General features: G+C 43.2%; 2 protein-coding genes across 2 annotated transcripts in view; both read left to right on the forward strand.

The window, feature by feature from the left end:
• Positions 1–19,735: 19,735 nt before the first annotated feature.
• On the forward strand, positions 19,736–43,992 carry mier2 (mesoderm induction early response 1, family member 2). Its single transcript, XM_023999073.2, has 12 exons — positions 19,736–19,973; positions 21,914–22,080; positions 25,110–25,235; positions 30,118–30,235; positions 30,631–30,737; positions 30,858–30,927; positions 31,055–31,206; positions 32,953–33,034; positions 35,988–36,082; positions 36,288–36,418; positions 36,978–37,075; positions 41,947–43,992. Exons 2-12 carry the CDS (start codon positions 21,922–21,924, stop codon positions 42,423–42,425), a joined length of 1,617 nt encoding a protein of 538 aa, XP_023854841.1. The 5' UTR covers positions 19,736–19,973; positions 21,914–21,921; the 3' UTR covers positions 42,426–43,992.
• A 7,685-nt stretch (positions 43,993–51,677) lies between these two features.
• LOC111971668 (interleukin-6 receptor subunit beta-like) overlaps positions 51,678–72,089 on the forward strand; it is a 25,449-nt gene continuing 5,037 nt past the window's right edge. The window contains exons 1-12 of the mRNA XM_023998519.2: positions 51,678–51,983; positions 58,268–58,388; positions 59,276–59,451; positions 59,809–59,969; positions 60,115–60,298; positions 63,304–63,386; positions 63,692–63,923; positions 64,116–64,304; positions 66,833–66,934; positions 67,086–67,361; positions 67,478–67,571; positions 67,749–67,851. Coding sequence (XP_023854287.1) covers positions 51,920–51,983; positions 58,268–58,388; positions 59,276–59,451; positions 59,809–59,969; positions 60,115–60,298; positions 63,304–63,386; positions 63,692–63,923; positions 64,116–64,304; positions 66,833–66,934; positions 67,086–67,361; positions 67,478–67,571; positions 67,749–67,851 — 1,785 coding nt within the window. The 5' untranslated portion in view covers positions 51,678–51,919. The remainder of the gene's footprint in view (positions 51,984–58,267; positions 58,389–59,275; positions 59,452–59,808; positions 59,970–60,114; positions 60,299–63,303; positions 63,387–63,691; positions 63,924–64,115; positions 64,305–66,832; positions 66,935–67,085; positions 67,362–67,477; positions 67,572–67,748; positions 67,852–72,089) is intronic.

A 72,089-nucleotide genomic window follows, 5' to 3' on the forward strand; every position in this document is an offset into this window, starting at 1 on the left:
AACAATGAAGGATGACCATGTGGACGGGTTGTTGGAAACCATGCATCTGAGGGTGGTTTCCAGCTCCTGATTCATCCTCTCAGTTTGGCCATTGGACTCCGGATGGTACCCTGAAGATAAACTGGCCGTGGCCCCTATGAGTGCAGAAGGCCTTCCAAAACCTTGAGGCGAACTGGGGACCTCTGTCGGAAACCATATCTTGCGGAATCCCAAAGACTCGGAACACATGGTTAATCACCAACTCAGCTTTTCCTTGGCAGAAGGTATATTTGGTCAAGGGAACAAACCTGGCCGCCTTAGAAAACCTGTCGATGATGACTAGGATCGTAGTATTACCATGGGACGGAGGAAGGCCAGTAATAAGTCCAACGAGATATGGGACCAGGGTCGGTGGGGAATAGATAGAGGGTGAAGGAGTCCTTGAGGGCGGAGGTGAGAAGATTTGCCCTGGCAGCACACGGAACAGGCCTTGACGAAAGTGGCAACGTCTTCTTTTATGGTAGGCCACCAGAACTTACGCTGGATGAACTCCAAGGTGCGACCTACGCCCGGGTGACAGGTGAGGCGAGAGGAGTGCCCCCACAGAAGGACTTGGGACCTTGCTGCCTTGGGAACAAACAACCGATTAGCAGGACCTCCTCCAGGGCCCGGTTCGATGCTTGAGCTTGTTTCACGGTATCCTCCACTTGCCACGAGATCGGAGCCACGATCTTAGCGGCCGGAAGGACAGTCATGTCAGTATCTTCTCGAATGGCAGGAGAGTAGATTCGTGACAAGGCGTCCGGTTTGAGATTCTTCGACCCGGGTCTATAGGTGAGGATAAACTGAAATCGGCTGAAGAAAAAGGACCATCGAGCTTGTCTGGAGTTCAACCGCTTCGCCTGCTGGATATACTCCAGATTTTTGTGGTCCGTAAGCACTTGAAACGGTTGAGAAGCCCCCTCGAGCCAGTGTCTCCATTCCTTCAATGCCATCTAACCGCTAGGAGTTCACGATCCCCCACATCGTAATTCCTCTCGGCCGGGGTAAGCCGGAGAGAGAGAAGGCGCAAGGATGAAGCTTCTTGTCTTCACCCCTCTGAGACAGGACAGCTCCCACCCCAACCTCTGATGCGTCTACCTCCACCACAAAAGGTTCATCCGCCGTTGTAGTGTCAGGATGGGAGCAGAGAGGATGCGCTGCTTGAGTCCTTGGAAGGCCGTCTCAGCTTCTCTTCCCCACAGAAACCTTGTGTTGCCACCCTTGGTTACAGCTGAGAGAGGGGCTGCCACCGAGCTGAAGTTCTTGATGAACTTGCGGTAAAAGTTGGTGAAGCCCAGGAAACGCTGAACTTCCTTAACGGACTTGGGGGTGGGCCAATCCGCTACCGCCCCTACCTTCTTGGGGTCCATCTGGACTCGACCGGGTTCCACTATAAATCCCAGGAATTGTACCGAGAGGAATGGAATTCACACTTTTCCGGCTTAACGTACAAATGGCTGTCTAGGAGGCGTTTGAGCACTTGTCTGACATGCTTAGTGGGTTCTTGAAGGGAGCTCGAAAAGATGAGGATGTCATCCAAGTAAACAAACACAAAGATGTTAAGCATATCCCTAAGCACATCGTTTATGAGCGCTTGGAACACAGCCGGAGCGTTGGTCAGGCCGAAGGGCATCACCGAGTATTCGTAGTGACCAGTAGGCGTGTTGAAAGCGGTCTTCCACTCGTCCCCGGGTTTGATCCGCACAAGATGGTAAGCGTTCCGCAGGTCAAGCTTAGTGAAGACAACTGCTTCCTGGAGCAGCTCAAATGCTGTGGCCATAAGGGGTAGCGGGTAGCGGTTACGGACGGTTATGGCATTGAGTCCCCGGTAGTCGATGCAAGGTCGTAATCCACCGTCTTTCTTGGCCACAAAGAAAAACCCTGCTCCCGCCGGCGAGGTAGATGGACGCATGAGGCCTGCTGCCAGAGCGTCCTTGATGTAGGTATCCATAGCAGCCGTTCGGGAGGAGAAAGGAAAAGATCCGACCCCTGGGAGGGCAGGTCCCCGGAAACAGGTCGATGGTGCAATCGTAAGTCTATGGGGTGGTAGTTTGGTGGCCCTCTGTTTGCTAAATACCAGTTTGAGGTCATGGTAACACTCGGGAACTCGGGACAGGTCGATGGATTCTAGAGACTCGGAAGGGGAACTCGGGGAACTCGGGAAGATACAAGTGGCTTGGCACGTAGGACCCCACTGCTTGATAGTGCCCACAGACCAGTCGATGTGAGGGTTATGGCTGTGAAGCCAGGGATAACCAAGGACGAGAGGGAACTCGGAACAGGAGATCAGATGAAAGTTCATCACTTCCTGGTGTTGGGAAACTGAAAGTCGCAAGGGGGTAGTGGCACGAGTAACAAGTCCAGATCCCAAAGGGCTTCTATCCAACGTAGTAACCTTATGGGGTCACCAGAGGTTCAGAAGGAACGCCATTCTCTTCGCCCAGACCCCATCCATGAAGTTACCTGCGGCTCCAGAGTCTACCAAGGCTTGAAGAGAAAACTCGTGGTCGTCCCAGGAAAGGGTAACTGGAATGAGCAGGCGGGAGTTGGATGGATGGGAGGAGGTTATGTTTCCCGTTACAGTCCTCCCAGGCCTGCACGGGAGAGTGCGTTTCCCTGGAGCCCGGAGATGCGTTTCCCTGGAGCCCGGGACACGTGGAGCGGAAATGGCCCGGTTTGCCGCAATATAGACAGCATCGCTCCCTCATCCGGCGGTCTCTCTCAGCCTGGGAGATGCGTCCAACCTGCATGGGTTCTGGTGGAGCCAGCGAGGATAAGGTGGAGACTCGGAGCTGGAACCGATAGGAGCTAGGGTGAGCGGTCTACGGTTGAGTTCTCTCTCTCTCAGACGCTGATCTATGCGTGAAGCCAACTTGATCAGGGACTCGAGGTTGTCCGGTGGTTCCCGAGTGGCCAGTTCATCTTGGATGGTGTCAGAAAGACCCTTCAAAAAACACACTGTGAGCGCCTCGTCGTTCCAGCCACTTGCTGCTGCCACAGTGCGGAACTGGATGGCATGTCCGTCACGCTGCGCCGACCTTGGCGGAGAGTCAGGAGCTGTTTGGCTGAGTCAGGGCCGTTGGTAGGACCTTGAAACACTCGCTTGAATTTCTCAGCAAAGGTAGAGTAGCTGGCACAGCAGGGACTTTGGGCATCCCACACAGCAGTAGCCCAGGCTAGGGCTTTTTCCGACAGCAGGGTGATGATATATGCTATCTTGGACCCGTCGGTGGGAAACGACGATGGTTGCAGCTCAAAGGAGGAGAGACATTGGGTGAAAAACCCCTTACAAACACTCGGATCCCCTGAGAACCGTTGGGGAGGCGCAGACGAGGTTCAGCCAGGGGGTTAACTGCCAGGGGCACTTGAACGGAAGAACTGGAGCAGAAGCGGTTGCCGGGGAAAGTCGATCCGAAATCTGCTTTATGGAAGTCAGCATCTCTAACAGAAGTTGAGAATGTCTAGCCATTAAGGCCTCTTGCGAACCAGAGCAGCTTCGTGGCGTTGGACAGTCCCCTCGTGTGGGACAGCATGGAAAAAAAATCCTGGGTACTGGCTGCCTCTGGGTTCATTATAATGGCTCAGTGTTTCTGTCAGGACCCGGTGCGAGAAACAGTCACTAATAATCGTCAGAACCCAGAAGATGAGGCAGACACAGCAGTACTAGAGATGGTGGTTTAATTAAAGAATAAAATCTTCAGGCAAAGAAACTCAATCCACAATGTCAAAAATAAAGCCAAGAGGCACAAAATGGAAATCCTCCAAAATACAAAAGAACCCCACAAAGTGGTAAAAAACAGCAGGGAAAACCAACCTCAAGACTACTCAAATAATACACAAGAACTAAACCAGGGAACCTCTGGAAAATCCAACAAGAGAAATATCTGTATAAAACAAAGCTTGGGCTGGGGCTGGGTGCTAACTTACAAACACTGAGCAAGGAACTGAGGAACACACAGGGTTTAAATACTAACAAGGGAATGACCTACAGGTGCAAACAATAATAAGAGCAAGAAAAAACAAAAGGTACAAAAAAGGTGCAATGGGGACATCTAGTGACCAAAACCCGAACAGTCTTGGCCAAAACCTGACACTTGGGTTATTAAAATCAGACCTAATTTGCGCTGGGCTCTGAGTAGAGGTGGTTGGTGGCACAGATGGGCTGAGCTGGGGGAGGGAAGTATGGGGGAATCCATACCACAGATAACATTGACATCAGTACCACCCAACCAGGGTTGGGCTCAATTCCATTTCAATTCCAGTCAATTCAGGAAGTACAATGATATTCAAATTCAAATGATCCTCAATGCTTTTCAATTAGGACATTTTGGAATTGGAATTTGGTTTAATTTCTGATTTGACTGTCATTTTAATGGAATCGACCCCAACCTTGCTGTGTACTGATGAAAATTCAAGTCTTTGTTTTACATTTTTTCACTATTCATTCACTTCCATTTGATCATTATGATTTTTCCAGCTGGGTTTGCACCATAACTAAAATGTCTACTTTTCTTTTTGGATATAAGTATTGATTTTTTGAATGAGGTTTACTGAAACCTTTGTCTCTTCCATCAAGGGCCAACAGTTTTCCAGGAGTTTTTCCGAGCCATTTGACTTGTCTGGGTAAAACCCTACAGGTACGTATATAACCTTCAAACCTCAAAGGTTGACGTTTATTGTCATGAATATTACCCTGGAGGCAGAACCGAGCGATTTCCGCTAGATGAGCCAGCTGCAAAGTAAAAATTGGCTATATATAAACAATCATGAAAACAAAAATTTACTTTTTGGTCTTAATTTTGGGTTATGATGAGGCATTGGCGTTAGCAGTGTGGTTTAAGGTTAGAGTTAGGTTTAAAATCAGATTTTATGACTTTGTGGCTGTGCTAGCTAGTGACCACTCTGTAGAGCTGCCTCCAGAGCTGCCTCCAGGTATAGGCGACATGGGCAGCTGCCCAGGGAGGCATCTTGCGGGGGGCAGTACAGGGCGCCCGCACCAAAACATTTGGACTGGTGACATTTGCGCGATCGGTTTTCTATCGCTCATTTGCACGTCACGTCAATGATATCATGTCACCGTGTGGGACTGTGGGTCAATTAACCTTGTCAGTGTGGGCGCCCTGATTCTAGGGGGTGCTGAATGGGGGGTTCGCCCAGTGAGCCATACAAGCTAGAACCGCCACTGGCCTCCACAACAAGATTCACGATGAAAAATGCTTACCTGCCCAATCCTCTGTGTCCTGCCAGGCAAACTCCATTCCCAGTCTTTCATATGGGACTCTACTGTCAGAGATAATACAATAAGGCACCTCTGCTGTGCTACTGCGGGCATGGTCTATATTGTTAGGGCGGTGCTTTGTCCTTGGATCCTCCCCTCTCATAATAAATCTGTCCCCATAGGTCAAGACCAATTAACTTGTTTCTGGTGTCTGTGGGCAATTTCCTTCCAAATTGTAGTCAACATTTACATATGTAACACACAGTGCATCTGCCCCAAAAGCTCAATTGATCTGGACAGCCTCACAGCCTGAAACACACACAAACACACACAACAAGAGGCTAGTAGGAGGAGCTACAGGAGGATGTAATGGAATAAATGGAACGGCATCAAATATATGGAAACCACATGTTTGACTCCGTTCCATTATTCCATTTCAGCTATTACAATGAGCCTGTCCTCCTATAGCCCCTCCCACCAGCCTCCTCTTACACACACACAAAGAAACAAACTAAACTAATTAAGGACCAGTGGCAAGGCAAAAGATGCCTCTCCATGTCCCAGCCTATAACCCCTTTTAAAGTTATTTCACCAGGAGTAATTAAAAGCATCCAGTGTGTGTGTGAGGGAGGAGCATCCTATTAAGGAATACTCTACATACTGTACTGATCAAGCCCCGGGACACGCCCACTAATTTACACAGCCTGGCTGTCACCAGCATCATCCCTAACTTGACCCTCCCCTTTCCCCACCCTCTGGCTAATGGAAACACGGAGCAGCGGAATGAAGTGGCCGGCTCTTTTGATTTGACGGACGTATAAAAGACCAGAATTATGTACACTACCGGATAAAAGTTTTAGAACACCTACTCATTCAAGGGTTTTTCTTTATTTTACTATTTTCTACATTGTAGAATAATAGTGAAGACATCAAAACTATGAAAAAACACTTATGGAATCATGTAGTAACCAAAAAAGTATCAAAATCAAAATATGTTTTATATTTGAGATTCTTCAAATAGCCACCCTTTGTCTTGATGACAGCTTTGCACACTCTTGGCATTCTCTCAACCAGCTTCACCTGGAATGCTTTTCCAACAGTCTTGAAAGAGTTCCCACATATGTGACTCACCACCTGGATTCGGTCTTATGTAGCAACATTTGAATTTCTGTTTTTTACATTGGATAAAAGTAGAGACTCAGAGCTACAAAATGATATTTCATACACTGCATTTGAGGAATCAATGGGAAAGTAATTCTGCTTTGAAAGTTGATCAACTTGTAAACTCACTTTTTAGAAAACCGTCTTTCAATGTTTTGGTACAACTATTGGAGAGCCGTTCTTTGTCTACACCCATTCAGCATTGTTCACATGTTAAGCCTTAGCCCCACCCATCTCTTTAAGTGTTGATCCAACCGTTCTGTACTAACTTGCCAGCTACTTCCAGACATCTAAGAGAGAGAGAGAACAGCTCACTGAACATTGCTCGCCCTATCGCTCTATCTGTGGTTTCGTGTTCAGAGCGCACACTGGACGCTCTGACCAATAAGTAGAGTTGTTCCGAAAGCTCTGACCTCACAGCTACAGTCAAGCACCCAAGTTAACTGGCTAACATTGGCTAGCTACTTCCAGACACATAATGAGAGAAATGTAGCTAGATAGCTAGCTAGGTAAACAATGAATCCCAACGCATGACATAACGCTAGTTAGCCAGCCAGCCAGCTAACGTTAGCTAGCTAGCTAACAGTACACTTTAACTTGAAATGAAAATACTTTGTCAAAATTAGAGTGGAGTCTTTTGTTAAGACATGTAGCTAGCTAGCTAAACAATGGACCATAATCACAACTCATTACGTTACTACCCTGCAGGTAGCTAACCAACCAGGTTATATGGCTATAACTAGTCAAGCAAGTGTGTCTGAGATACGAAGAATAAGATCATACACATAAAGTTAGCTAGCGACCCAGACAGCTAACTAACAGTACACTTTAAATGAAACCACACTCTGTCAAAATTAGAAACGTGTAATATCTGAAAATCTTACCAGTATACATCGTGGTTGGACGCATCTCCTGTCTGATGCCATGCATGGTTGCCTTAGTTTGATGATGTAATCCAGACTGGTGTTTTCTCCATCTCCTTAGCTATCATACTCGAATTCCACTGATTTCAAAACTCGGTCCTCCAGAAAGTGGAGCGCATACACATAACGTTAGCTAGCGATCCAGCCAGCTAACGTTAGCTAGCTAACAGTACACTTTAACTTGACATTAGGTTTATGCAGTTTTACTATGCGATAATGTTTTTTTCTAAATCCGCGTTTGACACGATTACCTAAACATACTGACCGGCTCCAATAGACAGACGCGTGCTATATGGTAGACCAATCCAAACTCATCTCTCGGCATGTCCAGCTCACTCATTATCTCAGGCAATCATGGCTAGCGGGAAGGTTGCTCTCCCTTTCTGTGGCTAAACCAACTTGGCTCGTAATTTAACAATTGTATTCGTATTTACAGATGGCATACAAGTTTGTTATTAAGGCACATGAAAGTTCACATGTTCGAGAAGGCATTTCTGCCCCAAAATGTATTTTGATTTAAAAAAAATGTTTACGTTCAAACAACTCTCCTGTGAAGTCGTGACTTGCAACATACGCCTAGTTTCCTGAATCGGGTCACATATGCTGAGCACTTGTTGGCTGCTTTTCCTTCACTCTGCGGTCCGACTCATCCCAAACCATCTCAATTTGGTTGAGGTCAGGGGATTGTGGAGGCCAGGTCATCTGATGCAGCACTCCATCACTCTCCTTCTTGATCAAATAGCCCTTACACAGCCTGGAGGTGTGTTGGGTCATTGTCTTGTTGAAAGACAAATGATAGTCCCACCAAGCCCAAACCAGATGGGATGGCGTATCGCTGCAGAATGCTGTGGTAGCCATGTGGTATACATGTTAAGTGTGCCTTGAATTCTAACTAAATCACTGACAGTGTCACCAGCAAAGCATTTCCACACCATAACACCTCCTCCTCCATGATTCACGGTGGGAAATACACATGCAGAGATCATCAGTCTCACAAAGACACGGCGGTTGGAACCAAAAATCTTCAATTTGGACTTCAGACCAAAGGACACATTTCCACCGGTCTAATGTTCATTGCTTGTGTTTCTTGGCCCAAGCAAGACTGTGTCTGTTACTTGAACTCTGAAGCATTTATTTGGGCTGCAATTTCTGAGGCTGGTAACTCTAATGAACTTATCTTCTGCAGCAGAGGAAACTCTTGAGAGCCAGTTTCATCATAGCGTTTGATGGTTTTTGTGACTGCACTTGAAGAAACTTTCAAGAACAGTTATTGAAATGTTCTGTATTGACTGACCTTCATGTCTTAATTCATCAGGAGTGAGAGATGTGCATGTTTCTCATTCATTTATTTCTGCTGTACAAGATACCTACAGATTACACTGCTCTGTCAAATTGCTATGTATACAAACGTGAATAAATCATAACACGTATGTAGTCCCTCTCCCATCCCTCCCCTCAGTCTCATTGCCCCTGCAAACGGCTTCCATCAGTAATGAGCAGGACACAGGAGATAAAGGATGAGGAACAGAGACATAGCCAAAAATCTGCTGCCTTCATTGATATACATACACTACTTGTCAAAAGTTTTAGAACACCTACTCATTCAAGGGGTTTTCTTTAGTTTTACTAGTTTCTACATTGTAAAATATAGTGAAGACATCAAAACTATGAAAGAACTCTTATGGAATCATGTAGTAACCAAAAAAGTGTTAAATCAAAATATATTTTATATTTGAGATTCTTCAAATGGCCACCCTTTGCCTTGATGACAGCTTCACGAACTCTTGGCATTCTCTCAACCAGCTTCATGAGGTAGTCACCTGGAATGCATTTCAACTAACAGGTGTGCCTTGTTAAAAGTGAATTTGTGGAACTTCTTTCCATCTTAATGTGTTTGAGCCAATCAGTTGTGTTGTGACAAGGTAGGGGGGTAAACATAACATAAGACCAAGTCCATATTATCAAGTCCATATTATGGCAAGAACAGCTCAAAAAAACAAAGAGAAACGACCGTCCATCATTACTATGGCTGGGGGCAGTATTGAGTAGCTTGGATGAATAAGGTGCCCAGAGGTGCCCAGAGTAAACGGCCTGCTACTCAGTACCAGTTGCTAATATATGCACATTATTAGTATATTTGGATAGAAAACACTCTGAAGTTTCTAAAACTGTTTGAATGATGTCTGTGAGTATAACAGAACTCATATGGCAGGCAAAAACCTGAGAAAAAATCTGACCAGGAAGTGTGAAATCTGAGGTTGGTCGTTTTTCAACTCATTCCCTATTGAAGATACAGTGGGATATTGGTCATGTTGCACTTCCTAAGGCTTCCACTAGATGTCAACAGTCTTTAGAAACTTGTTTGAGGCTTCTACTGTAAAGGAGGGGCTCATAAGGGCTCTTTGAGTCAGTGGTCTGGCAGAGTGCCACAGGCTCGTGACGCTCGTTCACGTGAGAGGTAGCTCGCGTTCCATTGCTTTTTCTACAGACAAAGGAGTTCTCCGGTTGGAACATTATTGAAGATTTATGTTAAAAACATCCTAAAGATTGATTCATAACATGTTGACATGTTTCTACGGACTGTAATGGAACTTTTTGACATGTCGTCTGCTACTAGTGAACACGCTTCGTGACTTTGGATTTGTTTACAAAACGCGCTAACAAAAGTAGCTATTTGGACATAAATGATGGACATTATAACAAACAAACATTTATTGTGGAACTGGATTCCTGGGAGTGCATTCTGATGAAGATCATCAAAGGTAAGTGAATATTTATCATGTTATTTCTGACTTCTGTTGACTGCACAATATGGCGGACATTTTTTTTGGCTGGGTTGGGCTCTGAGCGCCGTACTCAGATTATTGCATGGTTTGCTTTTCCGTAAAGCTTTTTTTGAAATCTGACACAGCGGTTGCATTAAGGAGAAGTGGATCTAAGATTCCATGTATAACACTTGTATCTTTGATCAACGTTTATTATGAGTATATTCTGGAAATTGATGTGGCTCTCTGACAAAATCACTGTATGTTTTTGGAACTACTGACCAAACGCACCAATGTATACTGAGATTTTTTTTATATAAATATGAACTTTATCGAACAAAACATACATCTATTCTGTAACATGAAGTCCTATGAGTGTCATCTGATGAAGATCATCAAAGGTTAGTGATTAATTTTATCTCTATTTCTGCTTTTTGTGACTCCTGTCTTTGGCTGGAAAAATGGCTGTGTTTTTCTGTGACTTGCGGCGACCTAACATAATCGTTTGTGGTGCTTTCGTTTGTAAAGGCCTTTTTTAAAGCGGACACTGTGGTGGGATTAACAACAAGATTACCTTTAAAATGATATAAGATACCTGTATGTTTGGGGAATTTTAATTATTAAGATTTCTGTTGTTTGAATTGGTTGTTTGAACTTCACTGGCTGATGTCATATAGATCCCGTTAGCGGGATCTCAGCCATAAGAAGTTAACCCATTGTGTAGTTGGCTGGATTATTGTACCGGCTATGTGTAAACCGTGTGGGGTGTGTGTGGTGTGTGTGTGTGTGTGTGTGTGTGTGTGTGTGTGTGTGTGTGTGTGTGTGTGTGTGTGTGTGTGTGTGTGTGTGTGTGTGTGTGTGTGTGTGGTGTGTTGTGTGTGTGTGTGTGTGTGTGTGTGTGTGTCACTGTGACCCTACTCTAGATTAACCCTTATGTCAGCACCTGTCACAGTGACAAATGGCAGCACGTGGCCACCACACACACAGCAGTCTGTGGCTATGTCACAGTGTGCAAGACAATTTACTAAATGATGATTAAAATGATTGAGTTATCACAGTACATGAAGAAAAATCTTGTCTGATCCTTATCGATTGAATTCTTATCCTATATGCTGCAATTTTGATCGCACTGCACAAGGAAAACAAAGTAGAAAAAGGTTGAGAATACATGCACATTGACACCTTTCTTTCTCTCTGAAATCTCTTCCTTTCTCCCCCATTGCTCTCTGTTTTTTCCCTTTACAGAACATGTACAATACACTGTCTACTTCAGCATGTTTCTCTTCACGTTCCCTCTCTCTTTTTGGCATGTAGTAAAAGTTTTGCTTGGACATTTTTGACTTGCTGATTCCTGTCTGATCCCGATTGGTCATAAACTCAGCAAAAAAAGAAACGTCCCTTTTTCAGGACCCTGTCTTTCAAAGATAATTCGTAAAAATCCAAATAACTTCTCAGATCTTCATTGTAAAGGGTTTAAACACGGTTTCCCATGCTTGTTCAATGAACCATAAACAATTAATGAACATGCACCTGTGGAACAGTCGTTAAGACACTAACAGCTTACAGATGGTAGGCAATTAAGGTCACAGTTGTGAAAACTTAGAACACTAAAGAGGCCTTTCTTCTGACTCTGAAAAACATCAAACGAAAGATGCCCCGAGTCCCTGCTCATCTGCGTGAACGTGCCTTAGGCATGCTGCAAGGAGGCATGAGGACTGCAGATGTGGCCAGGGCAATAAATTGCAATGTCCGTACTGTTATACGCCTAAGACAGCACTACAGGGAGACAGGACGGACAGCTGATCGTCCTCACAGTGGCAGACCTCGTGTAACAACACCTGCACTGGATCGGTACATCCGAACATCACACCTGCGGAACAGGTACAGGATGGCAACAACAACTGCCCGAGTTACACCAGGAATGCACAATCCCTCCATTAGTGCTCAGACTGTCCGCAATAGGCTGAGAGAGGCTGGACTGAGGGCTTGTAGGCCTGTTGTAAGGCAGGTCCTCACCAGACATCACCGGCAACAACGTCGCCTATGGGCACAAACCCACCGTCGCTGGACCAGACCGGACTGGCTAAAAGTGCTCTTCACTGATGAGTCACGGTTTTGTCTCAACAGGGGTGATGGTCGGATTCGCGTTTATTGTCAAAGGAATGAGCGTTACACCGAGGCCTGTACTCATGGAGCGGGATCGATTTGGAGGTGGAGGGTCCGTCATGGTCTTGGGCGGTGTGTCACAGCATCATCGGACTGAGCTTGTTGTCATTGCAGGCAATCTCAACACTGTGCGTTACAGGGAAGACATCCTCCTCCCTCATGTAGTACCCTTCCTGCAGGCTCATCCTGACATGACCCTCCAGCATGACAATTCCACCAGCCATACTGCTCATTCTGTGCGTGATTTCCTGCAGGACAGGAATGTCAGTGTTCTGCCATGGCCAGCGAAGAGCCCGGATCTCAATCCCATTGAGCACATCTGGGACCTGTTGGATCGGAGGGTGAGGGATTTTTGCCATTCCCCCCCAGAAATGTTCGGGGACTTGCAGGTGCCTTGGTGGAAGAGTGGGGTAACATCTCACAGCAAGAACTGGCAAATCTGGTGCAGTCCATGAGGAGGAGATGGACTGCAGTACTTAATGCAGCTGGTGGCCACACCAGATACTGACTGTTACTTTTGATTTGGACCCCCCCTTTGTTCAGGGACATATTATTCAATTTCTGTTAGTCACATGTCTGTGGAACTTGTTCAGTTTATGTCTCAGTTGTTGAATCTTGTTATGTTCATACAAATATTTGCACATGTTAAGTTTGCTGAAAATAAGTGCAGTTGACAGCGAGAGGACGTTTCTTTTTTTGCTGAGTTTAGTAAGTCGGCACTTAGAGATCGTTTTAGTTCTATTTTCAGATGAATGAAGGGAATTTTCAAAACTCTTTGTACAGAACTCCAAACTAGGAGCACTTGTAACGCAGGCAGTCCTACAGTCAAAACATTTTATTGTGCATTCATTTTGTTTGTAGACATCTTTCACCACACAACTATTGATCCAAAATATACTTTTACTGTGAAATATAATGAGTACATTGCTTTAATCACCAAAACCCATCATAATGATAACTTCTCAATTTATGTAGTTATTTTAACAACCAGTTAATCCAATAGCAAAACATTTAAGATGGGGTATCTAGCCCCCCCTAAGAACAATGACTAATTGCTGACAGAAAAAAAACATGTTTGGAAAAAAATTGGTATGTGTAATTGTGTAATGTAGACACAGGGAGTCAGGCAGCAAGTGCAATTAGTGAGTTTATTGACAAAGGAAATTGAACAATACAAAACAAGAAAAGGTTCTAAACATGGAAACAAACAATATTGCCTGGTGGGTGATAACAACGAAGTACTATATAAAGGGGAACTAATCAGGGAGGTGATGAAGTCCAGGTGTGCCTAATGAGGCGCAGGTGCAGCTGAGAGGGGGACCAGGAGTGGACGTGATGGTATGTTGTTGAAGGCGAATACACTTTAAAGATAAATAAATGGCTACAGTTGACACTTTTTTAGGTATTTCATGAAATGGTGTTTTTAGAAAAGGGGTTAGAAAAGTTTCTTCAAGTACAGTCGCAAAAACCATCAACCACTAAGAGGATTTTACGAGTCCGACGCAAAGCATATATTGCTTTCTCGGGAAACGGGCCCAAATTCCAGTCATTTGCGTGAAGAAAAGACTGAGAAAAAGGGGGCGGAGTTCAGACTGCCTTCTGAGAATTTGTAGGCGAGTGAGTAAACCCCCTCCACCATCAGTCCTATTAGCCAACGTGCAATCATTGGAGAACAAAATGGATGAGCTCTGATCAAGGATATCCTTGTAACTAACAGCTGGTGCACTAAATCTAATATTAAGGAAGTCACAAGGTTTTGCTCGCTGAGGTAGAGTATCTCATGATAAGCTGTAGACCACACTATTGACCCTCGAGAATTTTCATCTATATTTTTCGTAGCTGTCTATTTACCACCACAAACCGATGCTGGCACTAAGATGGCAGTCAACGAGCTATCAGCATGTTAAATGTGCAACCAGAGGGAAAAAAAACTCTAGACCACCTTTACTCAACACAAAGAGATGTGTACAAAGCTCTCCCTCGCCCTCCAGTTGGCAAATCTGACCATAATTCTATTCTCCTGATTCCTGCTTACAAGCAAAAACTAAAGCAGGAAGCACCAGTGACTCGCTCAATAAGGAAGTGGTCGGATGACGCAGATGCTCAGCTACAGAACTGTTTTGCTAGCACAGACTGGAATATGTTCCGGGATTCTTCCGATGGCATTGAGGAGTACACCACATCAGTCACCGGCTTCATCAATAAGTGCATCGATGACGTCGTCCCCACAGTGACCGTACATGCATACCCCAACCAGAAGCCATGGATTACAGGCAACATCCACACGAACGCTAAAGGCTAGAGCTGCTGCTTTCAAGGAGCGGGACTTCAACCCGGATGCTTATAAGAAATCCTGCTATGCTCTCCGATGAACCATCAAACAGGCAAAGTGTTAATACAGGACTAAGATTGAATCGTACTACACCAGCTCCGACGCTCGTCGGATATGGCAGGGCTTGAAAACTATTACAGCCTACAAAGGGAAGCACATCCGCGAGCTGCCCAGTGACACGAGCCTACCAGACGAGCTAAATAACGTTTATGCTCGCTTCGAGGCAAGCAACACTGAAGCATGCATGAGAGCATCAGCTGTTCCGGAAGACTGTGTGATCACGCTCGCCGTAGCCGATGTGAGTAAGACCTTTAAACAGGTCAACATTCACAAGGCCGCAGGGCCAGACGGATTACCAGGGTGTGTACTCCGAGCATGCGCTGACCAACTGGCAGGTGTCTTCACTGAAATGTTCAACCTCTCCCTGACCGAGTTTGTAACACCAACATGTTTCAAGCAGACCACCTGTGCCCAAAAACTCCAAGGTAACCTGCCTAAATGACTACCGATCAGTAGCACTGACGTCTTTAGCCATGAAGTGCTTTGAAAGGCTGGTCATGGCTCACATCAACACCATTATCCCATAAATCCTAGACCCACCCCAATTTGCATACTGCGCCAACAGATTCACAGATGATGCAATCTCTATTGCACTCCACACTGCCCTTTCCCACCTGGACAAAAGGAACACACTAAGTGAGAATGCTATTCATTGACTACAGCCCAGCGTTCAACACCATAGTGCCCTCGAAGCTCATCACTAAAATAAGGACCCTGGGACAAAACACCTCCCTCTGCAACTGGATCTTGGACTTCCTGACGGACCGCCCCCAGGTGGTAAGGGTAGGTAACAACACATCCACCACGCTGATCCTCAACACAGGGACCCCTCAGGGGTGCATGCTCAGTGCCCTCCTGTACTCCTTGTTTACCCATGACTGCATGGCCAAGCATAACTCCAACATCATCATTAAGTTTTCCGACGACACAACAGTGGTAGGCCTGATCACTGACAACGATGAGACAGCCTATAGGGAGAGGTAGGGAGAGGCAGTGGTCCCTATAGGGAGAGGCAGTGTGATGCCAGGATAACAACTTCTCCCTCAACGTGATCAAGACAAAGTAGATGATTGTGGACTACAGAAAAAGGAGGACCAAGCACGCCCCTATTCTCATCGACGGTGCTGTAGTGGAGCAGGTTGAGAGCATCAAGTGCCTTGGTGTCCACATCACCAACAAACTATCATGGTCCAAACACACCAAGACAGTCATGAAGAGGGCATGACAACGCCTATTCCCCCTCAGGAGACTGAAAAGATTTGGCATGGGTCCTCAGATCCTCAAAAAGTTCTACAGCTGCACCATCGAGAGCATCCTGACTGGTTGCATTTCCGCCTGGTATGGCAACTGCACGGCCTCTGACCACAAGGCACTACAGAGGGTAGTGCGTACAGCCCAGTAACTCACTGGGGCCAAGCTTCCTTCCATCTAAGACCTCTCTATACCAGGTGGTGTCAGAGGAAGGCCCAAAGAAATGCCAAGGACTCCAGCCACCCTAATCATAGACTGTTCTCTCTGCTCCCACACAGAAAGCGGTACCAGAGCGCCAAGTCTAGGTCAAAAAGGCTTCTTAACAGCTTCTACCCCCATCCATAAGACTCTTGAACAGTAAATCAAATGGCTACCCGGACTATTTGCTTTGTCCCCACCCCACCCCCCATTTTTACGCTGCTGCTACTCTCTGTTTATTATCCATGCATAGTCACTTTACCTCTACCTACTGGACATGTACATATTACCTCAATTACCTCGACTAACTGGTGCCACCGCACAGTGACTCTGTACCGGTACCCCCTGTATATAGCCTCGCTACTGTTATTTTATTGTTGCTCCTTAATTATTAGTTATATTTCACTTTTTAGTTTATTTATTTTTTCTTAAAACTGCGTTGTTGGTTAAGGTAAGTAAGCATTTCACCGTAAGGTCTACACTTGTTGTATTCAGCGCAAATGATGAATAAAATTTGATTGGGTTTGAAACTGTCTCTCGAGAGGAACGCCACAGGAAAGTTACATCTGCTGCAGAGCATAAGTTCATTAGAGTTAACTGCACCTCAGATTGCAGCTTCACAGAGTTCAAGTAATATCAACTGTTCAGAGCAGACTGTGTGAATCAGGCTTTCATGGTCAAATTGTTGCATAGAAACCACTACTAAATGACACCAATAATAATAAGAGACTTGCTTGGGCCAAAAAACACACGCAATGGACATTAAACCAGTGGAAATCTGTCCTTTTGAGATTTTTGGTTCCAACCGCCGTGCCTTTGTGAGAAGCAGAGTAGGTGAACGGATGATCTCTGCATGTGTGATTTCCACCGTGAAGCATGGAGGAGGAAGTGGGATGTTGTGGGGGTGCTTTGCTGGTGACAGTCAGTGATTTATTTGGAATTCTAGGCACACTTAACCAGCATGACTACCACAGCATTCTGCAGCGATACGCCATCCCATCTGGTTTGCGCTTAGTGGGACTATCATTTGTTTTTCAACAGGACAATGACACAAACTCACCTCCAGGGTGTGTAAGGGCTATTTGACCAAGAGAGATAGTGATGGAGTGCTGCATCAGATGACCTGGCCTCCACAATTACCCGACCTAAACCCAATTGAGATGGTTTGGGATGAGTTGGATCGTAGAGTGAAGGAAAAACAGCCAACAAGTGCTCAGCATATGTGGGAACTGCTTCAAGACTGTTGGAAAATCATTCCAAGTGAAGCTGGTTGAGAGAGTGTGTGCAAAGCTGTCATCAAGGCAAAGGGTGGCTACTTTGAAGAATCTAAAACATAGGCGCTATCAGTCACAAATTGTATATTGTTCACCCCCCCCCACACACACACACTGACTGAGTATCTCGCTCTCAGATCCCAAATGCTGATTCATGTTTGGACATATAAATACTGTAAATCTACCAAAGAAAGGTCTGTTAATTGCTCACTTGAATATATGCAGTTTAAGGAACACGTTTCATGAAATATGCTGTCTAGTGCAGTCAAACAATATTCATATATTGGCAATATCAGAGACTCATCTGGACTCTTCTTTTGAGGATGCTGAGATCTCTATACATGGATATAACTTGTTCAGGAGGGACAGAAATAGATATGGGGGTGGAGTTGCAGTTTACATCCAGAGTCATATTCCAGCAAAACAACGTAAGGACTTCGTGTTGAATGGATTAGAGGCACTATGGGTACAGGTGCATTTACCACATTTGAAACCTAAACTAGTTGGTTGCTGCTATAGGCCACCTAGTGCTGATGTGAAATATCTTGATGTAATTTGCGAAATGTTTGGATAAGGTATCTAATGAAAATAGGGAAATATATTTTTGGGGAGATATGAATATAGATTTTTTTTAACACCAATGTCCAATGAGAAAGAAATGTATTTCTGTTGCCAATGTATGCATGTAACCTGACCCAAGTTATGACATTACCAACCAGAACGTTCACTAATAGGTCCGGTATCACATCATCAACTTGTATCGATCACATTTTTACTAACATGCCTGAACATTGTTCTAAAGCTGTATCAGTGGCACGAGGTTGTAGTGATCATAACTTGGTTGCACTCACTAGGAAAACTAAAATAGCAAAGGCTGCCCCTAAGGTAATCTACCGAACGTCCTACAGAGAGTTCAATCGGGACTTATTTGTGGATGAGATTAAGAATGTGCAATGGTTAGAAGTATGAAATGTCACTAAATTTGTTTATGAAATTATTTGTGAGTATAGCTGATAAGCATGCGCCTTTAAGAAAATGCACTGTGAGGTCAAACAGTGCACCATAGATTAATGATGAGCTGAGAAATGTAATGATTCAGCGTTATGATGACAAAAAAGCGGCAGATAAATCTGGCACTCTGTTTGATAAGCAAAGTTATTGTAAATAAAGAAATATTGTGACCAAACTAAACAAAGGAAAGAAGAAGGGATTCTATCACCACAAAATTGATGAAGTAAAAAGGGTGATGGGAAAAAACTATGGAGAACGTTGAACACTATTATGGGTAGGAATTCGAACATGTCCGCCTCTTTTGTTGAATCACAGAGTATATTTCTTACAAAACCACACGACATCGCAGTCTCCTCTGAACAGTTGATGTTGAGATGTGTCTGTTACTTGAACTCTGTGAATTATTTCTTTGGGCTGCAATTTCTGAGGCTGTAACTCGAATGAACTTATCATCTGCAGCAGAGGTAACTCTGGGTCTTCCTATCCTGTGGCGGTCCTCGTGAGAGCCAGTTTCATCATAGCGCTTGATGGTTTTTGTGACTGCACTTGAAGAAACTTTCAAGAAAAGTTATTGAAATGTTCCGTATTGACTGACCTTCATGTCTTAAAGTAATGATGGACTGTCGTTTCTCTTTGCTTATTTGAGCTGTTCTTGCCATAATATGGACCTGGTGTTTTACCAAATAGGGCTATCTTCTGTATACTACCCTTACCTTGTCACAACACAAGTGATTGGCTCAAACACATTAAGATGGAAAGAAATTCCACAAATGAACTTTTACCAAGGCACACCTGTTAATTGAAATGCATTCCAGGTGACTACCTCATGAAGTTGGTTGAGAGAATGCCAAGAGTGTGCAAAGCTGTCATCAGGCAAAGGGGGGCTATTTGAAGAATKTCAAATATAAAATATATTTTGATTTGTTTAACACTTTTTTGGTTACTACATGATTCCATGTGTGTTATTTCATAGTTTTGATGTCTTCACTATTATTTTACAATGTAGAAAATAGTACAAATAATGAAAAACCCTTGAATGAGTAGGGGTCCAAACTTTTGACTGGTACTATATGTTTTCAAAACTGTTATGATTCCATGAATTCTGATTATTTCCAGGGATACACAACATCCTGAAATATATGTAGATAGATTTGTTAGAAATAATACTATATTTCCCTTGACATAGTGATGCTGAATGTAATAAAAAAAACTGCTAAATTTACCCCACTCTCCCCTAGACCATGACAATCAGATTGGCTACAATAACTATTCAGGGTCATAGGTGAACAAACATGTGATATTAAGTTCAAAGGGCAACTTTACAAACATCTGAACTTCAATCATTGTCCTTTGTTAGTTATTTTCACAAAGAGCAAGAGGGATGGCAAATTTATGAAAGCCTGTACCAATACCAGACGTGAATAGTACACGGCGTACTCTCTCATTTCAGAATCTGTCATGTAGTTTACTGTCATTGCTGCTGAAACGTTGCGGCAGTAAACTAGGTCTGTAGGCTGTACATACTGTAGAATAGAGCCATAGCTCTACAACATCCGGGCATTCCTCAGCCTGCGCAGAAACGGAATGGCGGAGGTAAGTGAGCAAAAGGGCTTGGGTAGGAATGTGAGGACTAAATGATTCTGGAACTGCTCTGAGTTTGAGAGCCTCTGTCGTCCAAGACGGTAGCTATCGATGTTTACAATCGTATCAACGGGTTACAGAAGGTTGTGAATGTAATATGTGTTGATAATTAAGGAAGTAAAATGGGGGCATTTTGTCCCAGGCTCGCCTCTCCGCGTTCTTCGCATTAAAGAGCCATTCCCAATTTGCCGGATAGTGCGCTATAGAACACAATCGGAGACCACCTCGACAGTGGTGCTGAAGAAGTGGTCCAGGTGTGCTCCGTTAGTAATGCATTTGGACTGCAAACTTTGAGAGAAGTCTGAATTATTTCAGATACTCTGTCGGTGTCTTTTCGGGTGGAAACGCAATAGCCAGAACTATTTCCTTCTCTCGCGTGCCATTTGTGAGTCAGAGGAAGGAACGTTCAGCACCAAGTTACAGGAAAGCGCCCTGGTCATTGCGTCCTGAAGAGGAGTGGACCAAGCTTTTCGAAGTTATAATGGCCATAAACGTACCTGTCACTAATGTATTGTTTGTGAGAGTATTCGCCCGAAAGAGTTTTAAGTAGACCACAGCTGTATTTGCTTGAGGTGAAAACTAACTCTTGACTGTTGGTTCATAGGTCAACTCTATTAAGGGATTTTCTATTTTGACAAAAAGTCTAATTCAGTTTTTCTAATACCATTAGTTTCCACTGTTGGATTAACTTCAACCATTCTTTAATTCATGAGTGGTTGTAAGGCGACTTTGAATTACAGAACAAGTAAAAATACTTTACACAACAGCAGGAAGCCTATAATGTATTGCCTGAAAGCCATTGTATATCAGACCGTATACCACGGGTATGACAAAACATTTATTTTTACTGTTCTAATAACGTTGGTAACCATTTTATAATAGCAATAAGGCACCTCAGGGTTTTGTGATATATGGACAATATACCACGGCTAAGGGCTGTATCCAGGCACTCGTGCATATGAACAGCCCTTAGCTGTGGTGTATTGGCCATGTGCCACACCCCCTCGGGCCTTATTGCTTAATTATACTGCTATAATGCATTGTAGGGCTTGTCTTAAGCATGTATGACAGGCCTTATAATGTTTTATTATAATCTCATAATGATCCTGACTAAATAAAAGCCATGTTGAGTTGACAATTGACTGTTTGTGCACAAATTTGTTTACATCACCGTTAGTGAGCTTTTTATCCTTAGTCAAGATAATCCATCCACCTGATAGGTGTGGCATATCAAGGAGCTGATTAAACAGCATGATCATTACACAGTTTTGTCACACAACACAATGTCACAGATGTCTCAATTCTTGAGGGAGCGTGCAATTGGCATGCTGACTGCAGGAATTTCCACCAGAGCTTTTGCCAGAGAATTTAATGTTAATTTCTCAACCATAAGCCGCCTCCAATGTCGTTTTAGAGAATTTGATAGTACATCCAGCCAGCCTCACAACCACAGACCACGTGTAACCACGCCAGCCCTGGACCTCCACATTCGGCTTCTTCACCTGCGGGATCGTCCGAGGGGGAGGGGTAGGGGTGTTGAGGAGAATTTCTGTCTGTAATAAAGCCCTTTTGTAGGGAAAAACTCATCTTTATTAGCTGGGCCTGGCTCCCGAGTGGGTCGACCTGGCTCCCAAGTGGGTGGGCCTATGCTCTCCAAGGCCCACCCATGGCTGCGCCCCTGCCCAGTCATGTGAAATCCATAGATTAGGGCATTATTTATTTATTTCAAATGACTGATTTCCTTATATTTACTGTAACTAATTAGAATCTTTGAAATTGTTGCATGTTGCGTTTATATTGTTGTTCAGTATATAATGGAATGAACAGGGATCAAGCACCTACTGGTCCTCCGCGATGGTAACCCGTTGTGTGTGTGTGTGTGTGTGTTTTAGCTAGTTTGATGGGCTCTGGAGATCACAGACGCAGCCTAGTGGAGATCCTGAGGCAGGGCTATGAGGGGCCAGAGGAGGAGTCCAGGGCCCTAGTGGAGCTGCAGAAGAGCCTGGGGGCCTCACAGTCACAGGGCCGCCCAATGAAGATGGCAGCACGTCCCCAAAATGTGAGTACAGCTCCTCTGGCATCTGGTGTGGTGTGTTGACCCATTAGAGGCAGCAGTAGGCAACCACAACTTTAGTGCTGGGCTGGGACAAAAGCCTGACCTCACTGCATCCCTCTAGACCAGGAGTGAATAATATTATTATATGTAATAGATTGTCAAATATTCCATAATGTGATGAATTAATGCAGAGCAAAGGCCGGCCCGGGGGCTGTATGCATCATGAATCATGCTCAGATCACATGAAGAATTTGCGATAGTAAAGTTTATTTTATTTTATTTGTTATTCAAATTAAAAGCCCAATGAATACTCGCCTTTGTGTAATTATTTAACTCACACCGCTTGTGGGACATTTATTTTGAAGGCACGTATAAATAACAACGGCACGAGGACAGACAGTGACTGACAGGTTGACAGACATGTCACAGTTACAAATAGTAGCTACCTAGAAATTGAGCAAAAATGAGTTTTTCAAAGATAAAAAAAAGAAGGAAAGTAGACAATGAATGTAGGGTGTTCCAGCAAGAGTGGACATCTAAATATGTATTTATTGAGGTATCAGGGAAAGCTGTGCGCTTAGTGTGCAAAGAGAGCATCACTGTCTTGAAAGACCACAACTTCTCCTGACACTTCCAGACAAAGCATGTAGAGAAATATAGGAATATGTCTTCTGAGCAGACGGCAAGTGCATCGAAAGAGTTGCTTTCACAGTTGCAAAAGCAGCAAGGACTTTTCACAAAACTGCATTCAGCATACGACGGAATTGCGAGAGCTAGCTTTGTACTGTATACAAATACCTATGTGTCTGGCTAGACTGTAAACTCTCCTTCCAGACTCACATTAAGCATCTCCAATCCAAAATTAAATCTACATTCGTCTTCCTATTTCGTAACAAAGCATCCTTCACTCATGCTGCCAAACATAACCTCGTAAGTCTGACTATCCTACCGATCCTTGACTTCGGCGATGTAATTTACAAAATAGCCTCCAACATTCTACTCAGCAAATTGGATGCAGTCTATCACAGTGCCGTCTGTTTTGTCACCAAAGCCCCATATACTACCCAACACTGCGACCTGTACCCTCTCGTTGGCTGGCCCTCGCTTCATATTCGTCGCCAAACCCACTGGCTCCAGGTCATCTATAAGTCTTTGCTAGGTAAAGCCCCGCCTTATCTCAGCTCACTGGTCACCATAGCAGCACCCACCCGTAGCACACGCTCCAGCAGGTATATTTCACTGGTCACCCCCAAAGCCAATTCCTACTTTGGCCACCTTTCCTTACAGTTCTCTGCTGCCAATGACTGGAACGAATTGCAAAAATCACTGAAGCTGTAGACTCATATCTCCCTCACTAATTTTAAGCATCAAATGTCAGATCAGCTTGCAGATCATTGCACACATTGTACATAGCCCATCTGTAAATAGCCCATCCAACTACCTCATCCCCATATTGTTATTTTTTTTGTTGCTCCTTTGCACCCCAGTATCTCTACTTGCACATTCATCTTCTGCACATCCATCACTCCAGTGTTTAATTGCTAAATTGTAATTACTTCGCCACTACGGCCTATTTATTGCCTTACCTCCCTAATCTTACCTCATTTGCACACACTGTATATAGATTTTTTCTATTGTGTTATTGACTGTACGATTGTTTATCCCATGTGTAACTCTGTGTTGTTTTTGTCACACTACTTTGCTTTATCTTGGCTAGTTCGCAGTTGTAAATGAGAACTTGTTCTCAACTGGCTTACCTGGTTAAATAAAGGTGAAATATATATATTGTTTAAAAAAAATTGTCCCACAAAATTTCTAAACATAGCAAGCCATTCGCTGAGGGCGAATTCATTAAAGAATGTTTAATTGACTGCAGCAATACTTTGCCCCGACAAGAAAGAACTGTTTAAAATGTTTCCGTGTTAAGACAAACAGTGACACGGCGTGTTGTGGACATCGCAGAAAATATGAAAAGACAAGTTGAAAGACAAGGTAAATGTGGATTTCCCTCAACTGCAAGATAAAGAATGGATGAGACAAGACTGTAACTATCAATTAGGGAGAAAAAGGGGTAAAAAATATATAATAAAACAATCAGTGTTAAGTCTGATGGGCATTGACTAGACATTGTGTCAAGAAGCAGTGCGGCTATCCTGTACATAGCAACATCAGAAACTATACCTGACTTCACTGCTCAGTTACAGTCTTGTCTCATCGCTGCAACTTGTGAGAGGTGAAGGTCGAGAGCCATGCATCCTCCGAAGCACTGTTTCTTGACACAATGCCTGCTTAACCCAGAAGCCAGCCACACCAATGTGTCGGAGGAAACACTGTACACCTGGCGACTGTGTCAGCGTGCATGCGCCCGGCCCACCATTCACTAGAGTGCGATGGGACAAGGACATCCCTGCCGGCCAAACCCTCCCCTAACCCGGAAGACGCTGGGCCAATTGTGCGCCGCCCAATGGGTCTCCCGGTTGTGGTGGCTGTGACAGAGCCTGGACTCGAACCAGGTTCTCTAGTGGCACAGCTAGCACTGTGATGCAGTGCCTTAGACCACTGCGCCACTCGGGAGGCTACTCCTCACACTGATTGAGTAGTTTAAATGGAATGTTGAGCTCTCTCTCTTTCTTGTGTTTTTGTGCATACCCGTTAACAAGAGTTCTGTCCGTGGTGCTGAATGCACAGTGTACTTTTCCCTCCGTGTAGTTCATTGCATGTTTAATAATGAAAATGCCTACCAAAAGGAGAAGATGGATGTGGTTTATTTGTGTGCATGTAAAAAAAGTTAAATAAGTAGCATATCTGGACGTGATTTACAGTTGATATATCTGTCAACACAGTCATACACATGATGTATAATCCTGTAATATGATTCTGGCCCGCGATGGAAAAAATATATTCTAATGTGGCCCTCCATGGAAAATAATTGCCCAGGCCTGGATTAATGGATTCTATCCAATACTTAATTGCCAAATGTACCCTTATCTCACTCTCTCGCGTTCTCTCTCTCTCTCTGTCTCTCTCTATAGGGCAGTGAGATTCCCCTGGAGGACCTGCTATCTCTGTGTGGGTATGAGGTGTCTGATCCCCTCCTGCAGCAGGACAGGGAGCCCAACGAGCTAGCAGCCAGTCTGCCTGACATGACACTGGACAAGGTGAGACCTGGGTATAACTAGACATACCTGAGACTGGAGTAATCCACAGATAAAACTGTAAACACAGCCAGGAAAGCATTGCAGAAGGGGTGAACAACTCAGGCCCTCCAGTTCCAGTCTGGCTGATTTTTGGTTTTGTTTTGTTTCTTCGTAGTACTTAATTGATTAATTTGTTAGTAAATCAAATCTAATTTTATTTGTCAAATGCTCCGAAAGCTTACGTACGACCTTAGTCAACAATGCAGAGTTTTTTTAAAAGTTTTTAAAAAAGTGAAATAAATTAAAGGAAAAATAGTAGCATAATAACGAGGATATATGCAAGTGGCCCGGTACCAAGTCAATGTACGGGTTAGTCGAGGTAATTGGGGTAATATGTTCATGTAGGTAGGTGTAAAGTGACTATATATAGAAAATAAATAGAGTAGCAGCAGCATGTGTGTGTGGTGTCAATATGCCTGTGTCTTTGTCCGTGTGTGTGTGTGTTGGAGTGTCAGTGTAGTATGTGTGAGTGTGTGGTTAGAGTCCAGTGAGTGTACATCAAGCCTGTGCAAGAGAGTCATTGCATATACAGTGCATTGAGAAAGTATTCAGGATCCCCTTGACTTTTTCCACATTTTGTTGTTTCAGCCTTATTCTAAAATTGATTCAATAGTTTTTTCCCCTTTTATCAATCTTAATGACAGAGCAAAAACTGTTTTTTTGCAAATGTATAAAAATAAAAAAAACAATAGAAATATAACATTTACATAAGTATTCAGACCCTTTACTTAGTACTTTGTTGAAGCACCTTTGTCAGCGATTTCTGCCTTGAGTCTTCTTGGGAATGTGGCTACAAGCTTGGCACACTTGTATTTGGGGATTTTCTCCCATTCTTCTCTGCTGATCCTCTCAAGCTCTGTCAGGTTGGATGGGGAGCGTCACTGCACAGCTATTTTCTAGTCTCTCCATAGATCTTCGATCAGGTTCAAGTCTGGCCTCAGGCTGGGCCATTCAAGGACATTCAGAGACTTGTCCCGAAGCCACTCCTGCTTTGTCTTGGCTGTGTGCTTAGAGTAGTTGTCCTGTTAGGTGAACCTTCGAGCCAGTCTGAGGTACTGAGCGCTCTGGAGCAGGTTTTCATCAAGGATCTGTCTGTACTTTGCTCTGTTCATCTTTCCCTTGATCCTGACTAGTCTCCCAGCCCGCCGAAAAACATCCACACAGAATGATGCTGCAACCACCATGCTTCACCGTAGAGATGGTGCCAGGTTTCCTCCAGACGTGACGATTGGCATTCAGGCCATAAAGTTCAATCTTGGTTTCATCAGACCAGAGAATCTTGTTTCTCATGGTGTGGGAGTCCTTTAGGTAATTTTTGCCAAAACTCCAAGCGTGCTGTCATGTGCCTTTTACTGAGGAGTGGCTTCCGTCTGGCCGCTCTACCATCACGGCCTGATTGGTGGAGTGCTGCAGAGATGGTTGTCCTGGAAGGTTCTTTCATCTCCACAGAGCTGGAGCTCTGTCAGAGTGACCATCGGGTTCTTGGTCACCTCCCTAACCAAGGCCCTTCTCCCCTGATTGCTCAGTTTGGCCGGTTGGCCAGCTCTAGGAAGAGTCTTGGCGGTTCCAAACTTCTTCCATTTATGAATAATGGAGGCCACTGTGTTCTTGGGGACCTTCAATGCTGCAGAAATGTTTTGGCACCCTTCCCCAGATCTGTGCCTCGACACAATCCTGTCTCTGAGCTCTATGGACAATTCCTTTGACTTCATGACTGTGGGACCTTATATAGACAGCAGTGGCGGTCAGTGCCATTTATGATGAGGGAGGAAGATTTATTTTCATGAGCATGGCCTTATTTCTATTACAATATGTTGGATGACTGTCATTCATATTCCATTCACCCAGCTCAATGTAGCATTGATAGGTTTAGGCTACTACATGATCCTCAAATTCTCCCTATACCCATCATGAGTTTGCTACAACCTAGCCTATGAATGAAATTTTACAACGTAGGTGCACACAGGTCCAGAGAGAAATTTGAGATGACAGACAGTGACACATTGACAGACAGTGACTTTCAATACTGCCTTGCACAATCTTGCCTGCATCTAGCTTATCTAGGTTGTAATCATTAGTCCAACAGTTGCAAACGAGAGTTTCAATTGAACTAATTCTTTTTTATCCCTGTTTCGATTGCTTCCGTTTATGAAACGTTTTTCAACAGAATCGGTGGAATGAATACACCCCTGATCATGCATAAACACAGTTCACGTTCATAGCATTGTTATTCCTTCTCGCCTCTATGCACTCCTCTCCTCTCACCTTTTCCCTTCGTTTGTGGACTTCAATGAACAACACATCAGCTGTATGTGACCAGGCTTAAAAAAAACTTTCCAAGGCAAACCATCTACATTGTTGTCCCCATATTAGCTAATAATGCAGTAATGTTACAGTGTAAAGTCAGTAAGCAGTTACACCGGCGGGCCCCAGTGGCAATAAATTAATAAAACCAAAAGCTTACCTTGACTTGGAAGAGTTCCAGTGTTGTGTTGGATAGTCATAGCCAGCTAGCTAACATAGCATCCCTCAGTTTGAGCCAGGTGTTTGAGTAGCTAAACTAGCCAGCTGCATTTGCTAGCTAAGTAAGTGAAACTGAAAGTGAAGAAAAATGACACGCTCTCTCTCTCTCTCTCTCTCTCTCTCTCTCTCTCTCTCTCTCTCTCTTGCTTCTCCTTCATTTTTTAAGAAATGTATTTGTTGAAAACTGTTCAACTATTGTCTTTCTCTCGCTTTGAGTCAACTTCTCACCTCATCATCTTATGCACTGCAGTGCTAGCCATCTGTAGCTAATGCTTTCAGTACTAGATTCATTCTCTGATCCTTTGCTTGGGTGGACAACATGTCAGTTCATTGCTGCAAGAGCTCTGATAGGTTGGAGGAAGTCCTCCGGAAGTTGTCATAATTTACTGTGTAAGTCTATGGAAGGGGGTGAGAACCAAGTGCCTCCTAGTTTTTGTATTGAAGTCAATGTACCAAGAGGAGGACGGAAGCTAGCTGTTCTCCGGCTACACCATAGTGCTACCCTACAGAGTGCTGCTTAGGCTACTGTAGACCTTCATTGCAAAACAGTGTGTTTTAATCAACTATTTGGTGACGTGAATATATTTAGTATAGTTTTATCTAAAAAGGATAACTTTTTCAATGTTTTACCATTTTTATTTTTATGAAATTCACTGATGAGGATGGTCCTCCCTTTCCTCCTTTCCTTTCCTCCGCCACTGATAGACAGGTGTGTGCCTTTCCAAATCATGTCCAATCAATTGAATTTACCACATCTCAAGGATGATCAATGTAAACAGAATGCACCTGAGCTCAATTTCGAGTGTCATAGCAAAGGGTCTGAATATTTCTGTAAATAAGGTATTTCAGTTTATTTTTAATATATTTTAAAAAATGTCTAAAAACCTGTTTTTGCTTTGTCATTATGGGGTATTGTGTGTATATTGATGAGGATTGTTTCACCATTGTGTCGGTGGCAAACTTAATTATAGTGTTGGAGTGGTGCGTGGCCACGCAGTCGTAGGTGAACAGAGTGTACAGGAGGGTACTAAGCACGAACCCCTGAGGGGCCCCGTGTTGATGGTCAGCGTGGCGGATGTGTTGTTGCCAATACTCACCACCTGGGGTGGCCCATCGGGAAGTCCAGGATCCAGTTGCAAAGGGTGTTCAGTCCCAGGGTCCTTAGCTTAGTGATGAGCTTGGAGGGCACTATGGTGTTGAACGCTGGAACGTAGGCATTCCTTTTGTCCAGGTGGGATAGGGCAGTTTGGAGTGCAATAGAGATTGCGGCGTCTGTGGATCTGTTGGTGGCTGTATGCAAATTGGAGTGAGTCCAGAGTTTCTGGGATGTTTCTGGGATGCTGGTGTTGATGTGAGCCATGACCAGCCTTTCAAAGCATTTCATGGCTACAGATGTGAGTGCTACGGGGAGATAGTCATTTAGACAGGTTACCTTGGCGTTTTTGGGCACATGGACTATGGTGGTTTGCTTGAAACATGTAGATATTACGGACTGGGTCAGGGAGAAGTTAAAAATGTCAGTGAAGACACTTGCCAGCTGGTCAGCGCATGCTCTGAGTATGCGTCCTGGTAATCATTCTTGCTCTGCGGCCTTGTGAATGTTAACCTGTTTAAAGGTCTTACTCACATCGGCTATGGAGAGCATGATCACACAGTCAGTGCTCTCATGCATGGTTCATTTAGCTATTCTGGTAGGCTCGCGTCACTGGACGGTTCGTGCCTGGGTTTCCATTTGTAATCCGTGATAGTTTGCTAGCCCTGCCACATCTGACAAGCATTAGAGCTGTTGTAGGAGGATTCGATCTTAGTCATGTATTGAAGCTTTGCCTGTTTGATGGTTCGTCGTAGGGCGTAGCGGGATGTTGCCTGGAATCCATGGCTTCTGTTTTGGATATGTACACGCGGTCACTGTGGGGATGATGTCCTCGATGCACGGATGTGGTATAATTGGTTATTGGTGCACCCACCTGGTTTTCCAAGCAGAAATCAATCACTAGTTAAAAGGCAAGAAGGAAAACCAGCATAGAGTACACTGTGATTGTCGAGGAGCTATGCAGTTCTGCATTCAAGAGCATTATAGGATACATGTTCTGGCGTTGACATGATGTCTATTGATTCTTGTATGAGTAATTATGACTTGGCCCTTAAGGAATTGAGTTAAGATGGGCTCTTGATGCCCTGTCTAGTCTACAAACACTCAGAAAACATGAAAAATACTAAATCATGTTTATGTATCATAAATTCCATTAAAGAGTGTGATGCTTAGAGAAGGTAGTGAACTATTCCTTTGAGACAGTAATGGACTGTTCCATTCTTCCAGGACCAGATTGCTAAAGATCTGTTCTCAGGAGAGGATGAAGAGGAGTCATCAGCTGATGACCTCACTCTCTCTGTCACCTCCCATTCCCCTGACCTCCTCTTCCGCCGCCACCTAAGAGGTATGACCAATAATGTCATATAGAGTATTAGGGCTGTGATGATACCAATATTGCAATATCTTTTTCAATGGCAAAAATGAAAAGCACCTGTATTGAAAGCACCTGCTTTCAATATACTTTGTATCCCTCATTTACTTAAGTGTTTCCTTTATTTTGGCAGTTACCTTTATATAATGGGTATGACACACTTCTACTTTTGGAGCACAGCTACCACTTCCCACCCACCCAGCTCACCACTCAGGAGAATCCCCTTCTTATCATATCACATCAATATATTTTTTTTATGGCCTGAGGGCCCCTTTATGCCAAAAGTAATTTGTTGTACCTTGAAGTTGTTAACTGGTGGTGTTATGAGAATGCTACATATTGATGTAATAAATGTTCCCATGTGCCAGCCCATTCCATGGCAGATGGAGACAAAGGCACCTTCGTCAGCTCCTCAGAAGATGTCTCAGATGATGATGACGACAACACCTCCATTCCATCCAATGATGAACGCAAGGTGAGACACTGGGGCCTACTGAACTGAGCTCAAATATTCTACAATTACTATTTAGGGAAATATAACAACCTGTTTTCTGTAGTGCCTTTGTGACTGGCACTGTGGTTGTTATTTTTCCAGGACATCATGGTGGGCTCAATGTACCAAGCCAAAATCCCTCCTCTCAGCCCATACTCATACCAGGAGAGAGGTAACCCCCAATTGACCCTTTCAGAATCAGTGTACATTTTGGATTAGTGTGTTGACACTTTGCCTCAGTCTCACACACATCCTTATACCTGTGTCTCTATCACTATCTCTCCATCTCCTGTTCCCAGTCTATGAGAATGAGGACCAGCTCCTGTGGACCCCAGACATGTTGCCAGGCCAGGCTGTAAAGGAGTTCCTGCTAAGTGCCCAGAGACGGGGAGGCCAGGACGGGGCTGTAGACACCCTCATCAACGGGGACATAATCAAAGACAATGAACAAGTAATGTAGTGGGTTGGGTCATTTACTTTATGTTCGTATTCTTATCTTTTATTACAGTTGAAGTCGGAAGTTTACATACAAAAAAAATCCCTGTCTTAGGTCAGTTAGGATCACCACTTTATTTTAGAATGTGAAATGTCAGAATAATAGTAGAGAGAATGATTTATTTTAGCTTTTATTTCTTTCATCACATTCCCAGTGGGTCAGAAGTTTACATACACTCAATTAGTATTTGGTAGCATTGCCTTTCAATTGTTTAACTTGGGTCAAACGGTTTGGGTAGCCTTCCACAAGCCTCCCACAATAAGTTGGGAGAATTTTGGCCCATTCCTCCTGACAGCTGGTGTAACTGAGTCAGGTTTGTAGGCCCCTTGCTCGCACACACTTTTTCAGTTCTGCCCACAAATGTTCTATAGGATTGAGGTCAAGGCTTTGGGATGGCCACTCCAATTCATTGACATTGTAGTCCTTGCCACAACTTTGGAAGTATGCTTGGGGTCATTGTCCATTTGGGGTCATTGTCATTGTCCATTTGGAAGACCCACCCGGTTGGAATTGTTTTCTTCGGTTTGCAAGCCTCCCCCTTTTTCCTCCAAACATAACGATGGTCATTATGGCCAAACGGTTCTATTTTTGTTTCATCAGACCAGAGGACATTTCTCCAAAAAGTACCATCTTTGTCCCCATGTGCAGTTGCAAACCGTAGTCTGGCTTTTTTATGGCGGTTTTGGAGCAGTGGCTTCTTCCTTGCTGAGCGGCCTTTCAGGTTATGTCGATATAGGACTCGTTTTATTGTGGATATAGATACTTTTTCCTCCAGCATCTTCACAAGATTCTTTGCTGTTGTTCAGGGATTGATTTGCACTTTTCACACCAAAGTACGTTCATCTCTAGGAGACAGAACGCGTCTCCTTCCTGAGCGGTATGACGGCTGCGTGGTCCCATGGTGTTTATACTTGCGTACTATTGTTTGTAAAGATGAATGTGGTACCTTCAGGCGTTTGGAAATTGCTCCCAAGGATGAACCAGACTTGTGTAGGTCTGCAATTTTTTTCTGAGGTCTTGGCTGATTTCTTTGGATTTTTCCATGATGTTAAGCAAAGAGGCACTAAGTTTGAAGGTAGGCCTTGAAATACAGGTACACCTCCAATTGACTCAAATGATGTCAATTAGCCTATCAGAAGCTTCTAAAGCCATGGCATCATTTTCTGGAATTTTTCAAGCTGTTTAAAGGCACAGTCAACTTAGTGTATGTAAACTTCTGACCCACTGGAATTGTGATACAGTGAATTATAAATGAAGTAATCTGTCTGTAAACAATTGTTGGAAAAATGACTTGTTTCATGCACAAAGTAGATGTCCTAACCGACTTGCCAAAACTATAGTTTATTAACAAAACATTTGTGGAGTGGTTGAAAAAGGAGTTTTAATGACTCCATCCTAAGTGTATGTAAACTTCCGACTTCAACTGTATTTCTTATTGTTGCATTGTCGAGGAGGAACCTGCAAGTAATCATTTAGTTGGACGGTGTATACCATATGTATCTTGTACATACGATTGATAAAACTTGAAACTGTGTCGTAAAGCAGAAACAGAGTGGGACTTAGTAGGGCTGGATCGTCATATGTAAATCTATTAACTTTGTTTGCATGTCGAGTGATTTCTGCACAGTTCATCCTCTGGTTGAGGTCACAGACTTCTGTCACAACTGTTTGCTTTCTTTTCTCTTTCTTTCCGTCTCTCAGGCTCTGTATGAGCTGGTGAAATGCAGCTTTAATGCAGAGGAGGCACTGAGACGAATGCGCTTTAATGTGAAAGTATTCAGCGGTAAGACCGTCCACGACACATTTATTACTGCTATATAGTAGGTAATATGTCATCTTACTCGTGACAACAACTCTTTTTGATTTAATTAGGATCTCTTATAGTCCTCGTTTTGACTAATCTTTCAAGAGTCTATTAACTCATATAAATGACTCATTAACGTCACCAAATTATTATTCGAATTTTTATCTTTTTGGTATTTTCCCCTTTTTTCCCCAATTTCGTGATATACAATTGCAATCCAATCATGACCTTGTCTCATTGTCTCATTGCCCACCCCTGTGTGTTAATTCTCTACAGCTGTTTAGTCTCTGAATGATGCTAGTATTCTAAATTTCAGAGCATTAAAAATAAACATTTTGTGTAGGACCGTGGAATTTCTTTGGTTTCTTTGGAGCTTAATCTTTGCTTTCCCTTGGAAATTCAATTATTTGATAGACCCACCACGATCCCATGTTACCAACAACTTAAAAATACACTTATATATTGGCCTAGGTGAAATATTTCATCTAAATCCCAGGGCTTGTAATCGTATTCATATCAGCAGTCCTACTCTGAAAACCTTTTTGAATCTGTCATCTATCGCGATACTCGTTAGTGTCGTGGCAAGAAATCAAAACACGAAGCGGGTGTAACTTCTTTAGGAAAACAGCCCTAATGTTGGAAACAAACATCATTATGTTGTCATCCAGAATCACATGAATTTATATTCCAATTTATAGCACATATAGGACCAAAGAGTTAGTTCTGCTTCGTTATTGCGATACTAGTATTGTCCTAGGCCTACTGTCATCTTGACTAACGCTACAAATAGTTTTTCATCCTGCATTTCTGCCGCACACATCCAAGCTGGGAGTGTAGTAAAGCCCTGCTTGGGCATTCATTGTAAGCCCGAGCCTGTTAGTAAATCCATTAGCTGCTCTTCTCTGTTTGTCACACGCTCCCTGCACGCAGATCGCTCTGCTCATGGCTCTCTGAGTCTGTGAGTATCCATAGCAATGGCTCAGCCTGGGCTGCTCTGCTCAATGAAGAGTCATGAGAGACCAGTTTGCAGTTACCCACTTTTCGTCACTCTAAACTCAGACAACTTAAGGAACATTTATTATTTTCTGTTAAATAATGTCTCCTGTTTTATATTTGACGAGGTTGAAGCACTTCTGACACCATGTTATGATCTTAATCTGATATGACTGTACTGCGTAGCAGAGCACAAGCAAATGTCTCAGCTTCAAAATGTTAGTGATCAATTTAGTGATATGCGAGCCCTGCCCATACCCTAGTTATCGATGAAAAAACAGCCCCTACCTGGCCTTTAACCAAATGTGTAATGCCGGGGGTCGGGTAGCAGAGCTCTAGAGTGTAGGTTAAAATGTAGCCTATTGTGCCCTCTCCAGTGTAGGCTGACAAATCTATCAACTTACGTTTGTTGCCTATGTTTTAGGCTTAATGCGGGTTTGATTCATTGGCTTGCGGTATTATAATATACACTATATATACAAAAGTATGTGGACACCCATTCAAATTAGTGGATTCGGCTATTTCAGCCACACCCGTTGCTGACAGGTGTATAAAATCGAGCACACAGCCATGCAATATCCATAGACAAACATTAGCCGTAGAATGGCCTCACTGAAGACCTCAGTGACTTTCAACGTGCCACTGTCATAGGATGCCACCTTTCCAACAAGTCAGTTCGTCAAATTTCTGCCCTGCTAGAGCTGCCGCGGTCAACTGTAAGTGCTGTTTTTGTGAAGTGGAAATGTCCAGGAGCAACAACGGCTCAGCGGCGAAGTGGTATGCCACACATGCGCACAGAACGGGACCGCAGAGTGCTAAAGAGCCTACCGCGTAAAAATTGTTTGTCCTCGGTTGCAACACACTACCGAGTTCCAAACTACCTCTGTAAGCATGAAATGAAATGGGTTTCCATGGCCGAGCAGCTGCACACAAGCCTAAGATCACCATGTGCAATGCCCAGCGTCGGCTGGAGTGGTGTAAAGCTCGCCGCCATTGGACTCTGGAGCGGTGGAAACACATTCTCTGGAGTGATGAATCACACCTCACCATATGGCAATCCCACGGACAAATCTGGGTTTGGCGGATGCCAGGAGAACGCTACCTGCCCCAATGCATAGTGCCAATTGTAAAGTTTGGTGGAGGAGGAATAATGGTCTGGGGCTGTTTTTCATTTTTCATGGTTCGGGCTAGGCCCCTTAGTTCCAGTGAAGGGAAAACTTAATGCTACAGCATACAATGACATTCTAGACGATTCTGTGCTTCCAACTTTGTGGTAACAATTTGGGGAAGGACCTTTCCTGTTTCAGCATGACAATCCCCCTGTGCACAAAGTGAGGTCCATACAGAAATGGTTTGTCAAGATCGGTGTGGAAGGACTTGACTGGCCTTCACAGTATCCTGACCTCAACCCAATCGAACACTTTTGTAATGAATTGGAACGCCGACTGTAAGCCAGGCCTCATCGCCCAGCATCAGTGCCCAACCTCACTAATGCTCTTGTGGCTGAATGGAAGCAATGTTCTAACATCTAGTGCAAAGCCTTCCCAGAAGAGTGGAGGCTGTTATAGCAGCAAAGGGGGGACCAACTCTATGTTAATGCCCATGATTTTGGAATGAGATGTTCGACGAGCAGGTGTTCATATACTTTTGGTAATTTAGTGTAGCTAGATAATGGAAATCAAGCAGTCAGAGGAGTTTATTCGATTTTTTTATTTTATTTAACCTTTATTTAACTAGACATGTCAGTTACAATGACGGCCTACCCCGGCCAAACCCGAACGACGCGGTGCCAGTTGTGCGCCGCCCCATTGCGGTGGTCTACGGGTGAATGGTGAATGGATTAATAGTAATCATCTTGACGTGGTTAGCTCCTGTAATATGACTCCAAAACAATTCATTTAAGTCTGTTCAGAGACAACTGCTGTTGTCTTCTGTGCAGAGGAGCTGTGTGCTTGGAGCGAGGAGGAATGTCGAAACTTTGAACATGGCTATCGAGTTCATGGGAAGAACTTCCACCTCATTCAGGCCAATAAGGTGAGCAGCACAGAAACTACCAACGTCAGGTTTGGGGCGAACCTGATTTTCTACAAAGTTGAAATTCTCTTTTTTTAAAGTAATGGCCAAGACTGGCATAGCCTGAGGCGTGCCTGTGCAAACCTGCTTGTCTCCATTGATCAGACAAGAAATTCACTGATTCATACCATAGCAAACAGTAAACCACACTGTGTTTATATGTCAGGTACGCACGCGTTCGGTGGGTGAGTGTGTGGAGTATTACTACATGTGGAAGAAGTCGGATCGCCACGAGTACTTCACCCAGCAGACCACTAAGCTGGGCCGCAAGAAGTACAGTCTGCAGTCAGGGAGCATGTGAGTAGCACTGCAGATATGACCATGTCTAGACCTGAGAGTCAAGCCCCATTTCAATGCCAGCTGAGTTGGCAAATACTACCATCAAGTTGAGTAAAGTTTAGAATTGCAGGCACTACTATGACACTACCATCAAGTTGTTGTTGTCATGATCGTCTACTTAGCCTGGCATCATTCCCAGAATAATAGCTTATTTAAATAGAGCACAGGAAAAGGAAATCCAGACACAGCGGACACATTTTAATACAAAGGTGTAGACGCACTGTACGGTGATGGGAATGTAATAGGATCATCTTGATCGGAATAAATAACAGATGTAGACAAGCAGAAGTAGCGTATCTCAATATAACATCCCCATTGTCATTGTTTTCAGACTAGAGAGGTTTGATATGTTTAGCTGATATCATGCTGGGAGTTCTGGGTCGTGTTCAGTACTCATAACAATAACAAAATGGTTTGAATCTGAGAATGGAAATTAGTTTTCTTCTTGGACAAGTTCAGGTGTAGTTGGAACGGTTTTTCCTTCACAAGCCGTTTCCTTCTGCTTTGTGTTTTCCAGGGAGGATGGAGAGCAGGATGGAGAGGTTGGGGAGATGGAGGGGTGCTCCCAGATTCAGCCCCCCTCACATCCACCAGTCATAGACCTGGACAAGCAAGGTAACCCCTTCCCTGGTTACCCCATAGCCCCAGCCCTTAGCCTTAGCTCCTTCTCTAGCCCCAGTCCTATACCACAGCCCTGGCCTTGATCCCTGCCCCAGAGCATTAAAGTTTCAGTGTTTATTCGCCATGTGCACAGGATACAAAAGGTGTACAGTACAGTGCAATTCTTACCTTGAGAGCTCTTTCCCAACAATGCAGTGATGATAATAGAGAGAAAAATAGAACAAATGATTTTTTAAAACATGTTTGTAAAATGAAACCAACACGCCACAAACACTACAGCTTGTTTTAAGACTGAGGTCATAAGAGTTCGCTGGATCCATAATAGTCATACATGCCATCCACCCTCTCACCATTTCATAACCACCCCACTCTTTGTCTTATTATTATTTGTCTTGATTACATTGTTTGCCTCAATTTGATGTGTTGTATTCATGAACATATGATTTGAAGCATTTTGATGTATTGTTTTATCCCACCTGTGTGCATCTGTGTTTTCCCATTGGTTTGTGTGTTTGCCTGTGGTGTTTCTACCTTTGTTGGCATGGCGTTCCAGAGGAGGAGGGCCGTCCACGTCGCAGACGAACGCCCCGCTTTCTCTTAAAGCCCTGAGCTCACTGCACACAGGCCACTCTAACCAGGCAGGGCTACAAGGTAAAGAATCTAACCAGATGGGGCCACTAGGTAAAAACTCTTACCAGATGGGGCCACCAGGTAAAGACTCTAACCAGGCAGGGCCACCAGGTAAAGACTCTAACCAGGCAGGGCCACCAGGTAAAGACTCTAACCAGGCAGGGCCACCAGGTAAAGACTCTAACCAGGCAGGGCCACCAGGTAAAGACTCTAACCAGGCAGGGCCACCAGGTAAAGACTAACCAGGCAGGGCCCACCAGGTAAAGACTCTAACCAGGCAGGGCCACCAGGTAAAGACTAACCAGGCAGGCCCACAGGTAAAGACTAACCAGGCAGGGCCACCAGGTAAAGACTCTAACCAGGCAGGGCACCAGGTAAAGACTCTTAACCAGGCAGGGCCACAGGTAAAGACTCTAACCAGGCAGGGCCACCAGGTAAAGACTAACCAGGCAGGGCCACCAGGTAAAGACTCTAACCAGGCAGGGCCACCAGGTAAAGACTAACCAGGCAGGGCCACCAGGTAAAGACTAACCAGGCAGGGCCACCAGGTGAAGATTGACCAGGCCGAGCCACCAGGTAAAGACTCAAACTGTGCCTGACCTACCTAGCACATACTAACCCCACTGGAGTCTTGGGTGCACAGTGTTTAATAGGCAGTCAGATTCAACCAGTTCACACAAAATGTTGTCTATTTCCTGTAAGGGTGAGAGAAAAAAAATATACAGTATCACAGAAACCACTCACTTACAGTGCCTTCAAAACATCCTCATGCTCATCCAATTTCTGCTGTTGCTGTTTTTGCTGATTGAAAATATGAAGCCAAACAAGTTTCATGAGGTCAGGTATTCATGAGGTCAGAACTAGAGCAGACAGGTAATTCATTAGCATTAATGAATTACCTGTTGCAAAAATAATCAAGACAGGCCTCATGGAAACAGAAAAATTGTCGGTCGAATTTCCTTATGGCGACAAAAGAAAATACGCTGGACAAGGGTGGATCATTTTTTTCTCAGTTAAAAAGATTCTGACATTTGCGGTGGAAACTTGGAGTCACACAATGATATGTTACGTTATAGCATACTATGACCACGACGTGGACAAGCATGAAGAGTTTATAGGAAGATTAAATACATTATGATGAACTTCACATGGTGGTTAAGTGCATGATGAGCTTCATGCAAATTTCTAATTAATATTGAGGGTATTTCAATGCTGGTGACATGATAATCAGTGCTTTGTTGCCAATTATCAAATTAAAATGATCTTGCTCTTGTCCATATCTCATCATATAAGCTATCCTTTCCACCGTGTCAACTAACTTTTGTCTACAGAGCATTCGTCCAAAACCAGGTTGGGCAAGTTTGCTAATTATCGCAACAGTTTTTGTGACAAAGTCATTGGTAGAGTTGAAAATGTGATGGAATTCACATTCAACTTTTTTTCCGGTAGATGGAAACTTAAGTGCTTTTTATGTGCACTACGTCATCATGCACTACATCATCATGCACAGATTCTTATCCGCAACAAGTCAATTTGATGGAAACACACCTCTGGTGGGAAAATGCTCAATTCATTTCAATGCAGATTTGATAATATTCACAAATTGGATGAATACCGAACTAGTAAGGGGAGAAAAGGGAACCACTGCCCAATGTCAGTAGCTGGGTTTCCATCCAATTGATAGCAGTATTCCATGTGATTTTTTTTTTTAAATGCATAGATAAAAAAAATTAAATTAAAGCATTTTCCCACCAGAGGTGTGTTTCCCTTAAACGGACTTGTTGTGGATAAAAACCTGTGTGTGATGACATATTGCACAGACAGTGCATTCGGAAGATATTCCGACCCCTTGACTTTTTCCACATTTTGTTACATTACAGCCTTATTTCAAATGGATTAAATCATATTAGAAACAGGTTTAAACAAATGTTTGCAAATGTATACAAAAAAAAAACTTAAATATCACATTTACGTAAGTATTCAAACCCTTTACTCAGTATTTTGCTGAAGAGTCTTTGGCAGCGATTACAGACTTGAGTCTTCTTAGGTATGACGCTACAAGCTTGGCACACCTGTATTTGGGGAGTTTCTCCCATTCTTTTCTGCAGATCCTCTCAAGCTCTGTCAGGTTGGATGGGGAGCGTCGCTGCACAGCTATTTTCAAGTCTCTCCAGAGATGTTCGATCAGGTTCAAGTCCAGGCTCTGGCTGGGCCACTCAAGGACATTCAGAGACTTGTCCCAAATCCACTCCTGCGTTGTCTTGGCTGTGCTTAGGGTCGTTGTCCTGTTATATAACAAAATGTTGATTACATTTTTTTTTAATTCAATATATTTTTTCCCTCATCAATCTACACATTTATCCATTTTATAATAAAGCTGTAACTTAACAAAATGTGTAAAAAATCAAGTGGTCTGAATACTTTCCGAATGCACTGTATATACAAAAGTAGTGGATTCTGCTATTTCAGGCACACCAGTTGCTGACAGGTGTATAAAATTGAGCACATAGCCATGCAATCTCCATTGACCAACATTGGCAGTAGAATGGCCTTACTGAAGAGCTCAGTGACTTTCAATGTGGCGCGAAGTGGTAGACCACACAAGCTCACAGAATGGGACTGCCATGTGCTGAAGCGCGTAGCTCGTAAAACTCATTTGTCCTCGGTTGCAACTCTCACTACCGAGTTCCAATCTGCCTCTGGAAGCGATATCAGCACAATAACTGTTAGTCGGGAGCTTCATTAAATGGGTTTCCATGGCCGAGCATCCGGACACAAGCCTAAGATCACCATGTGCAATGCCAAGCGTTGGCTAGAGTGGTGTAAAGCTCGCCGCCATTGGACCCTGGACTAGTGGAAACGAGTTCTCTGGACTGAGGAATCACGCTTCACCATTTGGCAGTCCGACGGATGAATCTGAGTTTGGTGGTTGCCAGGAGAACTCTATCTGCCCCAATTCATATTGCAAATGGTACAGTTTGGTAGAGGAGGAATAAGGATCTGGGGCTGTTTTTTCATGGTTCGGGCTAGAACCATTAATTCCAGTGAAGGGAAATCTTAACGCTACAGCATATAATGACATTCTAGACGATTCTGTACTTCCAACTTTGTGGCAACAGTTTGGGGAAGGCCCTTTCCGGTTTCAGCATGACAATATCTCCGTGCACAAAGTGAGGTCCTTACAGAAATGGTTTGGCGAGATCGGTGTGGAAGAACTTGACTGGCCTGCACAGAGCCATGGCCTCAACTCCATCGAACACCTTTGAGATTAATCAAATCAAAGTTTGTCACGTGCGCCAAATACAACAGGTGTAGACCTTACAGTGAAATGCTTACTTAAAGGCTCTAACCAACAGTGCAAAAAAGGTATTAGGTAAACAATAGGTCAGTAAAGAAATAAAAACAACAGTAAAAAAGACAGTGAAAAATAACAGTAGCGAGGCTATATACAGGCACCGGTTAGTCGGGCTGATTGAGGTAGTATGTACATGTAGATATGGTTAAAGTGACTATGCATATATAATAACAGAGAGTAGCAGTACCGTAAAAGAGGGGTTCGAACGCCGACTGTGAGCCAGGCCTCATTGCCCGACCTCTCTTATGCTCTTGTGGCTGAATGGAAGCAAGTCCCCTCAGCAATGTTCCAACATCTAGTGGAAAGCCTTCCCAGAAGAGTGGAGGCTGTTATAGCAGTAAAGGGGGGACCAACTCCATATTAATTCCCATGATTTTGGAATGAGATGTTCGTTCGAGCAGGTGTCCACATACTTTTGGTCATGTAGTGTATTTCATTTTCAAGAAATATGCAAAAATGTCTAAAAACATGTTTTTACTTTGTCATTATGTGGTATTGTGTCTAGATGGTTGAGGATTTTTTTTAATGAAGTTCATAATTTATTTAATCTCCCTATTAACTGATTTTCCACGTTGTGGTGGTAGTACAACGTAACATTTGCGCATAAATGCATTTCCACCGCAATTTTCGCATAATCTATTTCACAGACAAACATATTATCCACCCTTGTCTAGCGTATTTTGTTTTGTCGACATTGGGAAATTTTACACAGCAAATGTGCTGTTTCCATCAGGCCGGTCAAGAGTTTTTTTTTAATGCGTCAGGTAATTAATCAGCATGAAATGGTTGGATGGAAACCTGTTAGTGCCACATATTGTTACCATTGAGGTATACCATTGCTTGTTCGAGTCTCTCTAGTAATTCTTCTCTGTTTGTCTAGATGCTGAGATGGGGATGGAGGTGTTGGAGCTGTGTGGCGCTCCTTGCCCCAGCCCACTGAGGGAGCAGCTGTTCAGCCACTTCTCTCCACTCCCCCATCTGGAGGACCTGCAGCAGGAGCCCTCTCTGAACTGTTCCAGCCCGGGCCACTGTCCCACCTCGCCCCCTGCCCAGCTCCACCTCTCCTCACTGCCCTGCTGCAGCTCCCCGTGCCCCCCAGCGGAGCCTCCTCTCCTGGGTTCTGGTTTCTACCAGCTGCAGCTGGGGCCTTTCCTTCCAGACGGCCTGTCCATGGGGCCAGAGGATGGGGACTCCCAAGGGTTGCAGGTAGACTTCTCCCTGCCCTCCATCCCCCAGACCTCACCCGCCATTGCCCCCTCAGTCTCCGTCACTTCTGACTTTGGGGCCATCAGCAGTTACCTGTGTCCCTCAGCCCTGTGCCCCCCTCCCGTCCAGCACCCCCGCTCTCTCGCACAGTAAGGGGAGGAAGAAGGGTGTCTTTACTCTGGAGAACATTCCAATAACACCTGGGTTGTCTGTACTTCTAATTATTTCCTGTTGAAGTAAACTTGGACCAGAGCTTACTCATGTGTTGGTGTGAAACTCCCCAGGAGAGAAACTATGTTTTTACGGGGAGATGGGCATACCTGTATCATAGTGTTTACTAGGGGGGCTCCCACTGCACATAAGCGCAATGGCTTACCTACCTGTGGGTAGGTCTGTTCTGGAAGGCCTGTCGTTCTACAGGGATTTTCCCAGTTCTTAGAGAATTCTTAGGTAATGTTGGTACTGGAAAAGCGGGTGGGCTTGATGATAGCTCCAAGGCCAAAGCAATTATCCTGATGTTCTTTGCAGTGGCCTCCTCCTCTTCCAGAGCAGAACTAGAGACAGATGTAACATCCCTCACTGATTTCCCAACATTTACTGGGAACAATGAGCAGCAGACAGACAGCATGACCTGGACGCCATATTATAGCAGTATGTCCACAAGAGATGTTCTCCCTCTATTAGATCTGATAAGGCTGTTTCTATGAGCAGTGTTCATTCTGCACTTGTATGACTCTTCACCACTCTGACTGTGGACCTCTTAGGTAGGATCAGCCTCCCTGGTTCACTGTGGTTCCACCTCTCTTGAACATCCACAACTGAAACGGAAGGTTTTGTATACAGTCTGTTTAAAAGGAAAGATCTGTATAAGAATACCATGAAACAATGCTTTTGAGATTGTCACAATGTTTTTATTTTCTTGTTCCTTGTTCAGAAATGTTTTGGAAGGTTTGCAATAAGAAACCAGAGTTTGCGATGGGAGTACTTTTGTGTTCTTTCTAGTTTATGTTGACATTTGAAAGGTCTTGTACAGAACCAAACTCTCACAATTGCCTGACAACCATGGTAGGCACGTTAGCCTGTGTTTTGCGCATTATTGTAAATGTTACTGTAGGTAAGTCACTGAATACACAGTTACTCAGGTTTTGTAGCCTCTGGCTTCTTCTATGTATCTCAACTCCTGTTGTGTGATTAAGTGTTGGATATTACGCTGAATCACACATGCAACCTTGGGGGTAACAGTCATTGAAAAAGCCCAATGGCATTGAAGGACATCAACCCAAAACGTGTGTGTTCAGAAGGATGCAATATTAAGAATGTTGCAGATGGAGAATGTGATATATAGTTAGCTATACATTCCCAGGTTTCAGTGATGCTCTACAGTATCCTGCCACTAGAGGATCTCGGCTGTCACATAGTCTGAAGAGCCTGCCTGCTTCACAACCCCTGCTCAGGTGGGCCCGGAGAGAATACGTCCCTTGTGCTCTCTGCCCTGACAGCAGGAAAACTCCATATCTTTATTTATTTTTATAGGTTGGGTCATCCTCTACTCCCTGCTCTGACCTAAGCTGTTCTAGATCTGTGTTTTCTTCAACCGTTTACAGGAGGTTCTGGATGTTGACTATCGGGGCATTTATATCGTACTTCTTCTGTTTATGTTGGTTTGTAATTATAATTATTATATTTTGTAAAAAACAAAACCTATTAAAAATTCACATGTTGACAATGAAAGTCATTGCCCATACACACTCACACACTTTTTTTTACTATCGAAGTGGGGATCAAAAAATGTATACCGATTCAAAATCCTATTTTCCCTAAACCCCTAACCCCAAAACTAAACACAACCCTAACTCCTAACACAAATCTTAATGCCTAACACAGAACCTAAATCGGCTGCGCGCGTGCGCCATCTTACATAAATGTATTTTGTCCCCCCACACCAAACACGATCACAACATGCAGGTTAAAATATCAAATAAACTCTGAACCCATTACATTCATTTGGGGACAGGTCGAAAAGCATTAAACATTTATGGCAATTTGGCTAGCTAGCTTGCACTTGCTAGCTAATTTGTTATATTTAGCTAGCTTGCTGTTGCTAGCTAATTTGTCCTGTGATATAAACACCAAGTTGTTATTTTGCCTGAAATGCACAAGGTCCTCTACTCCGACAATTAATCCACACACAAAACGGTCAACCGAATCGTTTCTAGTCATCTCGCCTAGGCTTTTTCTTCTCTTGACTTTATATTGCGATTGGCAACTTCCATAAATTAGGTGCAGTAACGCCACTGATCTCGTTCGTCTTTCAGTCACCCACGTGGGTATAACCAATGAGGAGATGGCACGTGGGTACCTGCTTCTATAAACCAATGAGAAGATGGGAGAGGCAGGACTTGCAGCGCGATCTGCGTCACAAATAGAACTGACTTCTATTTTAGCCCTTGGCAACACAGATGCTCGTTGGCCCGCGCGAGCAGTGTGGGTGCAATAATTGAATAATATAGATTTCAAAATGTATTTTGCGACGCGAGCGGTGTAGTCAGCCTGTAACCCTACTTGTAACCCTAACCCTACAGTAATTGTAACCCTATGTAAGGGGTGCGTGTTGGTGGCAGGGAAGTTAGGCGCAGGAGAATGAACTTGGTATAAACTGAGTTATTTAATAAATGCTGACCAAACTCCAAAACAACCAAAATGTACAAAATAACAAAGTGGGTACAAAACCCGTCGCACACCAACATTAAATTGCACATCACATACAAACAAAACAATCTCCGACAAGGACATGAGGGGAAACAGGGTTAAATTCACAACATGTAATTGATGGGATTGGAACCAGGTGTGAAGGAAAACAAGACAAAACCAATGGAAAATGAAACTATGTGTTTATATATTTGATTCCATTCCACTAATCCCCCGCTCCAGCCATTACCATGAGCCCATGCTCCCACATTAAGGTGCCACCAACCTCCTGTGAATCTAACCCCTAAACCTAGAATAGCATTTTTCCTTTTGGAGAATGTGAAATGTTCCCACTTTTTCCTTGTTTTACTATTTACTATTTTACTAGGACTTTTGGATCCCAAAAGGATGGTAAAGTTAGACCACACACACAAGTACTTGAATCATAGTCTTGTGTGCAAAACTGCACACAAGACTTGAATCAAATTTACAAAATTGTACCCAAATTAATCTTCATGGACAGACTACTTATCTGACCAAATTACATGAGTTTCTAGTTCTGGGTTAACCAAGATTATACCCACATAGGCAATACAAAAAAATCCATCCTGTGATTATGTGGTGATTATGTGGTGCCATAATAGTAGTTGAATAACCCACTGCACTGTGTATATAACCATTTGGGTATAGGTTATTCAGCAGCAACTTGGTTAACATAGAACCGATACTAAATAACCCAGTAGCTGAAAAAGCCAAACAGATCTCAAGAGTAGTGGCCTTTCTACTATGCCTATGGTATAACCAGGCTTCAAGTTCACCTGGATCCAGCAGCGTAGCCACGGGTAGACCAGTTTGATCTCAGGCCTACCCCAAAAAAGTTTAGTCAATATACATTTTTATTTTATTACATGTTTAAAAGAAACGCATGTGAGATAAAAAAAAAAATGTATGGGTAATTTTAAGGCGCAGACAGCAAACTGAAGTGGCTTGTCATTGATGTGTGAAGACAATTTTTATCCTAGTTGTTGAGAAAAGTTTCTCCACACTGCATGTGTAACGGTCGTCGGATGAAGAAGGATCAGACCAAAGCGCAGCGTAGTAAGCATTCATGATTATTTATTTAAACTGAACACTGAGACAAAATGGAACAACACGAAACAGTTCTGTCTGGTGCAGACACAAAACAACTACCCACAAAACACAGGTGGGAAAAAGCTGCCTAAGTATGATTCTCAATCAGAAACAATGATAGACAGCTGCCTCTGTTTGAGAACCACACCCGGCCAAACACAAAGAAATACAAAACATAGAAAATGAACATAGAATGCCCACCCAAATCACACCCTGACCAAACCAAAATAGAGACATAAAAAGCTTTCTACGGTCAGGGCGTGGAGGGTCCGGACTGGAGGGCGTCACTGGAGGGTCCGGACTGGAGGGCGTCACTGGAGGGTCCGGACTGGAGGGCGTCACTGGAGGGTCCGGACTGGAGGGCGTCGCTGGAGGCTCCGGACTGGAGGGCGTCGCTGGAGGCTCCGGACTGGAGGAAGACTCTGGAGGGAGGAGACGCAGAGACAGCCTGGTGCGTGGGGCTGCCACAGGGCCCACCAGGCTGGGGAGACCTACAGGAGGCCTGGTGCGTAGAGGAGGCACCGGATGAACCGGGCTGTGGGGGAGCACTGGAGCCCTGGTYCGCAGCCTTGGCACCACTCCTCRAGGCTGAATYCCCWCTTTAGCCCGYCCCCTCCAGAGTGCAGGCACAGGTCGAACCGGGCTGTGGGGGAGCACTGGAGATCTGGTGCTTACCACTCGCACCTCTCCATTTGGCTCAATGCCCACTTTAGCCCGGCACGGGCGGCGCGCAGCCATAGGACGAACTGAACCGTCCCAGCGCCCGGGAGACACAGTACGCAGAGCCGGCGCAGGATACCCTGGGCCGAAACGGTGCACCGGAGACCAAGCGCACTGAGCTGGCACAATCCGCCCTAGCTGGATGCCCACTCTCGCATGGCACTTGCGGGGGAAGGCATATAGTGCTCCGGGCTATGAGCGCGCACTGGAGACACCGTGCGCTTTACCGCATAACACAGTGCCTGACCAGTACCACGCTGCTTCCGGTAAGCACGGGGAGTTGGCTCAGGTCTATCGCCTGACTCCGCCAATCTCCCCGTGTCCCCCCCAAAAAGAATTTGGGGGGGGGGCTGCCTCTCGTGCCTGCTGCGCTGCCTTGCCTCATATCGCCGCCTCTCAGCTTTAGCTGCCTCCAGTTCTTCTTTCGGGCGGCGATATTCCCCAGCCTGTCTCCAGGGTCCCTGTCCGTCCAATATCTCCTCCCATGTCCAGGAGTCCTGAACCCTCTGCTCCTCCATACCACGCTGCTTGGTCCGCTTGTGGTGGGTAGTTCTGTAACGGTCGTCGGATGAAAAAGGATCGGACCAAAGCGCAGCGTGGTAAGTGTTCATGATTATTTATTTAAACTGAACACTGAGACAAAATAACTAAATGGAACAACACGAAACAGTTCTGTCTGGTGCAGACACACAACAACTACCCACAAAACACAGGTGGGAAAAAGCTGCCTAAGTATGATTCTCATTCAGAGACAACGATAGACAGCTGCCTCTGATTGAGAACCACACCCCGCCAAACACAAAGAAATACAAAACATAGAAAATGAACATAGAATGCCCACCCAAATCACACCCTGACCAAACCAAAATAGAGACATAAAAAGCTCAGCATGATGTCATTGGAAGTGCGACAATGATCCTTAACAGAGAGTTTATATTTGGGAAAATATCATCAGGGCAGCTGTCAAGTACACTCATTATGGAGGATACGTCACTCTTTCCCATGTCCATTTCGCGACACAACTGCTGAATAGACTGAATTCAGCATCCTCAATTGATATTGCATAATGATAGCATGTGGTCTTCAGCTGCTCTTTAAGGCCGCAGGTATGGGATTCTTTGGAAAAGGAGGCTGCCGCTTGCATGATCCCATATGTGTCTTCTTGAAATCTTGAGTTTAACTCAGTAATCTGTCTGTCTAGAATATTGTTCCAAAGTTGCCTCAGGTCACTGTCACTCTTGATGCTGGATGTTTTCCCTAATGAAGTTGTGACTACACTGTCTGCCAATTTTACAGGCAGTTTTTGCTGCCGTAATGCGCTCACATCCCAATTACTAATATCATGCTTAATCATCATCTCTTCAGTTAGCTTGAGAACTTTATCAAAGTCTCCCCCTGAGTTATCTATGAACGTAGAAAAGCTGCTTTTGAGGATTTCAATTAAACCAATACAGTCCGTCACAGATAATGTAGAGCTTTGTAATCCCTTCGTAGAAAAATCATTAGTGTCAAACAATTTACTAAACGTGACTAACAGGAATAAAAACGTATTGTTCTGGAGTTGTTGTAAGAGGGCATCGGCTTCTAATTTGGTTTGTCCACAAGCCTCTGAAAAATCTGCAAGAACCTCTAAAATGACATCTAGCAGTAACAGCGCTTTACTCACAGACCCTGATTTTGAACTCCAACATACATCCGTGGATCTTTCTAGCTCAATACATGGTCTATCGGGATGCAACTCTTTCTGTACTTCTATGAATGGAGCATGTCTGTGGGATCCACCCATGAATGTGTGTAGCTGGTTTACTGTGTCAAAAAAAGCACTGACATGTCCCGACACTTGCCGCCATGCACAGAACCAAATTCAAACGATGGGAGTTGCAATGCACATATACCGCTTGCTTAAATGCTTGCCTTAGTAAGACATGTACCCCTCTTCTGTTCCCTGACATGACTGAAGCGCCATCAAAACAAAAACCCACACAGAGTGGGATCCAACTCCAGGGGTTGCAACACTTCAAGTATTTTCCGAGAAATTCCTTGTACAGACAAATCAGCGTTTCCATAAACCCAACAGCTCTTTCTTTAATCATTCCAGCATGAATGTATCGGATGCACACAGCAATAAGTTCTCATTTAGATTGATCTTTATATTCATCTGCTAGTATGGCAAAATACGTGGAAGGCGCAGAATGAACTTCATCTTTTATCCTGCACAGTAACAATGATGCGGCACACTCTAGCAACTCGTTCTGACAACTCATTAACAACTCATTAAACCTGTTTTGTATTTCTGAGTCATACTTTGAGATGAAATTTAAGATTTCTAAAAAGTGACCAATGTTGATTGCCTCTTTGGTTTCTCTATGTCCTCTGAGTGGATTATCCTACTTTGCACACATTAGAACCATATCTATGACCACTTTAACATGAGCACGGTTTCTTTCTATAAAAACCATGTTTGCATCACCATGTATTTGGTTCAACACAGTCCCACGACTTCTAGGCCCATGGGTCGCCTTGTAGGATTCACATTTTGCCAGGGCACTAACATGTAATTTGCTATTCTCGTGTTTGCAGCAAGCATTTCTTGTGAGTTTCCAGTTTTTAAATCCATCTCGTACAAATCTGAATTCGACATTCGCCCCCGGAAAGTACCTACAAAACGTACAATAAATTGCATCTTTTGCTTTACTATACTCAATCCACACGAACTGGCCATACCACCTTGAAGAGAAGCGGCGTGATTTGCCATTTATCATACTTGAAGGGAACTTTGCTTGCTTTGGTTGACAGGCTGGTTCATCAACGGCACACAAATCTGTCAGTGGGCCTACTGCAGGTTCACCCATGCCCGCAGCATCAAGAAGGAGAGGAGACGGTGGGGTAGACAAGCATGCCTGGCTCAATGTGGCATTGGCGGTTGTGATGGCGATTGCGGTTGTTTCTATCCTGGGGCCACCTGTTAATGTCTCATTCTGGAAGCTATCGGTAGATTGATCCCCAAAAAATTCTGACACACACTCTTTTCCCTCCAGACGTCTTTTTTTTTTTTTTTACCTAGCGATCGACATTTGGTTTGCCATTGCTAGAACTACTAAATTACCTGAGCTGGTGAGTCAATTCGAATAAGCTAGCGTGGTAGAGCTTGCTAGTTTATGCGCTACAAAGTTTATCCACGTGATGTTGTTCAGGTAAACCACCGTATGATTTTTTTAAAAATGTAACCAATAGTCCTGAAGCCAACTTGATTGTCACGGACTATTTCTTTGTTACATTATATTAAAATTACCCAGAGAAAATAAATCGCACATGCATTTCTTTTAAACGTAAAATAAATACAAATAAAAATGTATATTGAATAATAATAACTTTTTGGGGGTAGGCCTGAGATCAAACCTACCCAGGCCTACCCGTGGCTATGCCACTGAGGTCACGCCTTATGATATGTCTACTAATGGTAAGGTACCTTTTTATAGTACTACTGCCCACCGTGGTATAAATGGTAACATCAAATATAGGCGTGTTTGCCCATCGAGATTAAAGTGCGCCTGAAAATTAGTTGTATGTTGTTGGCAAGTTGGCAACTGGTCTACAATTACTGTCTTATTTTAATATGCTGGGATATGTAATTATTTGTATATGTAACGAGGTTGCTCCAAGTACTATGCACTAGTATAAAACGATTGTATTGCGAAATAATATACGTGCCATTGCAAAATAAATGTAATAAACAAGCAGAAAAAATGCCTATCCAGTTTTCTAGGCCTCTCCCCCCCAAAAAAAATCTGGCTACGCCCCTGCCTGGATGTACTGTACATTTCTGCATTCTGTGCTTTTAACATAGTGTTTTCAATTTACATATGTGACACACGTTGACCATGATGGTTACTTTGTGCATGTTCATTTCTACAGGTATTATTATTCAACAGTTCTCACCTGGGTTTTTGAACCCACAGCCTCTTGGTTCCCGGCACTCCAATCTTTCCGCTACACCACCATGCCCGTGTTCATAGCGGTTATCGGTTAATCTGACTATTCTCAGCATTGATTTTATTTCACCAAGTTAGGGCTTTCTGTATAGTTGTCTAATGTTTGTGGGACGTGTTAACCTGTTTTAATGATACTCATGAACAATGGTGAAAGTATAACTAATTTCTTCCCTGTACAGGACCTCCACATTTTTGTATGGGCCTAATAATATAATTACGTATATAATGTAATGCCCTGACTAGATCATAAAGGAACAATTGTCCAGACAGAGGGTTGAGTTTACGAATTGACGGTTTATTAACCCAACTTTACACAGGTTACTGTTTGGCAGTAGCCCACGCCAAATAAATGAAATATACCCCACAAGCCAACCGTGACCGTCTCTTGTGAAGCCCAGAGTAAGAGAGAGAACAATGGCAAAACCTGGTCTTAACTTCCAGTGCTCCATCCCCCTGCCCTATCCCCCTCCACGCCACTCCGCCAGGATGCCCGGCATCAGAACATTCCAGGCATCCCCGTGATTGGCAGATAGCAGGTTGATTGGCATGTCGGACCCCGCGAACACTGGTAAATACAACACAACCCACTAATAGCCTACCACATAACACACCGCTGTCTGTGCGGGTCGCTACAATAATATCTTAATTCAATATGATCTCTGTGGAAATAGTCATAAAGATGTGTCATTTAACTTTTCAAATGTAGACCTAATAAGTTTTTATTCTGTCATAAACTCAACCAGTTATGATGTTTTAATCTGATTGTCAAACAATCACGTTTAGGCTAGCGGCTGATTGCGCGCATGTTGCTGAAATATGAGAGGTTGCTGAAGAGCATCGTCATAACTGGTATGAGGGGCTCGTTAAACTAGCTATGTTCCTGGAACTGTCACACGTCTTCACACTGTATATTCAGAGCTCTGTTGTGTGACACTCCGAGGACACCGTTAGTGACAGCAGACCCGTTTCTAATGAGGCATGTTAAGATTTGTTTACACAGGCAAGACAAGCTGTTTAGGACCCATATTTTAGGCCAATACGAGGCTTCAGATAGTCAGCCATGTCGTAATCTGGACTCGGGGTGCTGGAGGCATAGGAATTCATCGTAACTCGAGGATGGACGACAGGAGTCTAGCACTTGTGGCTCTTTACATTGGACTAAATATTTGCACTGCCACAGGTGAGAGTTTCTATATCTTTTTAGAGTGTTGTATCTACATACATTGGAAGTTGGAACAAGTCTTGTTTCTCGTATGAAAGTACAAAAAAACGACCTATTTAAGAGATCTTGATTAAATACTAGGTAATGTAATAATTGGCATGCTGCTACCTACCCAGCTAACAACAAACATTCCCACAACTTTAGAGAATGTTCCTTTGAGTCTCATTAGGTCATTAACTAACATTTTTATAGGAATGTTCCCTTGATGTGCAAGGAATGTTTCCAGAGTAGGTTACCATGTTCTCAGAATTGTAGATATTAATGTTCTGGACACACTTCATGGGAATGTTGCAATAACATTCATGTGTCCAGTTTTCTGAGGATTAGGAGAATATTCAATCAACATCCCACCAAACATACACAGAACATGGTTACCATGTTCCCCTGAATAGAAGATAATGTTCTAGACACGGTTCATGCTAATGTTGCAAGAATATTCATGTGTCCTGTTGTAAGGATGTCGCCTGATGTTTAAAATGTTTATTTCATTACACATCAAGCCTTATTTCTGTTGCCGAGCCAAATAAGGCTCTGATTAGGGAACCACTAATCTGTTCATAGCTCTTTGTCTGTTGGTAAGTTTAGGGATACTCACACACACAGTACTTTTAACATAGTGTTTTCAACATTGACAGCAGTTTCCATACCAAGCGGTGATGAAGCCAGTCAAGATGCTCTCTGGTGCAGCTGTCATTTAGTAATGACAAAATGTATTTAAAACTTCACGCACAGTAAAAATTTTGCATGATTTAATGCAATTATTTTATTGATAGGACAGGGAAAAATGTCCTTGTGCACACCAAAGCACACCAAAAGACGGCATTAACGATAAGTAACAAAATAAAGACGCCACTTCTAAAATCCTATTTTACACCATAGCCTGCTGAATTTGCAAGATACATTTTCTTTCATTTTTATTTAGTCACAAATGAAAATGTGACACTGACTCACCCATGGATTAATGTTTCAGCATTGTCTTAATGAAGAGTTCGGCGTTCAGTATCCACCGGTCGTGGTATAGATGTGTAACATGTACTCTGGGAATCAAGTACAGGGAGTGCAAATTTAGTAACAAATAGTACGAAACACGAAAAGCGTACAGATAAGAAACAGAGTCAATAACACCTGAGGAAAACACCAAGGGGAGTGACAGATATAGGGGAGGAAATCAGGAAGGGGATGGAGTCCAGGTGAGTGTCATGAGGCTCAGGTGCGTGTAACGATGGTGGCAGGTGTGCGTAATTTGTATTTATTTATTTATTTATTTTACCTTTATTTAACTAGGCAAGTCCGTTAAGAACCAATTCTTATTTTCACTCACAGCCTAGGAACAGTGAGTTAACTGCCTTGTTAACTTCTCTGCGCTACGGATCCCTTTTACGGGATCATTTTCCTAAACAACCGCTGAATTGCGGGGCGCAAAATATTACAAAAAATATTTATAATCATGCAATCACAAGTGAAATATACCAAAACACAGCTTAGCTTGTTGTTAATCGTTTCAGATTTTGAAAATATGCTTTACAGCGAAAGAAATCCAAGCTTTTGTGAGTGTATCAATCAATGCTAGAACAGCTAGCCCCAAATTAGCATGGTCACGAAAGTCAGAAAAGCAATAAAATGAATCGCTTACCTTTGATAATCTTCGGATGTTTGCACTCACGAGACTCCCAGTTACACAATAAATGTTATTTTTGTTCGATAAATATTACTTTTATAACAGAAAAACGCCATTTGGGTTGCGCATTATGTTCAGAAAACTTCAGCCTCGTTCCGGTCCTGAAAGGCAGAAGAAAATTCCCAAACGTATCAGATTCAAAAATATTACTAAAAATATTTATAATCATGCAATCACAAGTGAAATATACCAAAACACAGCTTAGCTTGTTGTTAATCCACCTATCGTGTCAGATTTTGAAAATATGCTTTACAGCTAAAGAAATCCAAGCTTTTGTGAGTGTATCAATCAATGCTAGAACAGTTAGCCTTATATTAGCTTGGTTAGCTTGGTCACGAAAGTCAGAAAAGCAATAAAATTAATCGCTTACCTTTGATAATCTTCGGATGTTTGCACTCACGAGACTCCCAGTTACACAACAAATGTTATTTTTGTTCAATAAATATTACTTTTATAACAAAAAAAACGCCATTTGGGTTGCGCGTTATGTTCAGAAAACTTCAGCCTCGTTCCGTTCGACGAAAATTCCAAAAAGTATCCGTAATGGTCGTAGAAACATGTCAAATGTTTTTTATAATCAATCCTCAGGTTGTTTTTAACAAACATAATCGATAATATTTCAACCGGACCGTAACCTATTGAATAAGAGAGAAAAAGAAAATGGAGAGCTACCTCTCTCGCGCGCAGGAACTATTCAGAGGACACCTGACTAGTTTTGAAAAATCTCGCTAATTTTTTCAAAATAAAAGCCTGAAACTATGTCTAAAGCCTGGTCACAGCCTGAGGAAGCCATTGGAAAATGAATCTGGTTGATACCCCTTTAAATGGAAGAAAGACGGGCCAGGAAACACAGATAAAAATTAAAAAAAATCACTTCCGGGTTAGATTTTCTCAGGTTTTCGCCTGCAGAATCAATTGTTATACTCACAGACAATATTTTGACAGTTTTGGAAACGTTGGAGTGTTTTCTATCCTAATCTGTAAATTATATGCATATTCTACGATCTGGACCTGAGAAATAGTCCGTTTACCTTGGGAACGTTTATTAAAAAAATAATAATAATAATCTGACCCCTAGCATCTTAAAGGGGCGGAACAACAGATTTGAACCGTTAACCAGCTCAGGGATTCGATCTTGCAACCTTTCGGTTACTAGTCCAACGCTCTAACCACTAGGCTTCCTGCCGCCCCAATGATGAGATAACTGGCGCCGGAGAGGGGGCCTGAGCTGGAATGTGAAGCTAACTGAAGCTGTCTAGCTTTAGAAAACCCTGAGTAGATCTAGCTTCCTTCATAGTATAGTATACCTGGCATACTACAAAGCAGGATCAAGGAGTTAGCCAGCTAACTAGCCTAAATATTCTGGGGCAAAAAACATAGTTATTTTTGAAAGATAAGCTTGAAATGGGCAATCTCTAATTGACTCAACAACAAAAAACACATATCTAAATTTAGCTTTCTTACTGAACCGGAAAATCATAAATTATTTCTGGCTATTTATCAAAGTTATCTGGCTAAACTTATTGCTCCTGCTTTGTAGTATACCCTGCAGAACTAATAACATAGATTTCTGAAACCTACTTCAGGTTGGTTAGTGAGGTCAAGCCTACACTGATATATTTAACAGTGTCAAGAGCACGTGTGGAGTGGTAGCATACCAAATATACATCACTCTAGTAGTCAATCAAGGTCAGTATTTTTGGTGTGCCAAAATCCTGAACTATCCCAAATTCAGGACCTTAATTAAGAGCTTGGTTGTGGAGGAATGCAATATTTTAAAATTGTTTTATTTTCATTGTGTATAGCAAAAAAATAATGGAATGTATTGCTTTTTTTATTTTATTTTTATAAATAAAATAAAAAAATAAAATTTTACCCCCTTTTTCTCCCCAATTTCGTGGTATCCAATTGTTAGTAATTACTATCTTGTCTCATCGATACAACTCCCGTACGGGCTCGGGAGAGACGAAGGTCGAAAGCCATGCTTCCTCCGAAACACAACCCAACCAAGTCGCACTGCTTCTTAACACAGCGCGCATCCAAACCGGAAGCCAGCCGCACCAATGTGTCGGAGGAAACACTGTGCACCTGGCAACCTTGGTTAGCGCGCACTGCGCCCGGCCCGCAACAGGTGTTGCTGGTGCGCGATGGGACAAGGATAACCCTACCGGGCAAACCCTCCCTAACCCGGACGACGCTAGGCCAATTGTACGTCGCCCCACTGACCTCCCGGTCGCGGCCAGCTGTGACAGAGCCTGGGCGCGAACCCAGAATCTCTGGTGTATCTCTGAATGTATTGCTTTTTGATGAATTACTATGTATGTTGTTTCTTAATCTTTTATTGGCTTTCAGGATATAGATCTAATTTCAAAAATAGATTAGCTAATCTCAATATGACTTCATAGAAATAATATAAGCCTAAATAGATAACTAGATTAGTAACGAATGCACAGTAATATCCAGGAGTATATCAGAAAGGACTATAATTTGTTGGTATTTCTTGAGAGAGACAACGATAGGGAGGAGGTCAGAGACACTGCCAGGATAACAACCTCTCCCTCAATGTGAGCAAGACAAAGGAGATGATTGTAGACTACAGAAAAAGGAGGACCGAGCACGCCCCCATTCTCATCGACAGGGCTGTAGTGGAGCAGGTTGAGAGCTTCAAGTTCCTTGGTGTCCACATCACCATCAAACTGTCATGGTCCAAACTAAGAGGTCGACCGATTATGATTTTTCAGACTGCTCTATCAAATATCAAATCATAGACTTAATTATAATATAATAAATGCACCGAAATACGAGCCTTAGGTCATTAATATGGGCAAATCCAGAAACTATCATTTCGAAAACAAAATGTTTATTCCTTCAGTGAAATACGGAACCGTTCCGTATTTTATCGAACGGGTGGCAAACCGAAGTCTAAATATTGCTGTTACATTGCACAACCTTCAATGTTATGTCATGATTATGTAAAATTCTGGCACATTAATTACGGCCTTTGTTAGTAAGAAATGGTCTTCACACAGTTCGCAACGAGCCAGGTGGACCAAGCTGCTGCATATACCCTGACTCTGCTTGCACTGAACGCAAGAGAAGTGACACAATTTCCCTGGTTAATATTGCCTGCTAACATTAATTTATTTTAACTAAATATGCAAGTTTAAAATAATATACACGTTTATTGATTTTAAGAAAGGCATTGATGTTTATGGTTTAGTACATTTGTGCAATGATTGTGCTTTTTTCGCGAATGCGTTTTTGTTAAATCATCACCCGTTTGGCGAAGATGAAGTAGGCTGTGATTCAATGATAAATTAACAGGCACCGCATTGATTACATGCAACGCAGGACAAGCTAGTTACACTAGTAATATCATCAACCATGTGTAGTTAACCAGTGATTATGTTAAGATTGATTGTTTTTTATAAGATACGTTTAATGCTAGCTAGCAATTTACCTTGGCTCCTTGCTGCACTCGCGTAACAGGTGGTCAGCCTGCCACGCAGTCTCCTCGTGGATTGCAATGTAATTGGCCATAATTACTGATTACTGATTGTTATGAAAACTTGAAATCAGCCCTAATTAATCGGCTATGCTGATTAATCGGTCGACCTCTGGTCCAAACACACCAAGACAGTCGTGAAGACAGCACGACAACGCCTATTTCCCCTCGGGAGACTGAAAAGATTTGGCATGGGTCCTCAGATCCTCAGAAAGTTATATTGCTGCACCATCGAGAGCATCTTGACTGGTTGCATCACCGCCTGGTATGTTAACTGCTTTGCCTCCGGCCGCAAAGCACTACAGAGGGTACTGCGTACGGCCCAGTACGTCACTGGGGCCAAGCTTCCTGCCATCCAGGACCTCTATACCAGGCGGTGTCAGAGGAAGGCCCAGAAAATTGCCAAAGACTCCAGCAACTCTAGTCATAGACTGTTCTCTCTGCTACCGCACGGCAGGCGTTACCGGAGCGCCAAGTCTAGGTCCAAAAGGCTCCTTAACAGCTTCTACCCCCAAGCCATAAGACTCCTGAATAGCTAATCAAATGGCTACCCAGACTATTTGCATTGTCCCCACACCCCCATTTTTACGCTGCTGCTACTCTCTGTTTGTTATCCATGCATAGTCACTTTACCTCTACCTACATATACATATTACCTGAATTACCTCGACTAACCGGTGCCCCCGCACATTGACTCTGTACCGGTACCCCCTGTATATGGCTTCGCTACTGTTATTTGATTTTTTTTTACTTCAGTTTATTTTCGTAAATACTTTCTTAACACTTTTTTTTTCTTAAAACTGCATTGTTGGTTAAGGGCTTGTAAGTAAGCATTTCACTGTAAGGGCTGCCTACACCTGTTGTAATCGGCGCATGTGTCAAATTACATTACATTTGATTTGATTTGAGACTGTGGTTTGTTCAGCTAATGGCAAGCAATAACATAGATCAAAACAGATGATTTTGAATGTGCTGTTTCCATATGTGAGCATTAATTAAACATTATTTCTACACACTTTGAATCACCTATATCCTTTCTCTCCCCTCTGGTCCATGCAGAATTCTCCCTCAGCCCTAGCCAGCCTCAGTGTGTCTTTATTGCCTACTCCAACGTGACCTGCTACTGGACACCTGGACAAGGCTCTCCCTCAGACACGCGCTTCACACTGCAGGTCAACATGTAAGACACGTGCTACAACATCTACGGCACAAGTTAATGGTTGTGATTGTATGAGGCCCCTTAGACAGAGGAAGAGGCAGTACTTGAATGCCAATATATCCTTCAACATGCAGTGCCCTGACTGAAGTAAACAAAGGCAGGCTGACATATTCCAGCAGTTGCGCAACCACAGAATGATTCATTACATTTCGGAGGAAGCTGGTGGGAGGATGGGCTCATTGTAATGGCTGGAATGGAATTTTTGGAACAGAGTCAAACATCTGGTTTCCATATGTTTGATGTGTTTGACACCGTTCTATTAATTCCATTCCAGCCATTACAATGAGCCCGTCCTATAGCTCTTCCCACCAGCCTCCCCTGTTCTATTTCAATGAGTACTCTACACCTTGACATCAGCATGCCTTTGTTTTCTCCATGACCACAGGCTGAATGAGGAGATTTAAAATATAATTCATAGAGTTCATTAATTATATTGATGGCAAAGCTCCCAGCATAAGTTGCCTAATGCCTACCCAACGCCATTCTGGTGTATCAACTTTATCACTGTGTTTCATCATGTGTGAGTCATATTTGAGTTTGTTATGGTTATTTCCCTGGATTGTACTTAAAAATGACATTGTAACATGTTTATTACACAGATCTGTAAAATAATATATTCTCAAAGTTGGTGCTCATTAACCTTTACATATAGATAATTTTATTTCATCACCAGGAAACATCAGGCGAAACACCTGACTGCAGTGTAATGTGATTTGAGGTTCGGATTGGGTTGTTCTGAGGCTGACACAGTGGAGATTCGTTGTGCAGGAAACTATTCAGGAAACAAACAAAATTATTTTGTGTGTGTCTGCGTGTGCGTGTGCATTCCTGTGTGTTTGTGCCTGCAGAACCGGATGCGATGACCCTGTGATCCATCAGTCCCAACTGTGTCAGACTATTACCCAGACCCACTGCTCTGTTAACGTGACCTATCTGAGCCGCTGCTACTGCATCAGGGTCCTGGCCGACAGCCCTCACACAACAGCAAGCTCACCCAGCCTCTGCCTCAATGCCATAGACGCAGGTAATACACAGTGTCATACAATAGACTATACAGAATGAAGGATCTTAATTTGATCACCCTGTTGCAGGAGAATATTGGAAATGTAAACCTTGTAGTGTATTTGAAGTTTAAAAAGGCTTCTGAAGTTTGTAAGTTCCGCTTTGAAATTTCTGAGTTGATTTTCCCTTATGAAAAATGTATCAACCCCTACAAAAATGTCCATTAATTACAAACCACATAATAATTCACATTTCCTATTGCTACAGGATTATTTTCCTGCTGTAGCAAACTGGCTTAAATTAAGATCCTACATCTGTACGCACATGTTTTACACACATCTTACTTTACATCTAATCCTTTGTCTTTTTCTCCCCCCAGTGAAGCTGCCCACCCCTGTCCTCTCCAATGTGTCAGCAGTGAGAGGCAAACCCAGATGCCTGAAGCTGCAGTGGACTACCAATACCAGCTTCCCGGTGACCAGAAAACATATCTCGAATGGTGCTCTGCTCTTCCAGGTGCAGTACAGCACAGAGGAGCAGGTGTGTGGCCCACTGTCATCTCCAATCTATCAGTTACTGTAGGACTATGTAATGTATACAATGTGATGTGTATAATATATGTATATCTACAGCGGGTGTTTGGTGTTAAATAGTTATCCGTTTTTTACCCATATATTGCCATCAGCCTGAGCCCAAGACAGTGAAGGTGGACCTGAGACCTGAGAGAGAGCAGGGTCTCTTCTCTGCCTCCACGTGTCTCTTCTCCGCCTCCACTCTATATACACTGATGATGCGTTACCGATACAATAGTACCCTCAGCCACTGGAGCGACTGGAGCCCAACACAACAGCAGTGTACAGAGGTGGCAGGTGAGAGAGTGGGAGAGAGTGAGGGAGAGTGAGAGACTGTGAGTGTGTGAGTGTGTGAGAGAAAGAGAGAGATCTAGTGGTCTAAGCCGTGGCCTCCAGACCGGAACACATACAGTGGGCTCCAAAATTACTGGCATCCCTGACTGGCAATGCACAAACAATACTTTAAAAATATAATTATAGAGATAAACTCAAAATACTGTACTTTATTCATGTTTCAATGGAACCAACCAAAATCATACAATTATTTAATGCAAAATACATTTCCCCAAAATCAAGGTTTCATAATTATTGGCACTTCTCATTTAGTACTTAGTTCAATCACCTCTGGCAAGGATAACAGCATGGAGTCTTTTCCTGTAATGTTTGACCAGGTTAAGAAACACATTTGGAGGGATTTTGAACCATTCCTCTATGCAGATCCTTTCAAGATCCTTCACATTCTTGGGTTTGCGCTTATCAACTGCCCTCTTCCACTCAGCCCACAGGTTTTTGATTGGATTGATGTCCGGCGACTGAGATGACCATGGCAGAACATTTATTTTGTTGTCACAGAACCATTTCTGTGTGGATCTTGAGGTATGTTTTGGGTCATTGTGTTCTTGGAAAGTTCACCTACGGCCAAGTCCCAGCCTTCTGGCAGAGGCAACCAGATTGCCAGCCTTAATTGCCTGGTACTTATGCCATCAGTCTTAACCAGTGCCCCTGGACCTCTGGAATTAAAACAGCCCCAAAACATCACTGACCCACCACCATATTTCACCGTGGGTATGAGGTGCCTCTCCTAGTATGCATCTCTGTAACGATGCCAAACATGTTGATGCTGTATCTGACCAAAACGTTCAATGTTGGTCTCATCTGACCAGAGCACCTTCTTCCAGTCATAATTTAAATGGTGTCTGGCAAACTCCAAGCGCTTGCGTCTGTGTCTTGGGGTCAGAAAGGGCTTTCTTCTGGCAACCCTTCCAAAGAGACTGTGGTTGTGGTTGTCTGATGGTGAATTTTGAAACCTGGTGACCCCAAGACGCCACCAAGGCCTGCAATTCTTTCACAGTGATTCTTGGGGATTTTGTTGCTTCTCTCACCATCCTCCTCCCTATCCTGGGGGGCAAAATGCATTTGCGTCCTCTATCCGTGAGGTTTTCAACTGTTCCGTATCTTATGATTTTTTTTAGAATTGCCCTGACAGTGCTCAGTGGTATATTCAATCGTTTGTGGATATTCTTGTAGCCATTACCAGATTTATGAAGGTCTACGACCATCTGTCTCTTTTTAACTGCTAGTTCTTTTGTTTTCTTCATGGTGTTGGATGGCAAAGGGATATTGCATGCGTGTTACCTTATTTTTATATCCTAGTGAAACAGGAAGTGATGTAATAGCTCAATATAGTTCCTTAAGACTTAGATAAACTTAAATAAGTGGAATTTAATTCCAGGTTTAATTTTGGTAGATGTTATTTACAATAATCTTTAAGGGTGCCATTAATTGATTAACAGATTTTTTATTAAATCAATCATTGATTTTGGTGGGTTCCATTGAAACATGAATAAAGTACAGTATTCTCACATGTTGGTATTTTGAGTTTATCTCTATAATTATATTGTTTATATTTTTTTAAGTATTGTTTGTGCATTGCCAGTCAGAGGTGCCAGTAATTTTGGAGCCCACTGTATACAGCTGCAGCATGGATTCCAATGCACTACTCCTTTAGGAAAAAGAAAATAAGAAAAAAAGAAAGCGAGGAGAGGGAAACCATGTGACATGAGAGAGTTTGATTTGCTTTCTAGTAGAAAAAGAAAAGGGATGTAGAGTAGAACATTATATTGTCAGCGTAGTGTGCTTTGTTCCTAGGACTATGAAACGGTCAAGGAACAATGATCTGGGAATATCTTTTATCACATCAAATCAAAAACTGTTGATAAACCCCAGTTCCTCCTATTCCCCTCATATAGATCTGTGTGGCTTTTCAAATGACTCATGTAGAATAATTTTACCTGTTAAGTTAGAACAGAAGTGGATTTCTAGTACATTCTAGCTCCTGAGTGGCGCAGCAGTCTAAAGCACTGCATCTCAGTGCAAGAGGCGTCACTGCAGTCCCTGGTTTGAATCCAGGCTGCATCACATCCGGCTGTGATTGGGAGTCCCATAGGGCGGTGCACAATTGGCCCAGTGTCATCCAGGTTTGGCTTGGGTTGACTGTCATTGTAAATAAGAATTTGTTCTTAACTGACTTGTCTAGTTAAATAAAAGTAACAAAAACATTCAAATGAAGGGAAGAGGAAATTCACCAACCCCTGAAGAGTTGCTGAATTTCCTCTTCAGTTTTCTCAGCAATTCATGATCATTTCATGACCGTTGGTTGGAGAGTGAGGTAGTGGCAGTGTAGCTTCCCCTTAGCACATGAAAGGGGCAAACTGAATTTTAAATTAATGATATATACCCAGAGATTTTTTTACGAATTTAACTTATGCCTCATGAGCTTAGTTCAACTAACCCCATAAGAACCCAAAATATAAGCTTGTTTAACTCCATAAACTATGTAATTGTAAACAAACACTGTATATCCTCAAAACATGGTTAAAACTATAATTTTGATATCGTTAATGGTCAGTCCATAGCTCTTGTCTATGAATTTGTGAGTGGTTACGTTTCTCCAGCCCCATCCCTCAATTGTTTATAGAAAGCGGGGTGGCCACTTTGTTATTGTTTAAATTGCAGATTGCCCCTTGAAAAGTCACACGCAAGGTGAAAGTGAAGACCAAGCCAAGTTGGCCATAGTGTGCTTCCTCCTTGGCTGCACAGGCTTGTGGGAAATGTAGTCTGGGCAGACCATAAATCATATGTAGATAAGAACAGAAATTGTCTGCTTAAATGAGCACATTATTGTGCATGAATCTTTTATACATCACCTTACATGTGTGGCGAGGTTTTTGAATGGATGTGATTAGTAGTGTGTTGAAGATACTAGTGAGGTTTGCGCTATCTGATTGTGTTCTCCCCTCTAGCACCCTCTACTGTCCCTCAGCTATGGAGGACCGTTCAGCCTGTAGGTGGAGCAGACATGAGACGAGTGACTCTGCTGTGGAAGGTAAGGTGGCACAGAGGAGGCTGGTGGGAGGAGGTATAGGAGGACGGGCTCATTGTAGTGGCTGGAATGGAATGGTATCAAACACATCAAATATATGAAAACCACGTTTGACTCAGTTCCATTTATTCCATTCCAGCCATTACAATGAGCCCACCCTCTTATAGCTCCTCCCACCAACTTTCTCTGAGGTGGCACTAGGGCTAGTTATTCTGCTCTCTCAGGTCTATTCCATTGTAAAGTGTCTATATGGATATTCTTCTATAAACATTCAGTTTGAGTTGTTGTTGTCCTTGTGTATCTTGCAGTCCCCACCCAGGAGTCAAGTGAAATGCTCAGTCCCATGGTTTAACATATCCTGCTGTACTGAGGGTTCCCAGAATGCACTGCATACATGGGACTGCAATGGCCTGAGTGTGTCCGACACTTCCTGTCATCTGACCCTTCCCCCTGAGCGCTGCTCCTGCACACTGAGCATGTCCAACCCTGCCGGCATCTCTCCTCCAGCTACCATCACAATCCCCAGCACCACGGACACAGGTACACAGACTCTGACTGTATTTGACCATTGACGTCAATAGCATTGCGACATATTAAGACGATAGCATTGTGTGGCAGTGTATATATTGATATGAATTTGAACAAATGCCCAGAAACTTTTGCATCATTTTAGTTGTATTGTGTCCAATGCATATCCTCTGTAAAATAACTTACTGATGGTATGATCACCAGCACCCAAGGCTCTGGTGGATGTCAGTGTCACAGCATTGGATGATTCCAGACTGGAGGTACGATGGACAGCTCTAGAGTCCCCATCACTAAGCAGCTTCCTGGTGGAGTGGTGGGCTTTATCTGAGACAGCTAGCTATACTCCATACTGGCAAAGACTGAGCCACAATGCAAGCAAAATTATAATCACAGGTAAATGGGTTGATTCTATGCATCATTCAGCTACTTAATTGTCATGCCCATGACTAGGGCACAGAGTTTTCCCTGATCAGGTCACATGTCACAGGGGCCTCCTACTCTATGTGTGCCGGGGGTTGTCCTGCCGCCCCCGCCACGACCAGGTATGCCCCTGGTGGCAGTGGTCCCTCCTATCTATTTCCCCATCTCATATTCTAATCTATACCTGTCAATATAACTTCCAAATACTCCACAAAATATGTCCAAAAAACTAAGTGGATAATATCCACCACTTGATGAACTTGTTGATCCTTTTACACCCTAATGAAGGCTTGTACCAAACCCAAACACTTAGGCATTTCGGGGGTTCTGTTTTTTATTATATAAAACATAACAAACCAAAATGACAAGACAATAAAGGCTTTTTACATCATCCCCCTTTAAGAGTGCCTTGATGTGAAAAGTCAGCCCAATGATTATTTTTTCTAAATTTTTCACTTACTAAGTTGTGGACATTATACCTTTTGTTTTAATGCCAGTCATAGTCCACCCTTTACAAAGAGCACTATCTACCAAATTTCCAATGGCCTTATAGCCTTTACCAATGGAGATTGCTGCTGAGGGGAGGACGCATCATAATAATGGCTGGAATGGAGTCAATGGAGTAGTATCAACCAAATGGAAACCACGTCTTTGTGTTAGATATCATTCCATTGACCCCATTCCAGCCATTATTCAAATCAACTCACATTTTATTGGTCACATGCACATATTTAGCAGATGTTATTGCTGGTGTAGAGAAATGCTTGTGTTCCTAGCTCGAACAGTGCAGTAGTGTCTCACAATTCACAACAATACACACAAATCTAAAAGTAAAAGAATGGAATTAAGAAATATATAAATATTAGATCAAGCAATGTCGGAGTGGCATTGACTAAAATACAGTACAATAGAATACAGTATATACATATGAAATTAGTAAAGCAGTATGTAAACATTATTTAAGTGACTAGTGTTCCATTATTAAAGTAACCAGTGATTCTATGTCCATGTATATAGGGCAGCAGCCTCTAAGGTGCAGGGTTGAGTAACAGGGTGGTAGCCGGCTACTTATTATGACCCGTCCTCCCCTCAGCAGCCTCCACTGGTCTTTACCCATTTGAGTGCAGCAGCACATTGTTTTTTCTACCCTAAAAATATGTACTGAACAAAAATATAAACGCAACATGTAAAGTGTTGGCCCCATGTTTCATGAGCTGAAATAAAAGATCCCAGAAATGTTTCATACGCACAGAAAGCGTATTTCTGTCAGATTCTGTGCACAAATTTGTTTACATCCGTGTTATTGAGCATTTCTCCAATGCCAAGATAATCCATCCACCTGACAGGTGTTGCATATGAAGAAACTGATTAAACAGCATGATCATTACACAGGTGCACCTTGTGCTGGAGACAATAAAAGGCCCCTGTAAAATGTGCAGTTTTATCACACAACACAATGCCTGAGATATCTCAAGTTTTGAGGGAGCGTGCAATTGGCATGCTGACTGCAGGAATGTCCACCAGAGCTGTTGCCAGAGAATTCAATGTTAATTTATGTACCATAAGCTGCCTCCAATGTCGTTTTAGGGAATTTGGCTGTACGTCCAACCGGCCTCTCATCCACAGACCACGTGTAACCACGCCAGTTCGGACCTCCACATCCGGCTTCTTCACCTGTGGGATCGTCTGAGACCAGCCACCCGGACAGCTGATGAAACTGTGGGTTTGTACAACCAAAGAATTCCTGCACCTACTTTTGGAAACCACCTCAGGGAAGCTCATTTACATGCTCGTCATCAGGGTCTTGACTGCAGTTTGGCATCGTAACCAACTTCAGTGAGCAAATGTTCATCTTCGATGGCCACTGGTATGCTGAAGAAGTGTGCTCTTCAACGATGAATCCCGGTTTCAACTGTACTGGGCACATGGCGTGTATGGCATCGTGTGGGCGAGCGGTTTTCTGATATCAATGATGTGAACAGAGTGCCCCATGGTGGCGGTGGGGTTATGGTATGGGCAGGCATACACTACAGACAACAAACACAATTGCATTTTATCGGTGGCAATTTGAATGCACAGAGATACTGTACCATGACAAGACCCTGAGGCCCATTGTCGTGCATTCATCCGCTGCCGTCACCTCATGTCAGCATGATAATGCACGTCCCCATGTTGCAAGGATCTGTACACAATTCCTGGAAGCTGAAAATGTCCCAGTTCTTCCATGACCTGCATCCTCACTAGACATGTGATTTCCTCATATGAAGTGTAACTCAGTAAAATCTTTGAAATTGTTGCATGTTGCGTTTATATTTTTGTTTAGTGTAAATAAATAAAAAAGGCCTATATTTGGTGACGTGATCAGGAAAACCTCTGGGGCCCTACTTTTACAGTATATGTTGTATCTACAAAGACTTGACAGACAAGTATGTGTTGTTGCATGGGATTACATTCTGACGATGGGTGTGAGTAATGTGCGACCAAATACCCATTGTTGTCAGAGGGCGTGTGGCCGAAACAGTGCTACAAAGTGACTGTGAGCCCTGAGTATGATGCAGAGACTGGGGAGGAGCTGTCAGTAGAAGCCTACACCAGGCAAGAAGGTCAAACACACACACACACCACAACAACTTACTTTATATCCTAGGCTTTAGCTCATTCATTGATTTGTCAATAGCTGCCACCATAATGAATAACATTTTATGTGGATGTGTTGTACACCTTTTTACTCACCCTTTTACATGAACTCTTCAGCCCCCTCTGCTGGCCCCAAGCCAGTGGTGCAGGAGCTGAGCAGCAGTGCTGTTGTCCTGCAGTGGGAGCCTGTTCCTCTGGAGCAGAGGCATGGCTTCATCCGCTACTACACCCTCTACATCCAGAGTGAAGAAGAAACTCCAGAGGTTGTAGTGGTGCCAGGAGACAGCCTGAAGTACCAGTTGAGTGGTTTGTCTGGACTGTACAGGATCCACATGGTGGCTCACACTGATGCAGGAGGGAGTCCTCCTGGTCCAATGCTTGATGTGGTTGTAGGTGAGGACTAAGACAGGCTGAGATGTTTTAACTGTTCTATTGACTTACCTCCATTGGAGTGGACAGTTGTTCATTAATTTGTGTGTGTGTGCATGTGTGTGTGTGTTCCAATCTAGGGGGCGTTGTTTTGGTGGACACCATCCTGTGGTGTTCCATTCCTACTGTGCTCACCGTCCTGATACTGCTGAACTGCCTACAGTGGAGACAGAGGTGAGAGAGCCACAGAGAGAGCAGCCTACTAGTAGAGGTCTTGAAGTGGAACTCTCCCCATGTCTTGCCAGCCTGCTGCACTTTTCCAGACCCATATGTTTCCCTGGCTGATTAGCAGCAGACTGCAGATGCCTCCACTTAGTCTGTGAGTCTGATAACAGTGTCTGTTCTCTGCAGGATAAAGCAGAATCTCTGGCCTACAGTCCCTGACCCTGCACATAGTAGCCTGTCCACCTGGAACACAGAGACTAAATACACCACAGTCGTTGTCACTGGGGGGGTGAGTACTTTTATGATCCTTCCCATCCGGAATCTTTGGGACGTCCCTACCCCATTAGAGTTTAAGGTTAGGGTAATAATAATAATACATTTTATTTTAAGTGCTTTTCACGACACCCAAAGTCACTTTACATACACAAGAAAATCAGAAGGATTAAAAGCAATAAAATCACACATTAAAATAAGTAAGTGTATAAAAGTACACCAAACATGATGACAGACTAACCACGGAGAACACTCAACATGATGACAGACTAACCATGGAGAACACTCAACATGATGACAGACTAACCATGGAGAACACTAAACATGATGACAGACTAACCATGGAGAACACTCAACATGATGACAGACTAACCATGGAGAACACTCAACCTCAACATGATGACAGACTAACCATGGAGAACACTAAACATGATGACAGACTAACCATGGCAGAACATAACATGATGACAGATTAACCATGGAGAAACACTAAACATGATGACAGACTAACCATAGAGACACTAAACATGATGACAGACTAACCATGGAGAACACTAAACATGATGACAGACTACCATAGAGAACACTAAACATGATGACAGACTAACCATGGAGAACACTCAACATGATGACAGACTAACCAAGGAGAACACTAAACATGATGACAGACTAACCATGGAGAACACTCAACATGATGACAGACTAACCATGGAGACACTCAACTCAACATGATGACAGACTAACCATGGAGAACACTAAACATGATGACAGACTAACCATGGAGAACACTAAACATGATGACAGATTAACCATGGGAGAACACTAACACTGATGAAAGACTAACCATGGAGAACACTAACATGATGACAGACTAACCATGGAGAACACTCAACATGATGACAGGTGTCGTGTCTTTGGCTATGCCGGATTAAGTGATATGACATGCTATTCTATAAAATAATTTCTCTGTAATTAATATTACCTGATTAACCTGTTATGGCTGCAGCCCGACGTCATCCCGACGCCGGTACACCTATGACAACATCCAGCTCAAGTGCAGGGCGCGAAATTCAAATCTATTTTTTTAAAATTTTAACTTTCACACATTAACAAGTCCAATACAGCATTTGAAAGATAAACATCTTGTCAATCCAGCCAACATGTCCGATTTTTTTAATGTTTTACAGAGAAAACACCACATATATTTATGTTAGCTCACCACCAAATAAAAAAGGAGGACAGACATTTTTCACAGCACAAGTAGGATGCAAGTAGCATGCACGCCAACTAACTAACCTAGAACCAACCTAAATAACCTAGAAAAAACTACTCAGATGACAGTCCTATAACATGTTACACAATAATCTATGTTTTGTTCAAAAATGTGCAATATTTTTAGCTATAAATCAGTTTTACATTACTGCTACTATCATAGCTACAGTCAGAAATCGCACGGGAGTAGCCAGAGAAAATACAGACACCAACGTCAACTACTAATTACACATCATAAAACATTTCAGAGAAATATATGGTGGATAGCTAATGAAAGAGAAAGATCTTGTGAATAGAGCCAATATTTCCGATTTTTCAAGTGTTTTACAGCGAAAACACAATATATCGTCATATTAGCTTACTACAATAGCTAACATCACAACAGCATTGACTCAAGGCAAACGGTAGCATAGCACAGTTCGACAGATATATGAAAAAGCATCCCGAATTGGGTCCTTATCTTTGTTGATCTTCCATCAGAATGTTCTCCAAGGGGTCCTTTGTTCAGAAATGTCTTTATTTCGATCCAGAACGAACAATTTCCCTCTTGAATTAGCAAGCACACTGGCAGTGCGACGCTAACCTCTCCATCTTGAAAAAAATTATTGCGTCGCATCACGTCTAAAGTCCAGAATACATTTCAATAATATAATTAAACTATATTGAAATAACATACTTTAGGATGATATTGTGACATGTATCAAATAAAATCGAAGCCAGAGATCATATTCACCTTTACAGAGTGTTTTCCAGGAGCTGAGTCCAGGTCCTACTTCGCGCCCAGAAAGAAAAATAAACTGCGCAACACTCACTCCAAGAGGTTGTGTTCAAACCCAGGACGAGATAATCAAGTGATTTCTTCTCTCACTTCCGCATGACACCCAGAGGAAGGCGTATGACATGTTTCTACAGTCCTAAGTGACATGCCCTTTTATAGACAAGGGCTTGAAGAGCGACATCGATTTTGGAAATCTCACTTCCGGATAGGAAATGGGCTGTAAAAATTGTTCTGTTCCACTTAGAGAAATAATTAAAACGGGTTTAGAAACTAGAGACTGTTTTCTATCCAATAGTAATAATAATATGCATATTGTAAGAGCAAAAATTGATTAAGAGGCCGTTTGAAAATTTGCACATATTTTCCAGTTTTTCAATACGCCCCCTGCAGCCATAAAATCAGAATAAACCGAATAAAGACCTGGTAATCTTTTACATCAATAGCAGTCAATTATTAATCGTCACCTTGTTTAGTCTCATCTGAAAGTGGTAAATTCTTGGTTATCTTCACGAACCCTGGCTAACAAGTTGAATCAGCAAAACTAAATTTGGTTTAATTATTTATTTACTAAATACCTAAATAATCACACAGAATGGATCATACATTGATTACAAATTATGTCATAAAGAAAACGTCCCTGGTGGACGGAACAGATACGACGGCTGGTTACACAAAGAGAGGGGGTTGGGTTTGAGTGAAAGAGCGGGAAGACTGAGTAACAAAGGGAGAAGCTATGCTATCGTAAATACAGAATCTTATGCATTCTAAATAACCGCTCATTTGAAAAAGGAGAATGCAATAAATATTTACTCTGAGCTGCGCTTCGGTAGATTGGTCGTCGATGGAAGGCCGGTTTGTCCTTTATGGATCTCTGGTCCTCTGTGTCACGTTCTGAACCTAGTTATTGTGTTAATTGTTTGTTTTAGTGGGTCAGGACGTGAGTTGGGTGGGCATTCTATGTTATGTGTTTCTATGTTGGGTTCATGTTAACTAGCCTGATATGGTTCTCAATCAGGGACAGGTGTTTTACGTTTCCTCTGATTGAGAACCATATTTAGGTAGGCTGTTCACACTGTTTGTTTGTGGGTGATTGTCTCCTGTGTCTGTGTTTGTAGCGCCACATGGGACTGTTTCGGTTTGTTTGTAGTCTGTACCTGTTCGTGCGTTCTTCGTGTATATGTAAGTTCTTATGTTCAGGTCGGTCTGCGTCGTTTGTTGTTTTATAGTTTGTTAAAGTGTTTTCGTCTTTACTTTAATAAATTCATTATGTCATATAACAACGCTGCTCTTTGGTCCAATCCCTACTCCTCCTCTTCAAGCGAAGAGGAGGAGAACACCCGTTACACTCTGAAGAATGTCTAGTGGTGAACTGGAGCATGGTAGGATGGATACTCTGTCCGTCCTCTCCTAGCCCACGTTTAGCGACTGCTGCTAACTCAACGGCTAGGAGGTATCACTTCTGGAGTGAATAAGAGTTCAAAGTTCATACCAAGTTGCCATACTTTTAAGCTCATGCTATATTCTGGCTGGTATAGTTGAAATTGATCCTTTCAGCGTGTTGATCGTCATCTCCACGTTGAAATTCGATGCTAATTTCGTTAGGTTATTATCTGAGCCCTTTCAATGTGGAGACCGTCGTCCTCTCGTCCTAGGAACAGAAAGTTACATTTTCATCAAGGGCTTTATATAGGAGGGGAGAGAAGGTCGTGTTTCATAGTTTATAACCAATGTCTCTTCACATGGGCGGGGCCACTGAGTGAACAGAGCTTTAACCTTATGAAAACCCAATTCTCTAATTTGGAAGCTAAAATTACATTTAATCTTTTCACAAATAGTTTCATATTTAAACATTTAAATTGCACAACAATTCCATGTGAATCTGATAACTATGTGTAAACTGTATCTTGGAAAGTCTATGTCATCCTATCATTAGTAAGAATGTCTCAGATGCCAACTGATCTGGCATCATATTCATTAAGTACAAATGCATATTTTCAACTGGTTGGATTACCGAAATATGGTTCCTTTCACTCCACCTTTTGATGTTCCCAGACTCTATATGTTTAACAAAGGCTTTTCAAGAGTCCTTCTGAAGAGTCAAGAGAGAGAAAAGGGAGAAAGGTATTTATGGGGGGGATCATAAACCTCACCCACAGGCCAACGTCATGACAGTCCCCCCATGTTGGGTTCAATCTTGCGATTAA

This window comes from Salvelinus sp. IW2-2015, linkage group LG13 (genome assembly GCF_002910315.2).
Source record: "Salvelinus sp. IW2-2015 linkage group LG13, ASM291031v2, whole genome shotgun sequence".
NCBI lineage: Eukaryota > Metazoa > Chordata > Actinopteri > Salmoniformes > Salmonidae > Salvelinus > Salvelinus sp. IW2-2015.

Bases quoted from the DNA above. Each gene is read 5' to 3' on its own strand.
- mier2 (XM_023999073.2), top strand. From the start codon at position 21,922: ATGGGCTCTGGAGATCACAGACGCAGCCTAGTGGAGATCCTGAGGCAG. The intron at 36,419-36,977 runs GTGAGTAGCACT...TGTGTTTTCCAG, and splicing joins AGTCTGCAGTCAGGGAGCAT to GGAGGATGGAGAGCAGGATG. The intron at 37,076-41,946 runs GTAACCCCTTCC...CTGTTTGTCTAG, and splicing joins CATAGACCTGGACAAGCAAG to ATGCTGAGATGGGGATGGAG.